Here is a 71,662-nt window from a genome sequence, read left to right on the forward strand (position 1 = left end):
TGTATGTAATTTGCAAGTAATCTTTATTTAGAGTGGGTTGTTTGACCAAAAGATGTCAAAACCTTTTTGATTAAAATAACTAATGATAATGAGGAGGTTAATCTTAGTCAAGCATAATAAACTTCAGATCTAAAGATGAATCGAAAAATAATGAGTAGACTAAAATAAGAGCGAACAATCTTTATTGATATTATCGTTTCTTCTTTCATGAGACAGAGAAGATGATAAATTTTGCATCCTATTTTGGAAGTAAAATAGAAGGAGAGAATAGAGAGAGAAAAAAAACAAAAAGCCCCCCCCCCCTTTGAGAGTTCTCCCCTATATATAGTCTTGGAGTCCTTGATATCTTCTTTGGGCGATGTACCTTCACGATGTGACCATTTTTGTCGTTGCTTGAACATTATTTTTAACTTAATGTGCACTGTGGGTGCTTAGACCGAAATAGGTCATGGTGACTCTCGTTATCCCACCACTTAGGCGGGATCCCAATTGGGTCGGCTACTGTGGTCAAATTTTGACCTATACAGTTAGTCTCTCCGTCCGTCGAGGTCGTCTATTGGTGGGCCCAGTGGACGGATTATGATTTTGAATACTTAAGAAAAATCTGATTGTTTGTGCCTTGGGCGTAGTGTTTAGATCGAGACAATGGGACGGCATTGTAACGATGCCTTTGGACGGTCGCAACCGTTCGAAATTGAAGCGTTGTTCGATTTGAAATATCGTTCGTGGCTATTGCCATTATGACACACGTTTCCTGGAGATTGAACCATTTCGTGCCCTTATTAGTTTTGATTGGCGACTCTTGGATTTCCCGCTTGGGGAATTTATTTCCCCGTAAATAGAGGAAAAACACCATTCGATTAGCACACTTTTCTTGCCTTTGTTGAAAGAGTTTTGTAGATCTTCCTCTTTTTCGATATTTTCAAATTTTCGGTCCTCTCGTAAAGTGATGTTCTTGCTCCCGGAGGAGTGGAAGTGATAGAGAATGAGGGGATTCCGACGGAGGCCAAAATATTGCCTCGCCTTGGAAAGTCGTGGAACGATTTCCATAGTCCTGCAGGAGAAGAGCCGGAACCTACTCCCTCTGTTATGACTGAGGTGGGGATTGCGGAGCTGAGAACCAAATGGGGGATCCCTCACCACGTTAAAATGCTGCAAGCGATGGGAGACGATATCATACAATTCGATCGCCCGGAATATTGTGTGTTCTACGCCTATCCTGTCACGACCCAAAATCCACTAAGGGTCGTGATGGCGCCGGACACTGCTATCAGGCAAGCCAACCATAAATACATAATTAATTTCTCATTTTAATTGTTTAGAAAACATTTACTTTAAACAAATAAATAATAAATAATAAACTCCGCTGGATAAATGAGGATGTCTTTACAAAATTTTAACTATTAAAGAATCCCGTGATCATCCCAGAACCCGATGTCACAAGTACGTGAGCAATTTCTACAAAATAATGGAATACAACAACCGTCCGGAATACAATATTGGACAGAAAATAAATAGAGTAATCCGAAAAAGACTTGTTGGTTGCGGGTCGTTGCGGAAAATGCAGCTCACCTATGTCTCAGTATCAACCATGTTGCTATGCCCAGTAGGCCACTAGAGATGCATGTGCTTGTCCAACAAATATTCACAGAAGTGTAGTATGAGTACGTAAACAACGTGTAACCAATGAATATCCCGTCTAATCTCGAAGAAGTAGAGACGAGAGGTCGACTTCGACATTTACTATTGGTCCAATAATATCATCTCAATAATATAGTAAATCGGTGATTTTTATAAACATGATTGTAGTTCAATAGAATGAAGCAGGTAAGAAATTCTTTCTTTTATAGAAAATTTCCAAATTACTTTTCATCGTTTATAAAAATATTCTCAAACCGGGAAGAGGCAATACAACTTCAATAAGTTTCCAGGCAAGCAATACAAGCATGCGCAAATCATGTCGATGTTGTATGGCCCGATCTAACATAAATGTAAAATGTGCATTGCTGAGGGTCGAACGGCGCGAACCGTAGATGCATCTATTTAATCTGCCGAGGCGTTCGGCCCATTCCAGAATTTAAACACGCACATACAATCAATCAAGAAGTCATTAGGAAACAATTATCTAAAGAAAACCAATTCTCTTTTAACAATTTAGAAAAATAAAGTTTAATTCTTTTTTATAAATCCATTTACCAATTCGATAGGATTTAAGCAATCAATGGTCAATAAGGTTACATATATTCCAAGTATAGTATGCTTTTGGGTCCTAGACTACCCGGATAATGGCATAATAGTAGCTACACACGAACTCTCATCACCTCGTGCGTACGTAGCCCCCACAAATAGGAGCACATAACCAATTAATTCACCTATGGGGACAATTCCCTCTTACGAGGTTAGAAAGGAGACTCACCTTGCTCCAAAGCGTATTTCCAATACCAAGAAAGATTTTCAACTATCAATTTGGAGCCGAACGATCCAAAACTAAATAAACGAGTTAAGAACTAGTCAATACAAGCTCGCAAGATCGCATTCTAACTATTTAGGCAATTTCCCAACCTTAAACACAAGTTTCCTAAAATCCGATCCCGGGCCCACGTGCCCGGATTCCGAATTTTTTCGAAGAAAGTTTTTCTTTATAACCTAAGGATCAAGAATACATGATTTCTACTCTATTCTATAACAAATTTCGTGGTTGAATCTTGTTTTTAATAAAACCCTAGGTTTTGCTCTATTCCCATGATTTTCACTAATTTTTATATGTGTTAATCTACCCAAAACTCAAGTATTAAACTAAGAATAGGTGGGATAACTTACCTCAAGATGCTAGGTGAAGTCTTCTCTCAAAAGCTCCCAAAATCGCCCAAGAAATGAGTGAAAATGAGCAAAAATGGCCTAGAGCCCGAATAAATGAAGGTCATTGCCTTCTGCGATTTCCGCATGTGCGGTCCTGGGCCGCACCTGCGACCACCGCTTCTGCAGAAGGAAGATCGCTTCTGCAGTCTGGGACGCTTCTGCGGACAGGCCCACCATTTCTGCGGTTCCGCTTCTGTGGAGTTAGGGCCGCATCTGCGGTCTTGGGCTGCCTGGCCTTGGGCCGCTTCTGCGATAGGTGGATCGCTACTACGGTATCGCACCTGCGGTTTACCAACTGCAGGTGCGGTTATGACAACAATTAGCAGCTTTAGCCTTTTCCAAAAATTCCATTTCGATCCGTTAACTACCCGATATCCACCCGAGGCCACCGGAACCCCCAACCAATCATGCCAACCAGTCCCAAAACACATTACGGACTTGCTCAAGGTTTCAAATCATATCAAACAATGCTAAAACCACGAATCGACCTCCAATCTAAGCTTTATGCACTTTAGAATTTCAAACTTCTACTTTCGATGTTTAAATCTATCAAATCACGTCCGATTGACCTCAAATTTTGCACGCAAGTCATATTTGCCATTACGGACCTACTCCAACTTTCAAAATTGGAATCCGACCCCGATATCAAAAAGTCAACTCTCGATCAAACTTCTCAAAAACCTTAAAATTCTATCTTTAGCCAAATGACTCCGAAATGACCCACAGACCTCCGAATTCACTTCCGATCACGCTCCCAACACCAGAATCACCATACAGAGCTATTCCCAGATTCGGAATCCCAAATGGACATCGATAACACTGAAATGCACTTCAACCCAAACTTATGAAATTCTTTCAAAAATGCTGACTTCCACAATAGGTGCCGAAACGTTCATGGGTCTTCCAAAAACCTGATCCGGATATACGCCCAAGTCCGAAATCATCATGCGAACCTGCTGGAACCTTCGAATCCCGATTCCGAGGTCGTTTACTCAAAAATCCAACCTTAGTCAATTCTTTCAACTTAAAGCTTCCGAAATGAGAATTCTCTTTCCAAATCAACTCCGAACTTCTCGGAATTCAATTCCGACAATGCGTACAAGTCATAATACCTGAAGTGAAGTTGTTCATGGCCTCAAACCGCCGAAGAACGTGCTAAAGCTCAAAACGACCAGTCGGCTCGTTATATTCTCTCCCACTTAAACATACGTTCATCCTCAAACGTGCTAAGAACTGTGTTGGGGTTGTCCGAATTCACTATTTAACACCTCGAGCACCTACCCATGCTACCACAACTCAACTGGGCACCCTAGCTCGATCAATCTGAAGATATCCTTTTTCACTTAAGCAAGTAAGCCTTTAGAGCCTAATTCCAACATCCGGAAATGCTCTGTCAGGCCTGTTCCAACATACGCTCACCGTATCAATAACTACACGTAGCACCAAAATGTGACCGCGTACCTTAGCTGAATTCACAACTTGCACCACTTTACTCATAGGACCACAATAACATTCTTCGATCAAATAATCCGAAATTCCACGAATCGGATGCTCCCATTGCACCTCATGACCTACATAGGTCTTGCTCTAGCTCTTACAATACCGCCGCGACAGAAAAGATGTGTAGAAATTCATAACCGACTGCCGAATTCAACAAATCATTGGGTCTATATTCCCGAAAAGAACCATCACCTCATCCTGAACCAAATAATGATCTTAGCTCCTTAATATACTTCATATAATCAGATTGCACTGATCCTAAATCCAATGATCTCGTCTCACCTAGTACGAACTGATCATGCAATAAGCCACCCCGGACATGATCAAAAGTCTCATATGATGACCCAATATGCCAATAGGCCACCAATTAGAACGGAATTCAAAGGGAAATGAACTCTAGAAGGAACTACTCAACTCGCGCAACTAATATGAACTTTCCTCAGAAAATGGGAAACAAACACACACATAAGACGAAGTATGAAAACTGTATTCAACATCACACTATTGTGGCGCGCAACTTGATCCAAACATAACACTCGCCTAAGGAGGTGCACATCGAGCTAAATTGTTCATTAGAACAAAATACCGAATATTGGTCACAAGCACGCTAAGTGCATAATACTATCCCTGAGGGGACATATAGCGCTATAAGCTACAAAACTCAAGCACAACTGAGGTGTGATATACGATTTGACTCTCAAGAGCCATTTTGCTCATATAACATTATCTCTACGCGGAACCTCAATACATAAGAAAATTATAGAGCCGTTCACAACTCATACGGCACCATATAGCATCACATGAAATAGCCGACGACGAAATACCACCCTGATTACTCTTCCATAAGGAGTGCATTACTGAAATGAACATATCTGGCCTGATATAGAGCCCATATTCATACTTAAATCCATTCACAAACCTCAAGCCAATTCTGATCGTACCGAACTAGGTCCATAATCTTTCTTGGGTCCATAATAACCCTCTTTTCCCACAACAAACAAGAACAACTATCATAAGTGGAGTAATCCTCAATAGTCCCCAACCCAATAAATCAAGCGCCTTCCAGGCATCGATTACCAAATCAACGATATCACCACAATCTTTATACTTGGTTTAACTCTTCAATCAATCAAGTGACTACATGGCACACTTAAACCTTCCCGTGGGGCACGCTCCCACAACCTTCCGCAATAGATAACAAGTTTATACATCCAAACCACCGGTCGTACTAATGTCGAAAAGCGACCAAGAATCCTTAACCAGGATGCAAATCTTTTTTTTTTCACCAAACACCGATCTCAAATGACGCTGGAGACAATACCAACTTACTTTAAACATCCAAACTTATGTCCTGCCCATTCGAGCTCGTGACATTCTTGTCAACACCGAATTGCAACCTTGATCCTCACTTCAAATTCCATACCACTCACTGTACCCAACATTCCAATATACGATAGAACACGATTTTCATCATAACTCCGGAACCATTAATAGATTAACACTTCATCATATAAAAACATTTCACTTAGCTCACTTCAGGAGAACCATAGCAACACACAGGTGAATTTTCATAAACATAGAATATACAAACCTCTAAGTAGTGGTCTTAGCCACCACAGCCCCTTACGGGATCCGCCTACATATCACAGACCATAACAGTAGAATATTTCTGAATAACATCAATTACAGTGGCCGATAAGCCTCACACGTACCGTCACAAATCACTTGCATAACTTGATCACGCTGAAGGAGCTGATCACTACCACCAATATGCCAATTCAACTATGGCTAATCAATATGTCTTCTTCCAATATATCCTTGATTGCCTTAGAAATAACAATAACTCCATTCAACACATAACACACCCCATCCACACTCATCCCGAGTGACCTTGAATCACGAGACCACGCTGTCTCCAATCCCACAAACCATTTCATACCTCCCTTATGCGCACATTCACATTCTCAACTAGTATGTCCCTTCAGATAATCCCTCTACGAATCCGAAGTCTTTTCTCATTTGCCTCCCAAATGCTACACTGTAAGTCAAAACATTATAGAACATTCTGGGCCTCCTCTCATAAGCTGCTACAAAAGCTTGATTCTTAACCGTACCTATAGGCTCGAAATCATGAGGCACCACACTTTAACTTTTTAATTCACTAGGACCGTTGTTGAGAGCCACCCACTCTGACTTGGCCCCGAATATAATCAACTCCATGAATCTTCTAGCATATGAATACCCTCTCGACGAAGCACCCGGCAGAATCACTTCCCGTGAAACCTGCATCCCTACAAGGCATAAATCCAGAATCCTTCCCCGCGTCTGAACATAAGCCAATAAGGTCAACCATAGCATACCTTTAACAATTCCTTTGCTCAAATCACCTCTTAGGTTACTCTCCCTTAGATGAAATAACCCACCAATATGCTAATAACTAGAAATCTCACAATTAGACGACCATGCAATCCAATCGTAGGCGGTGGGACTCTTCCACTTAGCTTGAAGCCACTATTACATACCTCTCGAATTCACCAAGATCCTTTATCTCTCATTGACATGACCTTGCGCAATTAAACCGACAGATTCCTTGAAATCCCTCTATTAGCACTTCATGAACACCCTGAATTCCCATCAACATTCACATATTCAACCTCTTACCGGAATGGCCAGTAAAATCCTCCGCAGAAGCTTCGCCAACCACGCGACCGCTAACCTGCTTACAGGGAATAACCTACCTGTGGAAATCACTTTCCGACATCTTCCATCACTGTTGTCGGGGTACAATCACTACGACATCAATAACCCATCCTGAGTCCAAGCTCACTCTCTAGCTGCACAAGTCCATTCACCCCTCGTGGACATTAATTAGATGTGCGGCAACATCCGTCCAATTCAAAGTTATGTTGTATCCTTCTTCATCTCAAGCAGCTTCTTTCCGTTATACCAAATCTTTTGCCGCATAATAGCCCATACTTCAGCTTAAATCCATATACCCCAATCACCCATCACTAAAATTCGCAAACCATTCCAAACTCTCCTTAAGGTGCGTAGTCATCCTACCACCAAGCCCATACGCAACTCCGACACTCTCCCACTTCGGTGAAACTCACCCCTTTAATCGACTACTCGACCTTTGCCTCTTATACCTGGACTTCTAGAAATTTTAGCCACCGCCCGACACTCTCCACATGTCCTTCCTCATCCTTTACTGCTCAGTTGTTGCCTTAAATAAAATCTATCTTCGTAGCACTTGAACCCACAAATCGCTACTAACTTTAAACCTTTCCGAAGATCATCTTTCTCGAGCCGTCAACATTAGAAATACCGATTTAATTCTAAACCACTGCACCCTCTGATATCTGTCAGTCGTCTCTCCAATATTATTCCATAATACCCTGCCTCAAAGGTGGATTGAAAAGAACCATAACACCGACGAACTTAACATATTCAATCACGAACGACGAAACCACAACGCAGATGAAAATCCCATCACACATTGAAATCACTAAATCTTGTTACTCCATCACTCCAAATCTAGACATCCCAAGGCCAATTGTTTGTCCTCCGCTGAAAATTAAATACCAGCTGTCTGAATCGTGCACTAAGTAGACTTCCTTTCAAATCATTCGTTGGCCCAACACATAGGCAAGTATCCTACTATCAAGTCAATATTGTGCGATAACCAATTGTGAGCATCATAGCAACCTGTGCATAGCCTCCAAGCTCTTAGAAGCACAACTACCGAGACGAAATGATAGAAAAATCCCTTCGCAAGGCGACGACAATAGCCCAACCAACTATACTGGGAGAAACATCCCGCACCACATCTGTAGTACCATTACAATTCTTCAATTCTCGATTTATAGCAAGCGCTTCACGTCTCATAAGATTGAGTAGGAAAGAAACAAAGGCATAAGCCTCAAAGGAATCAAACCGCACGACGAGGAATCAAGAAGGGAAGTACTCCTAACAGCCTTGTAGCCTCCCAAAGATAAGTATAGACGTCTCCGTACTGATCCACGAGACTCTACTAGACTTGCTCATGACTCGTGGGACCTAAGGGAACCTAGTTCTCTGATACTGTGTTGTCACGACCCAAAATCCACTAAGGGTCGTGATGGCGCCGAACACCGCTGTCAGGCAAGCCAACCATAAATACTTAATTAATTTCTCATTTTAATTATTTAGAAAACATTTTATTTAAACAAATAAACAAATAAATAATAAATAATAAACTCCGCTGGATAAATGAGGATATCTTTACAAAATTTTAACTACTGAAGAATCCAATGATTATCTCAGAACCCAGTGTCACAAGTACGTAAGCAATTTCTACGAAATAATGGAATACAACAACCGTCCGGAATACAATATTGGACAGAAAATAAATACAGTAATCCGAAAGAGACTTGCTGGCTGCGGGTCGTTGCGGAAAATATAGCTCACCTATGTCTCTGTATCAACCATGTTGCTACACCCAGTAGGCCACTAGAGATGCATGTGCCTGTGCAACAAAAATGCACAGAAGTGTAGTATGAGTACGAAAACAACGTGTACCCAATGAGCATCCTGTCTAATCTCGAAGAAGTAGAGACAAAAGGTCGACTTCGACATTTACTAGTGATCCAATAATGTCATCTCAATAATATAGTAAATCGGTGATTTTTATAAACATGATTGTAGTTCAATGGAATGAAGCAGGTAAGAAATTCTTTCTTTTATAGAAAATTTCCAAAATCCTTTTCATTGTTTATACAAATATTCTCAAACCGGGAAGAGTCAATACAACTTCAATAGGTTTCCAGGCAAGCAATACAAGCATGCGCAAATCATGTCGAGGTCGTACGACCTGATCTAACATAAATGTAAAATGTGCACTGCCGAGGGTTGAACAGCGCAAACCATAGATTCATCTATTTAACCTGCCGAGGCGTTCAGCCTGTTCCAGAATTTAAACACGCACATACAATCAATCAAGAAGTCATCAGGAAACAATTATCCAAAGAAAACCAATTCTCTTTTAACAATTTAGAAAAATGAAGTTTAATTCTTTTTTTAGAAATCCATTTACCAATTCGATAGGATTTAAGCAATCAACTGTCAATAAGGTTATAGATATTCCTAGTATAGCATGATTTTGGGTCCTAGACTACCCGGACAATGGCATAATAGTAGCTACACACGGACTCTCGTCACCTCGTGCGTACGTAGCCCCCACAAATAGGAGCACATAACTAATTAATTCACATATGGGGACAATTCCTTCTTACAAGGTTAGAAAGGAGACTCACCTCACTCCAAAGCATACTTCCAATACCAAGAACAAGCTCAAACTCTCAATTTGGAGACGAACGATCCAAAACTAAATAAACGAGGTAAGAACCAATCAATACAAGCTCGCAATATCGCATTCTAACTATTTAGGCAATTTCCCAACCTTAAACACAAGTTTCTTAAAATCCGACCCCATGCCCACGTGCCCGGATTCCGAAATATTTCGAAGAAAGTTGTTCTTTATAATCTAAGGATCAAGAGTATATGATTTCTACTCCATTCTATAACAAATTTCGTGGTTGAATCTTGTTTTTAATAAAACCCTAGGTTTTACTCTATTTCCATGATTTTCACTAATTTTTATATGTGTTAATCTACCCAAAACTCATGTATTAAACTAAGAATAGGTGGGATAACTTACCTCAAGATGCTAGGTGGAAGCCTTCTCTCAAAAGCTCCCAAAATCGCCCAAGAAATGAGTGAAAATGAGCAAAAATGGCCTAGAGCCCGAATAAATGAAGGCCACTGCCTTCTGCGATTTTCGCATGTGCGGTCCTGGGCCGCACCTGTGACCACCGCTTCTGCGGTCTGGGACGCTTTTGCGGACAGGCCCACCGCTTCTGCGGATTTAGGGCCGCAACTGCGGTCTTGGGCTGCCTGGCCTTGGGTTACTTCTACGATAGGTGGACCTCTTCTGCGGTATCGCACCTGCGGTTTACCAACCACAGGTGTGGTTAGGACAACAACCAGCAGCTTCAGCCTTTTCCGAAAATTCCATTTTGATCTGTTAACCACCCGAAATCCACCCGAGGTCCCCGGCCCCCGGGACCCCCAACCAATCATGCCAACCAGTCCCAAAATACATTACAGACTTGCTCGAGGTCTCCAATCATATCAAACAACGCTAAAAACACGAATCGACCTCCAATCCAAGCTTTATGAACTTTAGAATTTCAAACTTCTACTTTCGATGTTTAAACCTATCAAATCACGTCCGATTGACCTCAAATTTTGCATGCAAATCATATTTAAAATTACGGACCTACTCCAACTTTCAAAATCGGAATCCGACCCCGATATCAAAAAGTCAACTCTCAGTCAAACTTCTTAAAAACCTTAAAATTCTATCTTTAGCCAAATGACTCCAAAATGACCCACGGACCTCCGAATTCACTTCCGATCTAAATATGAATCGGAAAATAATGAGTAGACTAAAATAAGAGCGATCAATCTTTATTGATAGTGTCGTTTCTTCTTTCATGAGATAGAGTAGATGATCAATTTTGCATCCTTTTTTGGAAGGAAAATAAAAGGAGAGAACAGAGAGAGAAAAACCAAAAAGTCCCCCCTTTTTTGAGAGTTCTCCCCCATATATAGTCTTGGGGTTCTTGCTATCTTCTTTAGCCGATGTACCTTCACACTGTGACCATTTTTGTCGTTGCTTGAACATTGTTTTTAACTTAATGTACATTGTGGGTGCTTAGACTGAAGTAGGTTGTGGTGCCTCTCATTATCCCGCTACTTAGGCGGGATCCCAACTGGGTCGGCTACTGTGGTCAGATTTTGACCTATATATGGATAATATACAAAATTAAAATAATTTTGGTAAATAAGTTTTAAATATTGTATAGGAAAGAAAAAACTCTTTTAGAATTAGTTAAATTATGACTCGTTTGTTAATTCAATGGGCTTTAACAACCAAATTGAGAGATCCCCGCACCATTGACACACTATCAAGTGGAGTGTAAATGTGTAATTGAGGGATAAATTTTCTGTTTAATGAATCTTTAAGCGTGGTTTTGTGACTGGGAGATAAGTACGGGGGAAAATTCCGTGAAACACAAGAACTTAAGTGTGCAAAGTATAATTTCAAAAACTAAAGAGGTGGCGGGTAAAATTTTATCAAATTGGGGCAAAATCAAAAGGCGCGGTCTTTGCCCTTTAGATGAAAATTTTAGTCTTCTCGTGGAAGCAACCATCAATGGCGAAGAGCCAAACCTCAGTAGGAAGTGAAGAGCCTTCTTCCTCTCGCCCATGGGAATCTTATCACACAGTCTACACCAGCGCCAAAGCTGGTAATTTTGATTAATTTTTTCTTTTTTTTGAAAATTTAGGTATTTTCAATCATTTTAATGTAATTAATTGCTAAATTCATCTGTAGGAAGTGTAATTTCACAAATTAAATGTTCCTGGATAATGCATAGCGAATTGATTAATTGATTTATTTGACTTTACTTGTTTAAACCACTGTCAAAATTGTGCTGGATGATTGAAATTGTAGGAATGGAAGGAGTGGACAAGGAAAAAGTGCAGAGGATAGTGTATGAAATGAGTAAAGGGTCAAAGTATTTTGAGAATGAGGAAAAGAAGGAAGCTTATATGAAGCAGAAAATTGAGAACATGCGTGCTCAGTACTCTAAACTTACTCCACAAGATATATCTCATCATCAGAAGGTAATTTTTTATGTCAATTAGGAAAATGGTTATGCTTCCAATGTGTCACGTGGGGACCTAATTGTCTATTTCTTTCTATCTATGTTCTCTACACACACGATTTGATGTGTATTGGCTGCATTGAGTGTCTTTGACTGGGTATCTATGATAAAAGATGTAATGCCATTGCGATTAAGGAAAAGCGATTTTAAAGTGTAGGATCAGTTGACTGCTGCCATATAAAGATATTCCAAGTTTGCAATTATGAAATTCTAAATGTAAGTAGAATGAAATTCAATTAGTTTTGCGCTCAGTGGAGATATGAGAAGGGCTGGGGGTGGAAAAGAAAAGAAACAAAGATGTGCGTGGAAGTGTTTTATCTAAGGATTATCATGAGCTTTATCTGACATTGAGAATTGCATGGTACTTTTCACTATGGGCATGGCCTCATATGGTACTATTGAGGCTTCATCTGAACTTAAACAGAAGTGCTGTTTTACAGTTCGCTTTTCTTGAGCTGGCATTGCCCCATCCCTAGTGAGAAATTTTTTATTACTTCTAAGTCTTTTAAATCTAGCATCTCATTATTATTAAATGTCACGTCAAGGGCTCAGAATTGGTTCACTATAAAATTAATAGTTGGAAATAGTTGTTTGTTGACATTAATCCCATCTTTCCATTGTTGGGTCTTGAGATCATCTGCTTCTCTTGCATTGTAGCTTTGGCTTTCTTTTTCCCCTTTTCTCTGTTAGGGTACAAGGTGGCTTTAACTGCATATGCAAACTTCTCATTATTTTCTTTTGATATGAGATTAACTATCCTTTTTTTTTTTTTAACTTTTGTCTAAGAATATTATTTCTTCTTTTTTGCCAGATGGCTGACAAAAGGATTTTAGAGCTAGAAGCCACACGTGATTTGTCAAGGATTTGGCTGCATGTGGATATGGATGCTTTTTACGCAGCTGTTGAAGCTTTGTGTAATCCTTCATTAAAAGGGAAGCCAATGGCTGTTGGCAGCATGTCCATGATTTCCACGGCTAGTTATGAGGTTCGAATTTCAGATGAAGAGCTTTTAGGTTAATTGAAGATGCTTGCTGCACGAATGTGGCTGGTGGATATTCATGTTTAACTCATTTATAGTTTATCTTTCAGATTCCTATTTTGTGAAGTTTGTTGTTGTATTTTTTTCTTTGTCCTTTTTCCTTTGTTGAAACATCATGAACTCATGCTTTATAGGCCCGTAAATTTGGTGTTCGTGCTGCGATGCCTGGATTTATTGCACGCAAACTATGTCCAGAGTTGTTATTTGTCCCTGTAGACTTTCAGAAGTATACTCATTACAGTGACTTAACAAGGAAAGGTTGCATACTGTACTTCTAAGGACTTCGCATATTTTGATTGGTATGTGCCTAATTATTTGGATTATTAACCCATCTCTTTTCATAGTTTTTCAGAATTATGATCCGAACTTTCTGGCTGCTAGCTTGGATGAGGCATACCTTGATATTACTACTGTTTGCGAAGAGAGAGGCATTACGGGTGGAGAAGTTAGTCTACAGTAGATTTTGCCCCATCTTTATCTATTTCCATTAGAATTTCCTCCCTATCTTATGTGTCCCTGCTTTACCTTGCCCTTGACTTTGTTTGTCGGTAGTCTTGTTGATCCTCCTTTTTTTGGTTGTTCCACTCCTTTAAGGTGGCTGAAGAGCTCAGACAAAGTGTACACCTTGAGACAGGTCTCACGTGTAGCGCTGGAGTGGCACCAAACCGCTTACTTGCTAAGGTATTGGAAATGAATTATTTTATATCTGTCCTTTCATGAAATGAATATGCGTTTCGACATAGACCATTCTTGAGGCATCTACAGGATGCATTAGTTTCTGCATTCAAGCTATGGGCATCATCCAAACTAGTATGTCTGGGTATGCCTCACACAGACTAGGAAAAAAATGCATTATAATTTTCGAAAACTATGAGAAAGGATAGATTGAAATTTCAACTAATTAGGCACCGTCCACCTATTCGTACTTTTGTATCAAAATGAAGATGCGGATTGCCGAATAATAGCTTCTCTATTCCTTCTCACAGGTTTGTTCGGATATCAACAAACCTAATGGCCAGTTTGTTTTGCCAACTGATCGAAGTGCTATCATGACATTTATTTCTTCACTTCCAATAAGGAAGGTATTGAGAGTAGCTGTTTTTAGGCTCTTTGGTTTGTGAAGTATCTTATTCCAATTAGGCAGTTCAGTGCTGCTTTTACATTTTCGGATGTAGAATTATAATCTGACATTCAGGAAACTATGTACAGATCGGGGGCATCGGTAAGGTCACCGAACGCATTTTAAATGATGTCTTTGGAATAACAACCTGTGAGGATATGCTGCAAAAGAGTAGTTTCATTTGTGCCCTGTTTTCTCGTTCTTCAGCAGGTTTGTTAATGATATAATCCATATCTTCCATTTCCTCTTAATCTGACAAAAACACAACCTAGAACTATTTCATAGAAACTTCAAGCTCGATTTGAGCTGTATACTTTGATATTCTGTTGTGTTTGAGAGGTCTTTTTCAAAGTTGATTAACTGGCGTGGTCACTGTTTGTTTCCTAATTTTGCCGTTCTTACTGTTTATGATGGGTTCTTCTGTATATTGACAACATTTCATTTGCCTCTTTGTTGCAGACTTTTTCCTTTCCGTCGGTCTAGGGCTTGGCGGAACTGATACTCCTCAATATAAGATGCGAAAGAGTATAAGTAATGAAAGAACTTTTTCAGCCACTGAGGATGAAGCTTTGCTTTTTCAAAAATTAGGTATGGTTTTAGGCTTTCTGTTGGGATTTCTGCTTGTCCGGCCTATAGATATGTTTTTTCCCTCTCAGGTTTTGAGCATGGAGAAATCTTTCTTCAGCCGGAACTTTTGCATGTGTTTTATAATCATTTGGTATGATCTCAAGGTTAATTTCGTCAACTTTGGCTTGCAGTTGATCTATCAGAGATGCTTTCTGCTGATATGATAAAGGAGGGTCTTTTTGGGCGAACATTGACGCTAAAACTGAAAACCATATCCTTTGAGGTACTTCCAACATTTTGCTTTAGTGACTTCTATTACATAAATTCAGGTTATTTTTATTTATAATTAGCTGATATATTCGAAGTCTCCAGGTTCGAACTCGAGCGGTGACTTTGCCTAGTTACATATGTTCAAGTGAAGAAATCTTGAAACATGCTTCAAAGCTGCTGAAGGCCGAATTTCCTGTTTCTTTGAGACTCATGGGTGAGCGGTTCAACATTGTTCAGTGCTTTTAGTAAATATGATGTCTTGTGTGGTTTCCCTTCTCTTAATTGCTCAGTGCTACAAATAAGTTGTGATTGTTTCTTTTTTCTTTTTAACTTTTTTTTTGTGTGGGGGGTTATCTGATTATTGTGTTCTGTGGAATGGAATCAAGGACGTGCCTCAATTAAAGATGCAAATTCATGTGTGGCTGAAATCGTCTAAAAATCAGGCGAAGTATCTGTAATAATTTGTATTCCTTTGTTACCAAAATACACTTCAAAACATTTTTTTAGAAGATTATAAGCTGTCTTGATCAAACATTGGTCCTGCTTTTACATCTTGGGGGAATAAAACCATCTTCCTTCCTTCTGCGTAATTACTGCATATGGAGAAGGAGCGAGGATGTTGAAAACAAAGTGTTAAAATCTTCAATACACGATATCAATTGAAAATCGGTAGCATTGTGTAGCTTGCAGTTTGCAAAATTTCTCTCTCCAAAACCTTTTGAAGCTCTACTATCAGATTAAAGGGGAGGTTAGGGCTGCTAATGAATACACATTTGAAACCCATAATTTCCCATGGTGAAGAAGGATGAGATTATGAGGCGGAGCAAAAGAAGCAATTATAGAGAACAGTCTCATAGATTTTTTTGATTCCTTAGGTTATTTGGATTTGCTGTTTTATTGGTCTTATTTTGATTTATAGGAAGGGATTGATTTTATCCCTTTTTACAACCGTAGAGGGGTATTATTATTTTGTGATTTGCCTCTTTATTCATCAGACTTTATCAAACAATTTTTAGATGCTGCCCCACTCACTTGCCGGTTGCCGTGTTTCTATAACTTTTAATTGCAGTTATTGGTTAAACCATCCATTTATGAGTATGCTTTGGGGAAACAAAAAGCCCAAAACAGAAGCCAACTCCATTTAAATTCTTCTCTCTTCCCTGAGCTAGAAATGACATGTTCAGTTGTCACTCTAGAATGTTGTGTTATTTGACTGCAAATTTCCAGCATGAGGCATTTTGACTAAGCAGTTGAACTTTTCCATCAGGACTTCGTATGTCTCATTTCAGTGACGACAAAAATGGCATTCCAGCTGATCCTACTCAAAAAACCCTTTCTGATTTCATTCTTTCCGGAGATGCTTCTGGAGGAAAGATGAGTGATTACAGGCCCTTGGTTTCTGATGTTTGTGATAATACTTTCTCAGTTAATTTGAATTGTTGTCCTACCTACTCTGCTGAGACATCTTGTGATCTGCGTGACTCGTCAATGGAGAACCAGACATCAGATTCTACTTTCAGTTGCAGGATATTAAGGAACATTAATGAAGAATTGAATGGAACTGTTGTACCTCAAAGTAGTGAACCTGGAGCTAAGGTATACTTTCCCCCCTAAAGAGCTAAGGCATACATATATCACCAAAGAAAGAGTTGTGATTCAAATACTGTGATTTTTAATTTTCAACATGTGTTTGAATTCAGGTTCATGAACCAACAAATACTGATCATAAAATGAAGTCTGAGAAGATCGATTCTTACACAGGTCAATTGGAGGCATGCCACCGGGATAGTTGGAAAAATGGTTTTAGCTGTGTGGCTGATGAAGCAGGGTCTATATCAGATCAGAAGCAATTCTTTGTTTGGGTGGATGACTACAAATGCTCTATTTGTGGTATTGAGCTGCCTCCAAGTTTCACTGAAGAAAGGCAAGAACATTCTGATTTTCATCTTGCTGAAAGGCTGCAAGGTGAAGAATCAGGTAACAACCACAGGAGTTTCGTGCGACAACAGAGGTACCTTCTACTTCATGATGTTTATGATACAAGAATTTATTTCCCCATCCTGCTAAGCGCGATTGTTTCGAGTATATTTCTTTTCCTTTTGTTTTGCCTTTCACTTCTCGGTATTGGCTGTGTCGTCTCATTTCTTTTGAATTCTTGTTAGGGCTGCCCAAAAAGGCCATACTGGAAGCAGCGGTCGGCAGAAAAAGAAACAGAAATCATCTCCAACTGCTAGCAAATATGTACCAATTGATGCGTTCTTTGTCAAATCAAACCAGAACTTTTGAAAGGCATAAAATAGTGAAAATCTATTTATTCAGAAAATAACGATAAATCTATCCATGTATTCTTTGTATATAATCGTGTAATCCTTGTATATAGTAACCAGATGCAACAAGTGTTATAGTTAACTTCCAAGGGAGTAGATCAGATTTGCTGACATAAACCAGCAATGAATTGTTAGTCTAATTCGTGTATTATCTACAATACAATGTCCTCTTACGTTGCTCGTGTTCTATTCAAATGATATAACTCTCAGTTATGGTGGAATGGTGCACTTTATCAAACCCGTGACGACCAATTTTAAAAAATAAAAGTACATGGCGTTTTTTTTTTTGGCGATAGGGGAATCAGAAGTTTCCCAGCAAATTTATTGTGGGGGGAGTGAAAATTCCTCAAGTTTACGCTACTCGGACAAATTTCCGATATCTTATCGTGCTTTGCGTTTGCGATATTAGGCCACGTTATGTTTAAATCCTGTTCTTTGCTTTGCTTAGGCAAATAGCTTAACCTTTGGACTTTCCCTCGGCTAATATTTTTTTTTTTTTTTTTGGATGAACTAGTGTTTTTGGGAAGGTGATATTCATTCACTTTATACAGATGAGAGATCATATTATATGATTAATTGGGATATATGAATTGATGCTTTATGCACAAGAATAAAATGTTGTGATTAGTAAAAAAATTCAGTCATAGTTTGTCCTGTTATGATTATTTGAAAGATAATGAGTTCACATGATAAATTCTTTCTTTTGCACAGATTGCAGTGTTCAAAATTGAAATTAAAAAGTAAAATTGATACGATGTAAAAACGTATTTTCTACCTTGTTATATCATCATCCACTACCTCCTATTCGCAGCCCTATTCTATCCCTGATTCCCTGCTCTACTCTACTCGAAAAATAGGAGAAATATATAAATCTAAAATGATATCCAGAGAGAGAGAGGAAAGAAGAAAATTTTAGTACTGTTATGTCTACTTTGTAAGGGATTCCACAATTTCATAACTTCAAAATTTTAAAACAATGAGTTCATATCCATGCACCAAATGCCCAATTGCTGTTAGAAACTCCACAATTCAATCCCCTCATCCAAGAACACCCACATCTAGGAATAAAAAAGCTTCTTATCCTTTCAGTAAAACTAAATCCCTCATCTCCCAGATTTCACTCTCTAGTAGCTGCTCATCCTTCAGTCACCAAAGTAAAGCAGATAATCTCAACCAATGTCTAGCCGAAACAAGAACCTATAGTTCTATTTCTGAAGACAAATATCCCACTATGTCAGAAATTATGGAAGCATCAAGAGCCCAAAATCTTGATCTTCAGCTTCAAAAATTGGGACCCTTTTTTAGAATAACAGCTAGGAGCTTAAAAACACAAAGGGAGCTTGGGAAAGCCGAGGGTTTGATAAGGATGTGGTTTCAAGGTAAAATTCTACACTTGGACTCCATAAGACTAAAGAGAGAGACATTGGGGATGGAAAAATCAATATTTGGGATTGGCTTGTTTATTGGAGCAGTTGCAATTAGGCATGGTTACGATTCTGGTTGTGGAAAAGCTGAGTTGCTGGCCATTTATGACACTGAGCTTTATCACTCCAAGGTCATTCACCACCCCCTCTTCCATTTCAGTCACAATTTTTGAATTCATGATTTTATTGCATAAAAATGTGTTCTTTGGTGTAATTTTCTTCTTCTGAGTTAGTTATCCTATTGATGCATTGTTTCCCGTCTTTGGACTGGGACTTAGAGCTTTCAACAACAATTAGGGTCTGGGGAGGATAGTGTGTACCCACACCTTACCCCTACTCCGACAGGAGTAGAGAGGCTGTTTCCGAAAGACACTCGGCTCAAGAAGACGGAAAAGACGAGAAGAGAAGGGAAGGGACAATATATTAGTACCATCAAATAGAAACCAAATAAATAATAACTTCACAAGAACTAGAAAATAGTTGAAATGCAATAACAAAATCAGAAAATAAGCCCCGATGTTATGAAAAACGTAAGGATAATGTGAAAACAACATGAACCGCTAGCAGTCTAAGACCACCCCTATCGAACTAGCCTCACCCCTGGACTCGACTAGGTCTTAACCTACAACCCTAATGCTCGACCTCCACACCTTCCTATCAAAGGTCATGTCCTCGAAAATCTACAGCAACGCCATGTCCTGTTTGATCACCTCTCCCCAATACTTCTTAGGCTGCCCTCTACCTCTTCTCGTTCCCGCCAAGGCCAAACTCTTGCACCTCCTCACTCCGGAGCATCAGGGCTCCTCTTCCGCACGTGCTCGAACCATCTGAGCGTCGCTTCCCGCATCTTGTCTTCCATAGGAGCCACACTCACCTTCTCATAACTTCATTCATAATCTTATGCATCCTAGTATGCCCGCATATCCACCTCAACATCCACATCTCTGCCACTTTCATCTTCTAGATTGGGACCTATGAACTTTATTTATTTATTTATTTATTTTCTACAAGGTTTGTTTTCACAAATCTTGGAGTGAAATGGCTGAATAGTGCGGAATAGATAGATTCATATAACTGACCCAGTTAATTTAAGATTGAGGCTATTGGTTGGTTAATGGTCGTTTTATAGAAATAAAATCAGGAATTGTTCTAAAAATTGAATGAGAGCCGTTAACTAATAGGAGTAACATTTTAATGATGGTTCCTGTAGAAAACTATAGTGTACAACCTGATGGTGATTCTGGTTCTCTTCCTATTAGATTTTCTTTATGATCGAAAAATTCTCGAGGGCCAATTGGTGCACGGTTTGAAATTTAGTGGATAATGGACCAATCCCTCTATCTTTCTCCACTTAAATTTCAGATTTTTGTCTGCATGAGGATCTGAACCCATGCGCCTAATTCACGTATTACACACTGTTCTTACCACTAGATCATGGCCCTGAAAGCCTCATTAGGTGCTTTTACTTCATCATATTAGGTATCACATTTATTGATGTTTACTTTCTAGTTTGTGTTGCTTCAAGTAGAAAAGTGGGTCTCATCTTTGGCTTCTCTTTCAATGTAACAGCTTGTGAGGTTCTACACAAGGATTGGTTTCAAGTCAGTACACCAAGTTACTGGAGAATCACTGGGAGATGTTGGTCACATGTTGGTCTGGGGTGGCGTAGGAACTCGCATGGATGCAGATATTGAAGATCTTCTTGTCAAATGGTGCACAAGATTTAAACCGAAGAGTTAAATTGACTCAAGGATCTCAGTCAGTTTTCTTTATAGCACAATCTCTTTTGCCAAAGTTTTAGGTGTATATATGAAAACTGACGATGGGCTACCACTATCCCATCACCACAGACTTCTCAGCTGTGAAATGACTCCCTAATAATCTGAATACTAAAATAAGTGTAGTTTATGTTTTTCTTTTCAAAAGAAGAGTTGTTTCTGCAATATATCAAAATGACGAGCATTTTCACCAAACTTAAAGATCTATAGGATGATGATCTACCAAACATTGTGTGTTTGGCATTTGTATTCTTATAACATTTGTAGACAGACAATAATAATAATAAACCCAGTATAATCTCACATAGTGGGGTCTGACGAGACTAGTGTGTATGCAGACCTTGTCTCTACCTTGTGGATAGAGAGGCTTTTTCCGATAGATCTTATAACATTTAAAGAGACCAGGGGGAAAAATCCAATGCCACAATATTAGTTTTCCAATCAAAACGCAACTTTTATCTATCCCTTTAGAAGTTTTTAGGTTCGTCTAAAATAAGGTATGATGCAACAAGATAAAACTCTTAGTATTACTACGTTTTATCTCGTGGAGTATTTGATTCATAAACTGACGGGGCCCTTTTTTTTCTCCTCTCCTTAGTTTATGAGCAAAAGTGGTGTTTGAATTTGAATTTGGGTATAGTTTTGACATAATTAAGTTTGAGTCTGGTTTTCAAAAAACATCTTGGCATACAATACAAGTACTTAAGTTCATCTACCATTTTTCATTTCAGGACTTCACTTATAAATGCTGAAATGAGAGTTTAAAAAAAAAAAGACATGTAAAAAGAATAAAAATTAGGGATTTTTACCTACCTATACTACATATGAAACTAATTTACCTTCCCTAATCAAGTTTTAACTTAATTATATGGTCATATATAATTTACCAATTATATACAAATTATTTTTAAATGAGTATACTATGTAGCCTTTTAATTTAGTAAATCCCAAAAGATTCTCACAATTTCTTATTACCCACACAAACTCCAATCTTTCTAAAGGATTTTCCTCTTTCCCTCCTTGAAATCAACCCTCTTTCTATACTAATTCTATAATGTTTTTCTTCTAAAACTCATAATTTTCTCCAACAGTGGCGACGAAAGGGGTTAATTTTTTATCGATTTGAATTTTGCCATGGCTGAAGTTTGGAGCTTTTCTGGGTCTCCTTATTTCTTGTTGGTATTCCGATGGCGGGCTAACAATAGATGTATATTAATTATTTGGCTAGATTGTTCGAATTTAATTATCAATCAATAAATTTTGAAGGTGTTTGACTAGGCTGGACATAATTTGGTAAATACCGAATTACCGTACCGAAATCGAAAGTTTTGGTATTTGGTATACGGTATTTTGGTATTTGGTTTAAATTTTTTTAAAAAAATTGGTATTAGGTATGGTATTTGGTATTTTAAGATAAAATTACGAAATACTGATGTCGTACCGAAATATATATTATATTACACAAAACATATTATCAATTATAACATAAATATAAAAAATCTAAAATTTTATTTTCCTTTATTCTCAAAGTTCATCAATTAACTCTAAACAAGCAACAAGACACTTCTAATGATCAAATATTCTTTTATGTACAATTTTCTCTATTTGAGTCCTTATTTGCTAGTTTTGGACAAATTTTTTGTCAACAAACGTTTTGAGTTTTTTGTATTTTTGAGTACTTTAATTAAGAATATTAGAGTGTATCTCTCTATGCACTAGTTAGTATTCAAACCGAATAAAACGAAGTTACCGAACCGAATAAACCGAAAATGAAAGGAGAAAAATCGAACCATACCGAATTTAATTAGGTACGGTATTGGTATAGGATTTTAAGAAACCGAATACTGAAAATACCAAACCGAATACCGTACCATACTGACCGACGAACAACCCTATGTTTGACTCTCCACCATTGACAAACATTAATTCGAATTCGAATTTTCAAAAAAATATTTTTTGTTTAGATATTGTGTTATTGCAAACGATTGGAAATATTCCATGGAGTTTATATCTCGATTTCGAAGGTATTTGGTGAAGATTAGATTTGATTTGGATGGATTTTTATATTGAAATTCGAAGAAGAAGTAGAAGAACACCACATACAAAATATATACAATTATATACAAAATACATATTGTATAAAATTTGTATGAAAATTGTATTTAAGTTGTATGATGTTGTAGTTGTGTTTAACTGGGTAAGAATGATGTATGAAAGTTGTATACTGTATAATTAGTTGTATGATTTATTTTTAGTATGTATGTTGTTGTAGATATATCAAAATTTGTATTAAACTTATATAAAATTTATTTTTATTTTGTATGTTGATGTACCATACATTATTATTTTCTTAAAATATGTAATTATGACAAAGAGAGAGAAGAGTTGCTCTAATTATGGATTAAAATAGGTAATACACAACTAGAAGGAGTCTTATTTAGATGGAAGGACAATTAGAACTTCGTTTCCTTCGGTTACGCCTTTTTCCAAGCAAAGAATTCCCTAATTTAAGGCACTAATAATAAATTGTATATAAATTATAAGAAAAACTTATTCAGGGTGTGTAATATATAAAACTTGAATAATTTTTGTAAAAAAAGTTTCAAATAGGAAGGAAAAAATGTAAAAATTGCACGGGGCGCCTTATTTGGTCGCCCCCATTTAACCTATACACATTTTTTTAAAAAAGTTTTAACCTGTACCCAGTTTTTAAACAACTTCAGCCCCTTTCTCCTCCTCCTTTTCCTCCTTCGTTTTCTTCTTCTTCTTCTTCTTCTTCTTCTTCTTCTTCTTCTTCTTCTTCTTCTTCTTCTTCTTCTTCTTCTTCTTCTATTAACAACTGAAAGACACTATGATTAATTCTCTAATACTACCATCATTCCATATGTTTGACCTAATTAAGCAGCCTTCAATCAATTATTTTTTGTGTTTATCCTATTTCTCAGCCACTGCTAGTCACTTTTCTGGCATCCTAGAAGTTGAGCCATTGCCACGTTGGAGTGTTTCTTCTGCATTGTTACAGAAGACAGATACAATAGGATTCACTGCATTGTTTCATAACTTCAATGAAGTATTTCTGTGGTGTGATTCCTGATCATGCTCTTCTAAGTTTCAATTTTTGGATGGTGAAAGTTGCTCGTTGGAAGTAGGCAGCTGAAGCGTTAGGTATCTGCATGTAGATTTGAAGAACGACAACCAAATGCCAGGAACTGCTAAAACGTATGCTTTGTATGTCAAATCATGTTGAAGATGTCACATTGTTATGTTTTGGCGAACTTCAGCTCTAGCCAGTTACAAACGAAAACTTCAGCTCTAGAGCTGAAGTTCGTCAGTTACAAAAACAAAAACTTCAGCTCTAGAGCTGAAGTTCGCCAGTTACAAAACAAAACTTCAGCTCTAGAGCTGAAGTTCACCAGTTACAAAAACAAAAACTTCAGCTCCAGAGCTGAAGTTACGCGAAAAAGTGGGTACACTTGCAATTTTTTTTGCAAAGCGGGCACAAGTTAAAACGTGACCCAAAAAGCGGGTATAGATGCAAATGCCCCGGAAAAAATCCCTAAAAATTAAGTGATTAGTTCATAAAAGTTAAGCTCTTTAATTTGGGAGAAAATAAAAAATAGCCAGATTTACAACTGGTCGTTCAAAAATAGCCCAATTTCAAAAGTAATCGAAATTTAGCCACTTTTCATGTAAAGATAAATCTGAGCGAAAATACTGTTCAAAACCCGGAAAATATGCCAGTATATTATACTGGAGTTCCAACAAGTATAATTGTGCAGTATAATATACTGGAGTTTGGAGCACCAGTGCTCCAGTCTCCAGTATATTATACTGGAGTCAGCAAAGTATACTGGTCCAGCATAATATGCTGGAGTTCATACACAGGAGCACTGAACTCCAGTATATTATGCTGGACCGGTCTTTGTTGCAGTAAAATAGTGGCTATTTTTCATTGATTTCATAAACGCTGGCTATTTTTGAATGACCAGTCCGAAAACTGGCTATTCCGTGCTATTTTTACCTTTAATTTCATATCCTAAAAGCAAGCCCGACTAACTATGGATCAGACGTTAAAGCCCACTAATATTGGGCCCATCACTGCATCATCGACCCGAATATATCTAGTTAATACATAAAAATCTACCATCTGATTTACTTAAGCTCCCATGTAGTAGGTCTTTGTTCAAGCCCTAATGTCGTCTCGTCGAGAGTACCGGGATTCTGACTCGAAACGTCACCGTTCCCGATTCGATCAAGAACCCAGGTAACACATTTGGGAACTTATTTCCACTTGCATTTCGAGAAGAATTACAAAATACGCAAATGAGTTTTACTTTTAAAAGAGATAAGGAAGAAGAAAAAAGTTGATATTAGTTTGTTATCTAGGAATTTCAGATGCGGTTAGAATTTCCTGTGGTTATAAAGTTTTCTCCTTTTTTCTTTTTGTATCAGTGTTCACATGAAAATTAGTTATGTGAAATTGAGGTTTATGTTCAGGACTAAGCTTAACGGACCACTACCTTGGCTATTGGTTACGTCTGAAAGACTGAAATGAAAGGATTGCTAATAGGAAAAATAGTGGAGTGAGAAAAAAGAACCTTTTTTGGTCTGAGTATAAAGTTTATTGAAGAAAAATAGTAGATGGATTGACTAATAAAAAATCATTGGACTGAGAAAAAAGAACCTTTTTATGGCCGTTGAAATTTAAAGCTTACGGACAAAAAATGGACGGGTTGCTGTATGAAAAATAATGGAGTGATAAAAAGGAAGCATTGTTGATTTTGAGATTTAAAGATAGATATATCTTGAACTACTTCACAACTGGAAAGAGTTAATTTTATTTTGAAAAATTGGGGTTCTATTTTATTAACATTTTGTGCTTTGTTTGGAATTTTACTTAATCTGTAAATGCTGTGTGTTTCGGGCATACAAATCTCGTGTGCTATTAATCTGTATCATATTTGTTCTTGTTAGTCCAAAGAGATCTAGGAAGCACAGTAGACCAGAAGCTGAGAGGCCACCTACCACACACAATTTAGATAGTGGAAACAATTCAGAACGAGATCTAAAACACCACCGCAGGCTGCAAGATGCTGTGCCTCTTGATGCTTCGTCAGCACAAGATTCCAAGTCAGAAAGAACTGCGAAGAAACCATCTGAGAATGTAACAGTTAAAGATGATGGGATCAAAGAGCTGTCTGATCACAATGAAGGATCTCGCCATCGATCATCCAAAAACTCTTCAAACCCAACAGAAGCACCTCGTTCTACATCATATTTTCAGGTTTCTGTGTTTTGTTGACATCATTTTCCTTCTCGTGTCAGTTTGTATTAGATTATGCTTATGCACTATTGGCACGGTAGAACTTTGATGACCAGGTTCTTTGGAGAGGTTTGCTCCTAGAACTCAGTTGAAGCACGCCGAAAAACTTAATCATAGTTCCTATTTCAAGAAGAAAAAAAAAGAACTTGATCATAGTTTCTTTTTTCATTCGTGTGCAAAATTTGGATACCGCCACTGGTGTTGGTGGAGAGGGGTTGGGGAGTGGAATTCAGCTTAGCTAGAGAACTAATGAAACCAGAGAATCCTTCTTTTAACTTTAATTTTTTTCATTTATATTTTTAAGCAGTTATATTTGATTTGATTTGTCTGTATCTAGATAATTTGGTGTGTTCAATTTGAGCATCGTAAGAATAATGTTGCTTCGTTCCTTTCCTCCCAGTTCTTTCTTATTACTCAGCCTCATTAAGAAACTACAATTTTAATTCTTAAAGAAAGAACAATGTTGCTTAAAAATAAAATATATATGCTATGTATCAAAAAAATAAATAAAATAAATTACAGCTTCTGAACTTGAGTAGACGAAGATAGATTTGCCTCAAACTAGTGCATTGATTTTGTTTATCTGTTTTTGTTCCTTATATTGGGGCTGATGTTGTGGGATTGTTCAGCCTGTTGATTCCAAGTAGATCCGTGTATATAACAATGTTAGACTTGCCTGTGCATGTCTTATAACAGCACGATGAGCGTGGTAGTGCTGGGCAAGTTGATCGAAGCTCCAGGCATAAGGCAGCAACTGGTGAGTTTCCACATATTATCCTAGCATTTTGATGAGTATTGAACTTTCCATTATTTTTTTTCCTTTTTCTTTGCCGAGGAGCAAAAGCAAGGATTGGACCGTTGTATGACCTCTAACTCTTGATGTCTCACTTGACTTGGTGATCAGATCTTTATATTCTGTCATGAGAGACCTCTTTATCTATTGCTTGGTGCTGTGATAGGAATTTAAATTTGTTATCAGTACGTTATTATTTTCTTTTATAATGGTGGTTTCCATGCCAGGTTTAGCGCATCTCAATTATTGCACCGGCTACCTGCTACCTCCCACCAGTATAGATATTTTGCCCACCAAGACTTAGGCAACGAAGATGAAATCACCTAGTGTTTTTTTTTTCTCTGCTAGAATTTGAATCCTTGTCTCCTAGGTTTGCATTCACTTCATTGGTCACTAGGCCACGCCCTTGGTGCAAGTACCTTATATTCTTATTCTGCTAAATCACATGATCTTTGAAAAGCAGGAAATGCCTGATAGCAGAGTTAGCTAAAGATATCTGTGAAAAACTTTTCTTTCCTACCTGCGTGTTTTTTATTTGGATTTTCCTACCTGCCTATTACAAATTATTCACAACATATAATTGCCATCGTATGTTTCCCGTGAAGAGCGAGGATGGTGGAAAGATCCGAAAGGGCACTGGAACAGAACGACAACAACTGATAAGCAGATGAATGATGAGAAGAGCAAAGTTTCAGGCAAACAAAGTGATGTTTGGCGCCATGACAGGTACTTCGAAGTAAAGGAAGATCCTAAACCACCTGTGAAGAAAAGGTCATTTAGGGAAGAAAAGATTCCAGTGGATACTGAGAAAGTTGAGAAAGCAGCAACGGAGCTTGTTAAGCCTAATCCTTCGCACCCTGTGGTAGATGGAGGAAGAAAGAATGAAAGAGCTGAGCACATGTCACGTCATCCTGGTAGATATGAGAGACCATTTACTGGTGAGAGGGATGCAAACAGGGGTGAAGCATGGAGGGGCAAGTTTCCACCAAGAGACAGGTATCACGGCAATGGTGACTACAGGGCGCGAGATAGATTCAATTCAAGGCAAGGACATTATCAAAGTAAGGTGGCTGAGAAGTGGAAACATGATCTTTATGATGAGGCCAACAAGAGTCCAACTCCAAAGAATGAAGAAGATCAAATAGCCAAAATTGAAGAATTATTGGCTTCGTAGACGCCTCATCCTGCGATGAAGTGTAGTAGTTTCCTTTTCTTTTTTTTTCCTCAAAAAAGCTAGGGGAAACTATTACTGATGATCAAAGCTAGTGTTGTACAATCCACTCAACTATGATTTTAAGCAACTCAAATCTTCATTAGTTGCTTGGATTTGTGTTCAGTTTACTCCTAGTTGATAAGATTTTAGCTGTGGACTTGAAGGACGTAGCTCAAGATACTGTTTTTAGTTGCATTTTGGGAACATTGATTAATGAGGCACCAAAGATTGACTACAACATGGACCCATGTTCATTTTGGATTCTTCTGTTCGGAATTATTGAATTCATCTTTGGTTAATGAAGTCTGAAGGAAGACTGCATACAGCATTATCTTTGCATATACCACTTTCTTTGTAGTTCCCACTTTCAGTCGCCCCTAATGCCGAAGTTAAGTTCAGATCTGTGATATCGACCTCAACCCTTGCGGAAAGAAAAAGAGAAAGAAAAGTCGACATGAACAGCAAAGGCAATTGTTCAATTAGTGAGGAATCCTGTTGCACTTCTTTAACAAAATGCAATATATAAGTAAATAAAAGTTAGATGACTTTCACTGTTTCACATAATATATAAAAGTTAAATTCTCTTCCCAACTCCTTAATTGAAATTATGAACCGAGGTTCCTCCAAAACCTAAACCAAGAAAGGCATGGTTGTGATCATGCTAATATGCAGCTTGCGAAGATTAGGTGAGGACCTTGAGCGAACAACTGAATACAGAGATCTCAGATCATATGTGCAGGCCAAAACTAGCTTATGATGTCTTCTGATTCAGGTTCGTACAAAATATTTTAGTGCTCACATCTCTTTGAACATATTCTTGTACACGTCTGCCTCTTCACTGCAATTTCTAATAAAAAAGTTTCTATGGCAAAACAAAAGAAACATTAGAAAGACAGCTTGTTATGTGTCGTATACATCTTCCTCGAGCCTGAGATGGGCCGTTCACATCTCCCCTTCAACTAATAGCAGGGACCAACGTCAACTTGCGGTCAAGACTGAAAGCTACATATATCCTGTAGATAGAGCTGCTATTCGTCTCTCCTTTTAACATAGAATTTCTGAGAAATAGAGTTAAACGAACCTTCAGAAATAAGTCGTACAGATAGTACTTTGGTCATGGTTAGATTCTGCATGCATCACTACTGTACATGGGTGATGAATGCCTTATCCAGTTTTCTTTTTATAAAAAAAAATACTGATAAAAAATAAAAAGAAGAAAGAAACAGACTTCTTTTACAACTGAATTTGGTATCACATTTCTGTGAATATTAAGCCCTGATCAAGTGGTTCCTGATTGAAAGTTCAATCTAATTTAGGAACAGCCAAACATAAAAGGTACCTTTAACTCTACTGCTTATGGAGATCCTCAATGTCTGTTAGAGGAGCTGCACTGCTGATGGAGCGCTTATCTGGTAGATTAACCACCAATTGACCACAGGCACCGCTTATATCTCGGCCCATTTCCTTGCGAACAGTTGTGCGAATATCATAGGTATCCCTCAATATTTTCTGAAACGTGGTGACTTTCTGATTGGTACTGGTACTGAAATGACTTAATGATCCAATTGGATTAAAAGGTATGAGATTCACAACCTGTGAGAATATTTTGATGTCAATGCAAAGCGATTGTTACCAAATTTTTTGCGACTAAAAGACGAAATGAACTGTTTAGCTATATAGGTGTTAGCCCCCCACTGTCTGATCGATCAATATAGTCTCCCCCCTCCCCCTCCCCCCCCCCCCATTTTTTTCCTTTTTCTTTTCCCACCAACTAATGGTTTTGTTTGGAATGCATCCACTGATACAGCTCAAGTGCGTTAAGCATAAATTAACCCACATACATACTCACATCCCACCATTAGGCATAATCTATATAATATTCTTAAAACTCACCACTTGAAATGCTTCTAGCAATTTCCCGAGCTGATGCGCGTGCTTCTCCTCATCATTTACTCCATCAAGCATTATGTATTCAATAAAGATCTTTTGCTGGCTACAAAGAAGGCAGATAAGATCTCTCAGCAACTTGCCAAAGCTACCAAATTGGTTATCATGGACATTAAAGATAATTTATGTGCCTTAATTTATGCCACTCTTTCCATCTTGGAACAGTCCAAAAATGTATGATACATAAATTAAACTAAAATCTTAATCTCCATGCAACTCAAATGGCATAATATAAAATGCGAAGGAGGGAGTGAATGCTACTGAAATATAACAGGGCAATTGCAGACAACACCTTTTCTTTTGATATTCCTGCAGTGCATTCATGAGTCTTTCCAAAGGAAAAGCTCTTGCTGCAGGCATTATCTGACAACGGATTTCTTGGACTGGTGCATGCAAAGAGACAGCCAGGTTCACATTTGGGACGTCATTGTGGAGCTTGGTGATGGCATGAATTATCCCGACCTACAAAACATTTAATTGGTTATATTGATGTTCATGTGATCTATAAAAGAATGCAACTAAACAGCTAATTATGAGAAAGTGATTTCCTGACATGGGGAAATTGATTACAAAAAGTACCAGAACAAGTATATAAAAGTGAGTGTGCCTCAAGAAGTCAAGGTGAGAAACCATACAACAACGTTGTAACTTGAGAGGAAAAGACATCACAGGGTCATTCATACCGTTGAGACTGTAATTCTCCTAGGAGAGAGCTGAAATGGAAATGCTGTCATGACTCGTATGGCATCCACCAGGGCAGAGTAGTTATTCAATGGTTCCCCCATTCCCTGTCCACCAGTTGGATGATAATGCAACCAAAATGAAGACTCACGAATGTGTAGAGTCGAAACAAATTAAAAAATAAATGACAGAAAACACTTATAGTGAACCAAGAAAGTCAAAAAACATGAAGAGATCCAAAATTCTTAGTCATTTTGACTGGATGATTTCAAATTTGAAAATCTATCTAGATATTCCCATAAAAAACACAAGCATTAGGCAGCTACCAGTAAAAAACTACTATCGTCTGTACTTCAAGTGCCTCAATGTTTATTTAGATGACAAACTGTTAACTTCATTTATTTGTTTACCTATTTATTTGATATGGATGGCTTTTTAAATTTTTTGGACAAGAAAAGAGAAAATGACAAAAAGGATATAGCTTCTTAGTAATAGAAGAATGTCTCTGTAGTTGCATCATTATCAAGTAACCTCAACAAGAAAGCTCAATACAGCAACTGAAGCACAAGCATGACCCATACAGCTGAACTAACCCATAAATGGACACAACTTTGGTGCCTTGAGTGCCCACCATCCCGTTCCTAACAACCATACTAAAGATGCATAGACCAAAAACTGTTACATTATTCTAAATTCTGTCTTTTCTTCTTAATCATGGATGTCATAAAGTTGCAGAGAACGGAGTGAAACTGAGAAGAGAGAGACAGGGTTTCACGTTGTGATAGAGCAAAATGAATAGCGGCACTTAGAACCCACTTCCCTCAAATCCTAGATCCACCATTGAGTAAACAACAGCTATTATGGAGAAAACCAATTCTGCAGAAAGGGGAAAAGAAATACCATGAAAACAATATTACGGATGGTTGATAAACGAGAGGCATGGACCAATTGTTCAACTATCTCTCCAGAAGACAGGTTACTTTTGAACCCCATGCTTCCGGTAGCACAGAATGTGCAGCCCATTTTGCATCCAACCTATAAGAAAAGAGTGTCTGGTCAACATAAAACGGCTTTCTAAGAGAACAAAACATAAAATACTTAGGCATGCCAAAAGGAAAACATAACTTGCACCTAACAAGCAACAAGCCTTTTACTAATAAATAAATAGAGCTAACGAAATGACATGCCTGAGACGATATGCACAAGGTTGATCTTGGTCCTCCAGGACGAGGCTTTCCATTATATTTCCCCAAGCGCGTGTCGTATCTCATAACCACAGACTCCACAAATGCTCCATTCTAGCATTTAACAATGTCAATAGGATATTTTATCAGAAAATTGATGTCAATGTGATATGCTTGTAAAGCCAGAGTTTTATGTATAGATACTATAAACGCCCTTTTTCTTAACAAGTGGATAAAATCAGAAATATTTAAATCACAAAAAAGAGCACACCAACGCCTCACACCTTCTAACAAGTAGTATTAGAACAATAGTAAAAAATCAAATTACATAGTACTATTCTCATCTTTGCGGGAGGGGGTATTACAAAGGATTAGTTTTTGGTTTATTTCCAAATAAACGGGTCAATAAAACAAGGTTATGTCCTCTTTGGTGGATAGAGTTGCTCGGTACTTTGTTGGGATTAGTCAATGTGCGTCCAAGCTGACCCCGAGACCACCATGATAAATTAAAGGTTATGCCCTCTTTGGTGCTTTTGTCAATGAATTGCCTTTTCTCTTACAATATATTTTGAGCGTGAAATATGAATTTGACAAAACTTATTAAAAATGATTGCGGGCTAGGTCAGCTAAAAAGTAAAACCTGGAGCTTGATGAGGAGCTTGGTGGTGACACCGTCGTTGGACTCCAAGACAGAGTGGACAACAGAAGTTGTAGTTCTGAACTTGGAACGAAGCAAAGTGTAAGCCGAGGAGGGCAAAGATGGAATATCTTCCCAATCGCAATCTGGGTCCTGTATCACATACCTATTCATGTGTATAATCATGAGCAAAACAAAACAAAACAGAAAAAATTATAACTTTTGTGTTATTAATAATAAGACACATAAAGGAAGAGACGGATAAACTTACTTCCAAATAAGAGGTATGAAGCGAGTGTTGATACTGGCCTTGTCGAATTCAGCCCTGATTACTGAAGCATCGAACACTGATTTTAGTGCCATTGCATTCCTGCACTTGACCTTACCAGTAGTAGAAAAGAAGCTATTCTTTCCTTCAATTCAATTGGGGGACAAGGGCAATGAACGATCTGCTAACGGCGGCGTTTGCCATCGGCAGAAAGACTATGGTTTTGCTTAAATGCCATGTCATCCCCTTAATGTTTGAATTTTGACATATAAACCTATTAAGTTTTGGATAGGACATTAAAACACCCTAAGACTTGTTCCAAATTACTGATTACACCCTTTGGGAATTTGTGATGTGTAATTCCACCTTTAAAAAAAACTTACTTCTTCAATTTCCTTCCTTTAATTTTCACCCTTTCAGAATTTGAATCTCTCAAGTTCTTCATACTTTTCAGTTTTTTCAACCAAAAAAGTTAGGGCTTTTGCAAATGCGATAATTATCAAGCCAAATATATTAGTTTGACACTCCATGATATACTTTTTCCCCAAAACTTTCGTCCATATTTTGATTGCCCTGAAACAAAGTTGCATAGAGAAGAGAGAACAAATACTAAATTTTGATTGCATTAATTGATGCTCTAATCCTGAGATAGATTGACATAGGGGGTGTCAATCGATATTTGAAAATCGACTAAACCGACAAAACCGAACCAATTTTTAGATTTCTTTAAAGAAATCGTATGTTTTTATATAAATCTATAACCATACCGATAATTAGAGTAGATCGAACCGTACCGAATAAATTTTACATGTGAAAAATTTATTTATATAGTAAGTTTAAAACTAATAAAGCATTAAATTTTTCATTGGGCCTTGGAATTATGAAAATTGTTACAAGCCAATAAGTAATTAAACTCAAAATACTAATTCCTAAAACCTATTATGCTACTTATACTTAAACTAAGCTATTTCAAGTATCTTTATTAGCAAGACACAAAGTATTCTAGCGATTATGAGTAGCAAACTACAATGTATTGAATATGTTTCTTTCCATATAATTTAGATTTATCGTTTTGTATATTTATGTAGACTTTATTCTTGAGTCCCAACTTGATTAATAACTTTCCACTCGTGTGATTTATATTTTTTTGTTTTTACTTGGTTTCTTTTACGTTGCTATCGAATAGTTGTGTATCTATACTCTAGTCATCTTTCATGTTTTTTAATTCATTATCCTTTAAACAATAAAAATGTCTAGAGACTTCTGTTAAGTCCTATAAAGAACGTATGTTATTGTATTCTACTTTTAATGGTGAATTTTACATGATATTTAAAAAAAACACCAACTAATGTTTCTCAAGGAACAGCAGCCACGAGAGATCACAAATAGAGAAAATATGAAATTAAGTATTTGTATATTTCTTTTTTCCACGTTACCAATGAAGCATATACTGATTATAGTTTTTGTTCAACAAATAGTGAAATCACAGGGCTGATATACATCTGTAATGTTTTTACTATTTATGGATTAATTGTACCTTAAACTATGAGAGAAAGCAATCATGTTTCCTATGTTTAACAAAATTAACAATTAAAAAAGAATCTATTATTGCTCGCTTCAGTGCCAATTCAATATATTGAAGGCAATAATAAAAAAAAATGACTTTTTAAGTACAAAATTAGAAAAACACTTGAATAAAGAATGGCATATCAGAGAGAATAAAAGTAAACGGATAGAGCATAAATTAAAATTTATAAAAGTTCTTAGTGTATTAAGAAACTATTGAAAACTGAGCATGAATATCTTTAATGACGTTAGACAAGGAACCAAGAGAAGCTGCAAACCATCGATAAAGAACAATTGATAACTTAGCTTTTGCTAACTCAAAATTAAAGCTTAGTTTAGGAAAATAACTTAGTTTACTATTTTGTCGAATGTAAAATCTTTTTTAAAGGGTAAAAAAGGCGAACGATATTTTAATAAGGGTATTCATACTTTTAATATAGTATAGATTACTAAAGCTTGAGTCTTAAGTTATTACTGAAATTTGTAACTTTTAAGCAAGGTTTTAATTTATTTTGGAAGTATGTCAATGTATATTTAGTAAAGTTAGAGATTACTTTCTCAAATATATCCCTCATTTGTTAAGAAAATAATTGACATATCAACCTGTTAAAGGAATAGATTTTGAGAAGCAATTTCAACTTTGGTAAGAAATCTTATCTTAAGAATGGACTAATGGCACGAAGGAATCATGAAATTTATTTTTTCGTTTCTTAATTTTGCACACATCCAACCCTTTTGTTAGATTGTTATACCGTCATACTTCAATAAAATAAATTTTTTAGAAAAAAATCTGCTCACTGTGTAATAACCCGCAAATCACACAGGAGATATAAACTGTTTTAGGCGACGAGCTCTGACAGAGAAGACTGCTAGTAAAAGGAATCGATTCCAGGTTTGTGGAAAACCACTCATCCAACCAACTCAACCGAACCTTAATTAGGATGACGGGTCTCAATAAAATAAATTAATCATTGCTTTTTGTAAGAGATTCCAAATTATGAATCATTTAAAATATTGGAGGCTGGACTTTAATGGCTACAATTTTCCTTCAAAAATGATGGCCAAATTCTTTCTACATCCTAATTACTAGTATTATATTTTTTAAGTTAAGAAATTTTTCACTTACGGAACCTCTCGCTCGTTAGTTTATTTTACAACATTTCGTTTTCCAACAATACGGAGTCACCACAATGTGGTATCTTGATAAAACACCCAACTCTATTATGGAGTCTCAATTGAAGTAGCAAAAGAAATGATACGAGCTGCATAAGATAAAGAAAAAAGAAAGAATTGTTAACTAGGATAGACCTAAAAGATCATTAAATAACATAAAAAGCACACAAGTTTATATATTCAAACAACAGTATGTATTACAAAAGAATCAAACAAATATTGCACATGTACACTTAATCATCTTGTCTAGATTTTAAAGAAAGAACACAACAAAGTACAAATTATTCATCAGTATTTTTTTTTAAACGTAATCTGTAGCATCAGAATTTCCTATGGCGGAGATTATCAACTGTAGTAGTTCCTTGTAAATTGCTCGTAGTAGTCAATCTGTTCGAAACAGGAGAAACCAGAGAAGAAGCTCTGTAATTGAAGCTTTTAGGCTGGGACAGCTCCAAGAAATCAACGCTAACCGGAGGCTGAAACTCTGATCGAGTTCTCCGATGAGAAGAGCCCTCTATAGAGTCAGCTCCGACGAGCATGTGGTAGCTCCGGTTAGAGGTATCGGAGAGACACCGGAAAGTATTGTGGTGAGGCTTCTGTTTCTTCATGGCGTGAAGGAGAAATGGGATTAGACCTTCCATAAGGATAAATATAGTAGCTTTTCTTCTTTTGAATGGGTGAGTTTTGGATGTTGTTTAACTCAATAAGTTTTGATGTAAGAAATGGGAATGGCTGACATGTATTTATAGTGGAGAAAGTCTGCAGGAGGAGGTTTCATGGATATGGATAAGAATAGTCAGCAAGGTTGATTAATGCAAAATTGTCAAAAGTGATTCAATAGAATGATATTATTAAGTATAACCGTTGAAGAAAATACTTAGATTGTATAACAGGGAAAGGTCACTAATATAATCTGTGGGCAAGCAGAATCAAATTGAAAAAGACTGTATCAATAACGCGTAGCAGACAGTTGGAATCCACTAATTTTCAAGTCTTGATGACATTCCTTTTCATTCAACGTGCCTAATTAACTCCTTTCAATTTCTATGCTTTGACTGAGGCACAGAACAAGTTGAACGCAGAACATACCTTCACTGGTTATAATTCTGTTGAGGTACAACCAATTCATCACTAGTTTCAACTTTTCAAGCTTGAATTTCTTTATCCTTTACACAGCAACTGGCAAGTTTCTTATAATCAAGGTAAAATTCGTGTTTTAATCATTACTAGGCATGTGTTAAATGTTTAACCGATGTTTATGTAATTCGTCCAAAATTTAACAGGTTAGGTGAGAGATATTTAAAGGGCAAATAACAATGAGTTGGATGCAAATTGAATCATTATTAAAGATTTTATTGAATGGGTGAAAAGTATTCCAACATATTGATTTCCAACCAGTAGGTTAAAGGCCGTTAAGTTACTTATCTACCCTTAAAAAAGAAGAAGTGACATAATCTTAAAGGGAACGAGGGACAATCTTTCTTTGGTCAAGTTGTAATTAACGAAAATTTGTTTGAGAAATGATTTTGAGTTGAACGACGGTAAAGCCGTGAGCAATAGATCATGTGATCGAGTCGTGAAATCATCTACTAATACTTGCATTGGAATATATTACGGTGTAACTTTGTTGTATTTCACTTAGCAAACGGAGGCAAACCATATGGAGAGTCTAGGGCCGGCTTTAATGTATTATCTAATAAGACTTGTGTCTTATGCCCCCAAATTTGGGGGCCTCATTTTTAAAAAATAATCGGTTTATAGATATTTAAAAAATTAATATTTAATATTTTTAATACAAAAGTAGTTTTTTTCATATAAGTGATCTTTTTTTTTAGATATATAAATAAAGTAACTATTTGGCTTACTTAAAAATGAGTAAAGTAATTATTTTTCCTAACATGTGAAGTGGAATTAAATTAACAAGTAAATCATTGATGTTGTCATAGATCAACTAAGATGTTTGATTTCTTTTAAAAAAATAGAGCAGAAGGATTTACAACTGCTATGATTTCAGTTAATAAATTTTCATTTGAGATAAATATTTAAACTGAGTTTCATGAATTGTAATAAACGTGTAAATTATAGAACTAAGTAATTTGATGGGAATCTTGAAATAAAATTGTAGGCATATAAATTTTATTTAAATTAAATCCATAAAATAATTTGGACTATATTTTAAATTCAAGATATATTGGTCCAAATAAATATTATGGGCTAATATATAAATGAATTAATTATATAGGTCCAACATTTATGGATTAAATAAATAAGTCTTAATCTATTGGGCTAAAGTGATGAGCCCACTTAATTAAGCCCAAAATATTATCTTCCTAGAGGCCCAGTTTGGTGCCATATGTCAAATGACGTGGCGCGCCAAGTCAAACGAAAGAGCCAATAGGATCGTGCCATGTGTCAAAAGGACAAGGCATGCCCAGTCACACTAAAAGTCCAATGAAATCGCGCCACATGTGCAAGTGACATATTCTGGCCAATCAAATGCGCCATGTCACACTTCAATTTGATTGGTCGGAAAGAGTTTGTTCTTATCACAATTCTTCCCTTCCACAACTATAAATAGGGGTCTTCATAACTCAGAAAAAATACCAGAAGTTATAACAAGAAGCAAGAGAGAGCTCGTGGATCAAACGCCGCAAATTTCTCTACAAGTTTCAAGCTTCAAGCAATCAAGTTCAAGTTCAAGCTCAAGAACGAAGAACAATTCAAGTATTCAAGATCAAGAACGAAATCAAATCAAATACAAGGCGTTCAAGATCAAGGCTACTTGTTTGTGATAAAATTCGTGGCAACAATCAAAGTGTTCGTGACGGATAAATCAAATTACAATTCAAGATCAAGCTCAAAGGCCCTTGAATTTATACTAGAAAAGTAGAATCAGAGGAATCATAGAGATTTTAACACTCAAATATTTGAAATAAAATACTATGATTGTTGCGATATTTTTCGGTCTTGATTTTATTTTCTCGACGCAAATTTATTGTCTACAAAAATCACAAAGTCTCTTGAAGAATCTTTGAGAGTTGATGAAGTCATTTTTTCACTTCAAAACAGATTTAAACGATTTAAAATATTGTTGGATCATATTTAATGGTAAAAGATTGAGATACTTAGATGGCGAGAAACTAAAAAAATATTCCTGAATCTCTAAATAGTCACTCTAAATCTAATATTGATAATTTAGCCTTATTTTTTGCACTAAAAGTGTTAAATAAAATAATACAAGTAGAAGTTACTGCTCTAATCAATATACTCACTCAAATAAAAAGATTGGATTCTTTCCAAATGCTTATATTACTTATCGACTAATGTTAACAGTTCCTACATAACAGTTGTCTCAACGGAATAAAATTTTCAAACTAAAATAAAAAAATCTTAGCTAAGATCAACAATGTCACAAGAAAAATTAAATGAGTTGGCTATATTATTAGAAGATATCAGTTATACAAAAATTATTAACAACTTTGTATCTCAAAAGGCTAGCTGAATAGACTTCGTCAAATAAAAATATACATTAGTATAACTTTTAGAACAAAGATTTAGATCTCACGTTAAACTTTAGTTTTAGGCCACATTTGTACTTAGAGGTGCCTGATAGAGACATGTCCCTTGCATTAATCTTCGCAAATAACCTTATGATGCCAAATTTTATGGTCCCCAATGTTTGGTTGAAATCATGATGAACTAGTCTTTATTTCTTTGATTGTGTCAATTTCCTCCTTGAATTATGACATTGCAGAAGATGGTGACGGGCAGCAACTTTGTTTTATTACCCCCCCCCCTCTCTATACATATATACATTTTTGAGAGAAAAAGATTATGTTTTCTTCTACTTACTCCTAAACATATACGTGGATTTATACGTGTAGCTCTGATATCTAGTTTGGGATAATATCTCAAATCATTTGGCACAATTACACTATTTTATACAATTTTAAATTTTTTAAATATGCGATGTTATTCATTTGATTAACCTTTTAATCACCACTTTGATTTTTGTTCCTACTGTAATATATAGAAACGAAAGTAAATTCAAATTCCGTATACAGACAAAAGATAGTCATATGGCTTTTTGGGTCATGTAAAACATGGGACTCCCATGTTCATCGCTAAAAGGAGACAAATTAAATATCCTAGACAATTTATAAGACCCGACCTATTTCAGAATACTTATACATCTTTTCTAGACAAAATCTTCGACCAGTGATAAGAAACGCATGTAATATGTGTAAGCAGAAATTGCCTTAATTCATGCATTGACCGGACATTTTTCAACACAACTCCGCCAGTATGGGTTTGGTTCATATTGTCGGACCTTTGCATTTATACCCGATTTTAGAGTCACAATTGAACCTATATTCATTTTGCAAAAAAAATTTGCAAGCCTACGCACCCACTTTACGATCAACTTCAAACATATTGGATATGAAATTAAAAAAAAGTTAGTTTGAAGTGAAAAAATTGCACTTCAGATGTACTTAGGCCAAATAGGTTTAAAGTGCAACCAATAGTTTCATGCAGTACTTATGGTCGTCTGAAGTAAAAAAGTTGCACTTCAGATGCTCTTAAGGCCAAAAGGTCTGAAGTGCAACAAATGTTTTCCTACACTTAAGGCCAATAAATCTGAAATGAAAAATTGCACTTCAGATGCACTTAAGGCTAAATAGGTCTGAAGTGTACGCAATGGTTTCATGCACTTAAGACCAATAAGTTTGAAGTGAAAAATTGCACTTTAGATGCACTTAAGGTCAAAAGGTCTGAAGTGCAACAAATGTTTTCCTATTCTTAAGGCCAATAAGTCTGAAGTGAAAAATTGCACTTTAAATGCACTTAAAGCCAAAAAGTCTAAAGTGCAACAAATGTTTTCATGCATTTAAGGTCAAATAGGCCTGAAGTGCAAATTGCCGAGAAACAGAAATTTATTCTTCGAATTTTAACAATTCAATATTCAATTTAATACCTAAATCTACTCCAAATGAGTTCAAATTTGAATATAACCTCCAAATATTATAAAAAACAAACCCAAATCATCAACTTGTCAAAACAATAATAAATCTAACGAACCCATTTTGTAATTAAAAAAAAGAACAAGTAGAAACCTTAAGCAATAGTAAAAAATAAAGCGCCACAACAGCTCACCATTGTAAAAATATCATAAACCACCTTAAAATATGTTCATAAACACCATATAAGATCACAGTTACCCGAAGCAACAAAAGAAGAAGAAGGAGGAGGAGGAGGAGAAAAAGGTCTGAAGTTAAGTTGTTTAAAAAGTGGGTACAAGTTAAAAAAAAATTAAAAAGAGGGTACATATTAAATGGAAGCGACCAAATAGGGCGCCAGTACAATTTTTGCTAGCCCACTGATAGTTAGCGTAAAACTTGTCAATTCATGCTGAATCCGCATAGGCCATAGTAGTATATATACATTTGTCCAAACATATTACTCCTAATTTTTTCATTGTAGGAACAAATATTTATAGCATAAGATAATGAGTTGAGCTAGGGGAGAAATAGATGATGGTCAAGGTGAGAATACTTTGTCTCCACAGCCACACCTCCAAACGTGGGGATAATACTGCTCATTCTGATCACCATCTTCTTCTTCAATTAATATTTGAATGGGCATGCAGGGCATGCATTGGTAGCATTTGGAGTGACAAGCCACTGGAGTTGATCCATCAACTCTAATCACCTCTTCCTTTTTAGTCACGTTGCGCGAAACCTAATTAAGTCCATGATATGAGTCGGTGGTAAATTCATATCATAAACATTACTAATAAGTAATCTAGTAAAAATAGTAACTAACCTACTATAACAAGTTAAAATACATTGATAGTGTAAAAGACCTTAACATTGTTGGTATGTATAACTTAATCCTTATCAATATTGGTTAGAATAATCAAGTGTTAGTTCATAAGTAAGAAAGCGAAAGGAACTTTTACGGTATTAGCGTAATTTAACTTATTACTGTGGTTGTTTTGCTCGATCTATTTTCAAATAACTAGTTTCAATTATCATGAACAATTACCTGTAATTATTTTTTATATGACCTGACATCATAAAACCTTTTGTATAATGTCAGTGTGTGGAAGTTGAAGTCTGAATAGAAAAAGTATAGGAAAAAAAGAAGAAGAGAGACATCTTGAGAACATTGTACTTACTGGTGGGAATGCAGGAAAAGGAGATAGTTTGCGAGAATGAAGCAACTGATCAGAACTGGGGATTATGGTGAGAAAAAGGGGTATTAGAAGCAAAAACAACTTCTTGGTTTTCATGAATTCCATCATTCTACAAATTGTTTCATGCTCGTTGCCCAGGAACATCGAACATGGATATATAAGAGGATTTAACAAGTGCAATGCATGTGAGCTGTTAGCATTATGTTTGAGAAGAAATAGTCAATACCTTCATGTGTAAGCTGATATGCTTGTATTATGTCATGAATATATTGTGTGGATTCCATAGGGAGGAAAAACAGAAAAACAGAAATAAAGTAGGTCTCTTAAGATGACGCATTAGCTCACTGTTGAGTTTCGACAAAGATTAGAATAAGATTTTCTCTTTTTACATAGTCATATTTTAATAGAGCGGATTTAGGATTTACAGTATATGGGTGTGCAGTGCATTGCTTAAAAAAGAGACAAAAATATATCTAGTGAGAATTGATCTCTATACCTAACTCAACATTCAACCAAGTATACCATATATTCAACCTTCTTAAAACATAGGTGCCACCAGTTAATACAACAACAACAAACTCAGTGCAATCTTACATGTGGGATCATAGGCTAAAAACTCGTGTTTTAATCATTGTAACAACACTTTAATTATTGCATTTTACAAAGGTTTGAGCTTAATAATAATGAATTGTACTAAATTCATGCTTTATGCCTTGCAAGAAGAGATTCCGGCTTAAGAATTAAATTTGGGATGAATTTGATTAATTTGGGGCTTTGAAGTCTGAGTAAAAACTAAATAAATCAAGTCGGGATCGTGTTCGGGGGTCGCATAGTAAGCCCAGATAGAAAAACAAAAGAAAAAAAAGAAACAGCATAGAAATTTACACTGTCGCGCCGCGTGGGGCGCCGCGGCAGTGCATTTCCAGAAAATATTGTTTTGCTCCGTTAAAATGTATTCTGCCTCTGACCAATCCATATACGCGGCGCACGAGGCGTCGCGCGGGGCGCCACGAACGTGTAAAAAGTCACAGAACTATTCTATTTTGGTCTTAAAAGGGCATGATTGTCAAAACCCATTCTTACACGATTAAAAAGGGTAAAACAACCATTATTGAGGGACAAGACCAGATTTTACAGAGAAAAAGAAGAGGAGATTCATCTTCAAGTATCAAAAATCAAGAGGAACAACACTTTGGAGCAAGGATTAAAAGAGTTTTTCTAACTTTCTTCTAGTATCTATTTATTTTATGTTTAAGACTTATATTGTTGATATTTGTATGAATATGAGTGACTAAAAACTCAAATATTCTGAGGTCATGAGTTTTAGATGATTATGTTGTTTGAAGCTTAAATTGGTGATCTTGAATTTATTGTTATGGGTTGTTTATTTGATTATGTTGTTAATTATTTTACTGCACAACTAACATTGAAATACTATTTATGAATCTTGAGTTAAACTTGGAAAAGGAAATTCTTGATTGCATATAGAATCAAATAGAACAAGATCTTGATCCTAGGCATCGGGTGAAAGATTAGCGATTAAGATAGAAATATACTTAATTGCCTTGTTTGGTTGAAAAATAGGAATTGTAAATGTATTTGAGTTAATATTAATGCCATAGAAATATAGGTATTAATTTAACCTGAATAGACGCATAAGAATTTGGCAGATTCTTATGGGTATTATTAACCCTATAATCAATAACCTAAATAATTCAATAAATCATTCTTAAGCTAAAAGCGTAGCATGATCTCTAGCAAGCCCATGACCCTGGAATATCTCTTTTATTAATTGTTAAAAGAAAATTGCGTAAGTGGCGTAGTAAACTTTGCGTTGTATTATTGTTTGATTACTATTTAAATTATAAATTGGTTATTTATATATTTTGTGATAAATTAACTTGAATTGATAATTGTTTGAGTTTACATTAGTCTATAAGTTGATCATAACTCCTCGTGAGAACGATACTTTACTTATTACTATATTACTTGACGATCGCGTACACTTGCGTGAGTGTTTTGGTCACAATAAGTTTTTGGCGCTATTGCCGGGGAGTTAGAAATTAGCTACTTGACTGAGTTAAGCTTTTATTAGCTATTGGTTTAAGCATTAATCTTCAGTTCACTTTGTTTGTGTCACGCAGGCTTTTCTCTTGAATACGGAGGAGTAGAAGCACAAGCAATCTCTTCCCTCTTGATCCTGAAATTGAAAGAACACTTCATAGAGCGAGGAAGGAGTTGGAAGTTAGATACAAAACAGAAAGAGAGTTGGACATTTTAGTTCAACCACAACCAACAGTGATGATAGGTAATGGAGGGCGTCCGGTGATAGAAGCTGCAAGGCCAAATCTTGCTAATATGACTCAAGCTATTGTGAAGCCTGATATCACTGGTCACTTTGAGCTTAAACAGTACATAGTACAGCTGATTCAGTCAACTGGGCAATATGTAGGTCTATCTCATGAAGACCCACAGAGGAACATTCAGAATTTTTTGGAAATCACGGATACTTACAACTATCCAAATATTTCCAAGGACTATGTCAGGCTGACCTTGTTTCCTTTTTTATTGTTGGGGGAAGCTAAAGAATGGTTGCAGAAGGAGCCTGCTAATTCAATCCATACTTGGGATGATTTAGCAAAGAAATTCTTAGTCAAGTTTTTCCCCACTAAAAAGACAAAGTCTTTGCGGAGCCAGATTTTTGGGTTTCAACAACAAGATGGTGAGACTCTTCGCCAAGCTTGGGAAAGATACAAGAAACTACTCCGAGACTGTCTACATCATTGTCAGACTGATGAGGTATTGGGCCATACTTTTGTTGATGGATTAGATGAGACTTTAAAGATGAATCTTGATTCAGCTTGTGGAGGTAGTTACATGGCGAGACCATATAGTGAAATACAACTTCTGCTAAACAACTTTACTACTAATGATCATAATTGGCAAGGTAAGGGAGAACCAAGGAGAGCAATGAAACAGAAAGCAGCATGGGTATTTGAACTTGATGACTTTTCCGCCATGAGAGCAGATATAGCAAAGTTGGCAAATCAAATAAATTGAATGACAATGAACCAGACACAACAAATGCAACATGTTCAACAAATGTCGATTTTTTGTGAAATGTGTGGTGACAATCACACAGTGACATGTGCCCAACGAATCCTGAATCTATTTATTATGTGGGGCAACAAAGCAAAGGTCCGATGAACCAACAGGCACAATATGGGAACACTTACAATCCAAATTGGAGGAATCATCCTAATTTATCCCGGGGTGGAAATCAATCAAATCATAATCAATATAGACTCCAAGGAAATTTTAATCAACCTCAAAGGCCACCCCAGCAGGTAAAAGAAAGTACAAATGATTTGTTGAAGAAATTGTTGCATGACAATCAACAACTCAGAACTGACTTCAGAAATCTTGAAAGGCAAATGGGACAGCTAGCTGCAAATTAAAACACTAGGTCTGTAGATGCTCTTCCAAGTGATACAGAGAAAAATCCGCAAGTTAGTGAAATTACACTTAGAACTGGAAGAGAATTAGAAGAAGTTACAAAGAAGAGAAAAGACAAGCTTATACCTGAGGGTGAATTGATTTCCAAAGCAACACAGGAAGCAAAGAAAGATGATACAGTTTCAGCGCCCGTGAATGTTCCAAGGCCACCACCACCTTTTCCACAAAGATTGCAGAAAAAGAATGATGACCGCATGTTCAACAAATTTCTCTCTATGTTGAGTCAGATTCAATTGAATATTTCGTTGGTAGATGCAATTCGTGAAATTCCAAAGTATACCAAGTACATAAAAGATATTATGGCTAACAAGAGGAAATTGACTGAATTTGAAACAGTTGCACTTACTGAGGAGTGCACTTCAAGGGTCCAAAATAAGCTTCCTCAAAAGCTTAAGGATCATGGCAGCTTTACTATCCCTGTGAGAATAGGTAATGTTAATGTAGGCTATGCACTTTGTGATTTGGGAATAAGCATAAATTTGATGCCATTGTCTTTGTACAAACAATTGGGTTTGGGAGCTCCAAAACCCACCACGGTGATGTTGCAACTAGCAGACAGGTCCATAGCTTACCCGGAAGGGGTGATTGAAGATGTGTTGCTAAAAATTGGAAAATTTATTTTCCCGACTGATTTCATTATATTGTATTTTGAAGCCGATGAAAAAGTTCCTATTATATTGGGAAGACCTCTCTTGGCTACATGTGATGCTATAATTAAAGTAAGAAAAGGAAAAATGATCATGAGAGTTGACAATGAGGAAGTTGTTTTTAATGTATACAAAGCAATTCAACTTCCTCGCCATTATGAAGAATTGTCTATGATATCTGTCATGGAAATGGATGGGCAACTTATTGCCCCAAGTGTATATTTGCAGGATTCTTTAGAGAAAGCAATCGTGTTGTTTGAGAGTTTGGAGATTAAAGATGAGGTTGAAGAGATGAAGCATATTTTGAATGTATCATGTGAATATATGAAAGGTTTAAATCCCTTTGAACCTTTGAACATGCCAAATGGTCCTCCTCCGAAGCCATCAATTGAAAAAGCTCCAAAATTGGAACTAAACCCTTTACCTTCTCACCTTTATTATGCTTATTTGGGTGGTTCTGATACGTTACCTGTTATTATTTCTTCTGACTTGTCTAAATTGCAGGCAAAAAAATTGCTGAGAGTTCTACATGAGCATAAAAGAGCAATTAGGTAGACAATATCTAACATAAGAGGTATTAGTCTAGGTTTTTGCATGCATAAAATTCTCATGGAGGAAGGACACAAGCCGAGCATAGAACAACGCCGCCGCCTAAATCCCAACATGAAAGAGGTGGTAAGAAAAGAAATGATTAAATGGCTTGATGCAGGTATTGTATTTCCAATCTCTGATAGCAAATGAGTAAGTCCAGTCCAATGTGTTCCAAAGAAAGGGGGAATGACTGTAGTGACAAATGAAAACAATAATCTGATTCCCATTATAACTGTTACTGGGTGGAGGATTTGCATAGATTATAGAAAATTGAATAATGCCACATGAAAAGACCATTTTCCTCTCCCCTTTATTGGCCAAATGCTTGATAGATTAGCTGGACAGGAATACTACTATTTTTTGGATGGCTACTCGGGATATAATCAGATTGTTATAGCCCCAGAGGATCAAGAGAAGACCACATTTACATTTCCCTATAGGACATATGCATTTAAAAGAATGTCATTTGGTCTCTGTAATGCACCTGCGACTTTTCAAAGGTGTATGATGGCTATTTTTACTGATATGGTTGAAAGATTTGTGGAAGTATTTATGGATGATTTTTCTGTATTTGGATGTTCTTTTGAAGAATGTTTAATGAATCTTAACAAGGTACTTGTTAGGTGTGAAGAAACAAATTTGGTACAGAATTGGGGAAAATGTCATTTCATGGTAAGAGAAGGCATCGTCCTAGGGCACAAAGTGTCCAGAATGGATTGCAGGTAGATAAAGCAAAGGTGGAAGCAATTGAAAAATTACCTCCACCGAAATCAGTTAGAGGCATTCGCAGTTTCTTGGGCCATGCAGGTTTTTATCGTTGTTTCATTAAAGATTTTTCAAAAATTTCATCTTCTTTGTGTAGGCTTCTTGAGAAAGATACATCCATCAAGTTTGATGATGCTTGTCTGAAAGCATTTGATGAGCTGAAAAGAAGATTAGTTACTGCACCAATTATCATTGCTCCAGATTGGAAACTTCCATTTGAGTTGATGTGTGACGCAAGTGACATAGCCATTGGAGCTGTTTTGGGGCAGCGGAAGGAGAAAATCTTTTATTCCATTCATTATATGAGCAGAATTCTTAATCCAACACAAATAAATTACATTGTTACTGAAAAAGAGTTGCTTGCAGTAGTATGGGCATTTGATAAGTTCAGGTCCTATCTAGTGGGAACCAAAGTCATAGTTTATACAGATCACTCAACCATCGGGTATTTATTTGCAAAGAAAGATGCCAAGCCAAGGTTAATCCGATGGGTTCTTCTTTTGCAGGAATTTGATTTAGAGATTCGAGATCGAAAAGGGATAGAGAATCAGGTTGCAGATCACTTGTCCAGGTTGGAAAATCGAGGCCATGTCACTGAAGGAGAATCAATCAAAGAAACATTTCCTGATGAACAGTTACTAGCCATCACTTCGGATGAAACCCCATGATATGTTGATTATGTGAATTTTATTGCAAGTGTGGTGACTCCACCAGAATTCACAGCTAATCATAAAAGAAGATTTTTACATGAAGTGAGATTTTACATGTGGCACGAGCCTTTTCTATACAAGCAATGCGCAGATCAATTGGTAAGAAGGTGTGTCCCTGAGGAGGAGATGAATGCAATATTGCATGAATGTCATGCTTCTCTTTACGGAGGTCACCATGGTGGAGACAGAACTACACAAAAGGTTTTGCAATCAGGTTTTTACTGGCCGAAATTGTTTAAAGATGCACATGCTTTTGATAAAAATTGTGATCGGTGTCAAAGAACAGGTACAATCACGAAGAGGAACGAGATGCCTTTGTAAAATATTTTGGCAGTAGAGCTCTTTGATGTCTGGGGAATTGATTTCATGGGACCATTTCCATACTCTAACGGTCACAGATACATTTTGGTTATAGTCGATTATGTGTCTAAGTGGGTTGAGGTCATTGCTCTTCCTACTAGTGATGCAAAGGTAGTGGTAAGTTTCGTAAAGAAGCACATTTTCACACGCTTTGGAACTCCAAGGGTGTTGATAAGTGATGGAGGAACACACTTTTGTAACAAATTGTTGAAAAATATTCTAGCAAAATATGGGGTAAGACACAAGGTTGCTACTGCATACCACCCTCAAAGGAGTGGTCAAGTTGAAGTGTGAAACAGAGAGGTAAAACAGATTTTGGAGAAAACTGTGAGTGCAAATAGGAAAGATTGGTCCGGTAAGTTAGAAGATGCATTGTGGGCTTACCGAACTGCATACAAGACTCCAATAGGTACTTCTCCGTACAAGTTGGTTTATGGGAAGGCATGTCATTTTCCCATTGAGCTAGAACACAAAGCTTATTGGGCAATCAAAAAGCTAAATATGGATATGGACTTAGCCAGTGAAAAAAGACTGTTACAAGTCAATGAACTTGATGAGTTTCGGTTGCATGCTTATGAAAATGCCAAGTTGTATAAAGAAAAGACCAAGAGGTGGCATGACAAGCACATCCAACATTGTGATTTTGAGCCGGGTCAAGAAGTTCTCTTGTTTAATTCATGGCTAAAGCTTTTTCCTAGAAAGCTTAAGTCCCGTTGGGCAGGCCCTTTTGTTATGGTAAGTGTGACTCCTCATGGAACAGTTGAATTGCGGGACATAAATTCAAGTGGTACATTTTTGGTGAATGAGCATCGAGTAAAACACTATTGGGGTGGTGATATTAAACGTCACAAGACCTCGGTAGATTTGGTTGATGTGTGATGAAGTGTTGAGTCGTGCCGCGACGTTAAATCAGGCGCTTGTTGGGAGGCAATCTAATGACTAACATCACTAACTTTTAATTGTAGTTTAGAAATATTAGATTTTAGATGTTATAATGTTGTTAGTCAGGTGCAAGCATGAATTTGGCATAAAATCGGTGTACAATGATGTAGGAGTATAAATTGTGAGCTAAAAATCGAAAAATAGGCTAACTCTGTGAAAAATTGGCCTACCGCGTCGCATGTGGCGTCGTGCCACACACCGCACTAGGAAAAATTGCGCAGACGAGGCAAAATACAAAATTTTCGGAGTAGCTGGGATTTTTGCACTACTGCGCCGCGGGGCGAGCCGCGGGGGGCGCCGCGGCAGTGCATTTTATATAAAAAAAAGATTTTTTTTAAAAACCCTTAATAAACGAACCCCCTTTCCACTTATTTTATTTACCCTCTCCTGAATTCTCTGCCTCTCTAAGACTAAACACAAAGAAGTAAAAAAAATAATTTCACTCAAAAATCCATCCCCAAATCCTTCTTCTTCTTGCAAGGTAAGTATTCTCTTCTCTCTTTTCTTTCAATCTAGTAGTATTTTATTTTGTATTTCTTTCTTATTTTCAATTATATTTGTATAAACCCTAGCAAGAATGATGTTTTAATTTTTTTTTAGTTTCTTTTGTTAATATTGTTGAAAATAGTATTAGAAACTTAGAATGTATATTATCTTTGTGATTATGGAGGATTTTAGGGTGTGTTGAGGTGATATGGGTTGAGTTTCTTGTTGAAGATTGTTGAGGGGTACACTATTTCGAAAATACATGTAAGAAAGTGAAAATTTGTGCATTGAATACTATTGTGAAGATGCGGTGATGTTATAGTTGTGAAGTGAGGTATATTTGTGTTGCTGATATGGTGAATTTGCCTCATTTCAAGTTGAAATTTTTAGAATGCAAGACATGCTTACAATGTGTTTGTTAAAATGTTTAAGTGGCATGAAATTGAGTAATGTTGCAAATTGAGAAATAAATTGCATTGTGAGATGTTATTATTGCTAACAACTATGGCATTAGGCTAAACCATGATTTTTCACTTGCTTTATGTAAAATGATATGTAGGATTCATGCTAATGTGCCTATGTAGTATGTTTTGTATAATAATTTTGGATTTTGTAAAACAGACTAATTTCTTTTTATGTTTATTTTTAATATTTTTAGCCTTGTTTTTGATTATTTTATTTTATTTACAATTGTTGCAATTCTCTCTAATGATTAGGCAGACCGATAAGCATTATATCATTCTAATTGAAGAACATGGTAGTCTGAATCCCTGTTATACATGCTAAGTGTCAACATGATAATAACATAAGTGTGGGGTATTTACTCCACTTGCTTTTATAATTATTTTTGTGTATTTTAACTAATATATCATGTTGTGTAGGTATAATGTCTCGGCGCCCAAGTAAAAGATCAAACACTGGCCTATCTTAGGTTGCATCTACTAGTCGATGGGGAGGTAGAAGGGCACCCCTCCGGCCCCAGTTGAGGAGGAAGAGGAACACTTCGATCCTGATATAGATGAGGTACCAGAGTGCAAATATGGCATCAGGGCTATTCCTGCCCATACAATACAATGGTTCCAATCATTTGTTCCTGCTGTGCCACCAACTCCTGAAGTTTCCATAGATGAAACAAATCTCACTCGTAAGTATAATGCAATATATAATAACATTAGAGCTTTGGTTTTGAAGGGTTGTTTCGCCAAAGTGATAGTGTGAATATCAACTTGGAAAAAGAATTTTACGCCAATTAGCAACCAGGAGGCGATTTAGAAGCAAGTTACCAAGTAAGGGTCAGAAACAGAGTGATTCCATTTTCTTCAAAGGTCATAAATCAAAGAATGAGTTTCACTGAGCATTCACATAAGTTGTTTCAGAGGTTTCTTCGTAGACCAGACTACCCAGACATTCGCAGGCAGCTATGTGGTGCAGATTCCTTTGCCTTGTGGACTAGAGATTCAAATGAGTTTCACAAGGAGATGAAAAAAGGAACATTCCAGCATCCTGCAAGAGTTATTTTGAAGATAATAAATGCAAAAATCATGCCGACACAAAGTGATACGGACGCATCAAAACTAAAGGTTTGTTTGATTTACACATTTTTAACAGGAATGCATGTTGATCTTGGAAAAATTATGCTGGAACACATGTCAAAGGTGAGACCTTTTGGGGGATGCCGCCTATACTATCCGAGTATGATCACTCGGTTATTGCGTACGCACTACATTGAAGAAGAGTATCACTACGATTGGAAGATAGAAATAATATATCCTATCAGGGCGCTTGATGTCACGACTGTGATAGATCCGCCTGTAGCTGCACTTAATGCCGATCAAAGGTTTGTCGGAGAGGAAGAGACTTTGCAGATATTATTTGCTGACTTGCGCCTTCGCGCCTCCATAGGAGAAGTGAACTTGGAAGAGTTACAATAAAATTACCCTCTATCTCCTTTCATTCAACAGTGGTTAGGAATGGCTCAGCAAGGACAATTTTCACCGGATGAAGATATCAACTCTGTTCTGCAATATTTGCGTACCTTTGAAGATGAATATGCTTAGGCCAATGGCCTCAGGGAGTCTCTTTTCTGATCTATTTTGATCTTTTGCATTAGGGACAATGCAAGTTTTTAAGTGTGGGGTGACTTGACCCTATTGTAATGTACTTATTTTTGTATTTTTAGTTGTTTGATTTTGTTTAGACTGTTAAACTTTTTGGTTTGGTAGATTATAGCGTTTGTAGGTAGTAAGTGGTACTAATTTCGATTTTTTTTCCGACGATGGATTTTCTTGAGGGAAATGAAGTCGAAATTCAAAAAAAAAATATTTGCCTTTTATTTCAGTTTAGTGTATGCTAGTTTTGGTTTAATTTAAAAAATTTCCCTTGATTTTTCTTTATGCCGCGGTTCTTTTCCAAGGGTGTATTTGAACCGGGTATAGTGTAATTTTTTTTAGTTCAATTGAATAAAAAGTTCCTAACTTACAGAGTTAATCTCCTCAAATCCACTTGCTTTAGAAGTGGTATGTACCTTATTTGTGATGTTCAACCTCAGTTCTTGATTCTAAAGTAAGTGCCTTAAATTGTGTATTTATGACCATGCTTAACTGCTTTGACTAGAGAGTCGAGAAAAATCCAAACTTGAGTGAGTTGTGTGCCAATGTGTGAGTGAGGTTGCTGAAATATTCTGTGCTTAACAGTTGATATCTAGAACTTGCCCTCAAGTGTTTTGCAAAGCGAAATAGTAGCATTATTTAGTTTAGGAGATGATATAAGCATTTCTTTGTTGAACCAGTTTTATAATTGTTCCCACCTAGTTGTATATATCTTAGTCAAACCTTTTGAGCCGTTAATCCTATTTCTTTGGCATCCACATTACAAACCTTACCAATTTAGGTAAATATATTAGTTGTTTGAACCTCTATCTCTCATGAGCACTTAGTGTTGTCTTAATGTTGTTAAAGTTGAGAAGAGATTGGTTGGTTTGTTTAAAAAAACACTTGAGGGATTTGTTATACAAGTATATGTTATACATATATGTATGTATGTATGTATGTATGTATGTATGTATGTATGTATGTATGTATGTATGTATGTATGTATGTATATATATATATATATTCATAAGTAACATTCCCTAACTCATGGTGCTTAAAGAGAATGAGATTTGTTGTTAGTATGTAAAACCTCAAAAAGGTTGGAGATGGTTTAACAATAAGAGTGATGCTGAAATTGTGAAATGAAATGGTGTATGTATGGAAGTGCTCAAAGAGGTGTAGCTACTACATTCTATATTTATCACACCCTTCCTCAGCCTACATTACAACCAATTAAAGTTCTATTTGATCCTTGATTGAATAAGCTCAATTAGTAGAGTATTACACTAGGGGCAAGCACATGGTATGTCATCTGTTGCACATGAATTTCAATTCTGAGAGTGAGCTAATTCTTCCTATTTTGAGTTCCTAAATATTCCTGAATATTATTTTGAGAGAAACTAGTCTATATTAATTGTGGGAGGGTACATGATTTGTAAAAGTAAGGAAACGTTTTTGACCTTTGTGTTAGAGTAAGTAAGCAAGTTATGAAAATGCGTGACACTTGTGAGTTATGTCTTGAGGTTGAAATATTATGAATTGGTACTTAAGTGTCCGCATGTGTTGTTAAAGAAATTGTTTGATAAGAAGGTCATCCTTATGTGAAGTGTATGTTAATTGCTCGAGGACGAGCAATGGTTTAAGTGTGGGGTGTTGATCATAGGCTAAAAACTAGTGTTTTAGTCGTTGTAACAACATTTTAATTATTGCATTTTACAAAGGTTTGATCTTAAATAATAATGAATTGTACTAAATTCATACTTTATGCCTTACAGGAAGAGATTCCGACTTAAGAATTAAATTTGGGATGAATTTGATTAATTTGGGGCTTTGAGGTCTGAGAAAACTAAATAAATCAAGTTGGAATCGTGTTCGGGGGTCGCATAGCAAGTCTGGATAGAAAAACAAAAGAAAAAACGAAGCAGCGCAGGAATTTACACTGTCGCGCCGCGGGGTGCCGCGTGGGGCGCTGCGGCAGTGCATTTCTAGAAAAATATTGTTTTGCTCCATTAAAATGTATACTGCCTCTGACCAATCCATGTACGCGGCGCACAAGCGTCATGCGGGTGCCACGGATGTGTAAAAATCGCAGAACTGTTCTATTTTGGTCTTAAAAGGGCATGATTGTCAAAACTCATTCTTACACGATTAAAAAGGGTAAAACAATCATTATTGAGGGACAAGACCTGATTTTAGAGAGAAGAAGAAGAGATTCATCTTCAAGTATCAAAAATTAAGAGGAACAATACTTTGGAGCAAGGATTAAAAGAGTTTTTTTAACTTTATTCTAGTATCTATTTATTTTATGTTTAAGACTTATATTGTTGCTGTTTGTATGAATATGAGTGGATAAAAACCCAAATATTCTGGGGTCATGGGTGTTAGATGATTATGTTGTTTGAAGTTTAAATTGATGAACTTGAATTTATCGTTATGGGTTATTTATTTGATTCTGCTGTTAATTATTTTACTGCATAGCTAACAGTGAAATACTATTTATGAATCTTGAGTTAAACTTGAAAAAGGAAATTCTTGATTGCATATAGAATCAAATAGAACAAGATCTTGATCCTGAGCATCGGGTGAAAGATTAGCGATTAAGATAGAAATATACTTAATTGCCTTGTTTGGTTGAAAAATAGGAATTGTAAATGTATTTGAGTTAATATTAATGCCATAGAAATATAGGTATTAATTTAACCTGGATAGGCACATAAGAATTCGATAGATTCTTATGGGTATTATTAACCCTATAATCAATAACCCAGATAATTCAATAAATCATTCTTAAGATAAAAGTGTAGCATGATCTCTAGCAAGCCCATGACCCTGGAATATCTCTTTTGTTAATTGTTAAAGGCTTAATAAACTTTGCGTTGTATTATTGTTTGATTACTATTAAATTGTAAATTGGTTATTTATGTATTTTATGATAAATTAGCTTGAATTGATAATTGTTTGAGTTTACATCAGTCGATACGTTGATCATAACTCCTCGTGGGAATGATACTTTACTTATTACTATATGTTGGTCCAAGTAAAGGTTAGTTTTGAAGACGAACAAAGGAACTCAGGATGAACCAGGTCCATCCCTCAGGTTCACAAAAATGGGCATATTCGAGTATGTGGGATGCACGTGAAGGAGATAAGCTTAACTTGGTGTATTTAATATCTCCTAATCAAAAAGGTTGCATAATTGATAAGGAGAGGGACTCCTTAATCAAAGAGAACACTATCCAAAATATGGAAGGAGTTAGAAGTTGAAATCAACTAGAACTCTTCCACCAAGGACGAGTTGCATCAGAACTCTAGTTATTTCTTCATCTATTAACTCTATAAATTGCAGGATGTTCTCACATTATAGTATTGCACAAAAACACTGAAGTTAAATGTGAATTGAGAGCAAAATAGCAAGGCTTTTTGCAAGCAGTTCGTGTGTAATTCAAGTGTGCAAACCTGAAGCTACATGAACCAGATTGAAGAACCAGCTCCATAAAGAGTTTTATGTGTCTTTCTTTATTTCTAGCTCAATTGTAGTAGGTGTTTTGCAGTTGATATCTAGAACTTGCCCTCAAGTGTTTTGCAAAGCGAAATAGTAGCATTATTTAGTTTAGGAGATGATATAAGCATTTCTTTGTTGAACCAGTTTTATAATTGTTCCCACCTAGTTGTATATATCTTAGTCAAACCTTTTGAGCCATTAATCCTATTTCTTTGACATCCACATTACAAACCTTACCAATTTAGGTAAATATATCAGTTGTTTGAACCGAACTCAAAATAGAAAGAATTAGCTCACTCTCAGAATTGAAATTCATGTGCAACAGATGACATACCATATGCTTGCCCCTAGTGTAATACTCTACTAATTGAGCTTATTCAATAAAGGATCAAATAGGACTTTAATTGGTTGTAATGCAGGCTGAGGAAGGGTGTGATAAATATAGAATGTAGTAGCTACACCTCTTTGAACACTTCTATACATACACTATTTCATTTCACAATTTCAGCACCACTCTTATTGTTAAACCATCTCCAACCAACCAGGTATAGTGTAATTTTTTTTAGTTCAATTGAATAAAAAGTTCCTAACTTACAGAGTTAATATCCTCAAATGCACATGCTTTAGAAGTGGTATGTACCTTATTTGTGATGTTCAACCTTAGTTCTTGATTCTAAAGTAAGTGCCAAGTTGAGAAAGAACCAAGCTTGAGTGAGTTGTGTGCCAATGTGTGAGTGAGGTTGCTGAAATATTCTGTGCTTAACAGTTGATTTTTAGAACTTGCCCGCAAGTGTTTTGCAAAGCGAAATAGTAACATTACTTAGTTTAGGAGATGATAAAGGTATTTCTTTGTTGAACCAATTTTATAATTGTTCCCAACTAGTTGTATATATCTTAGAGAAATAGAATTAAATTTTGGATGAATTTGATTAATTTGGGGTTTTGGAGTCTGAGTAAAAGCTAAATAAATCAAGTCGGGATCGTGTTCGGGGGTCGCATAGCAAGCCCGGATTGAAAAACAAAAGAAAAAATGAAGCAGCACAGAAATTTGCACTGGCGCCCCATGCGGTGATCATGTTCGGGGGTCGCATAGCAAGCCCGGATAGAAAAACAAAAGAAAAACGAAGCAACGCAGAAATTTGCACTACTGCGCCGCGGCAGTGCATTTCCAGAAAAATGTTGTTTTGCTCCATTAAAATGTATTTTGCCTCTGACCAATCCATGTACGCGGCGCACGGGGCATCGTACAGGGCGCCGCGGACGTGTAAAAATCGCAGAATTGTTCTATTTTGGTCTTAAAAATGAATGATTGTCAAAACTCATTCTTACACGATTAAAAAGCCGTTTATTTTATGTTTAAGACTTATATTATTTTGCTCCGTTAAAATGTATTCTGCCTCTGACCAATCCATGTAAGCGGTGCACGGGGCGTCGCGCGGGGTGCCGCGGACGTGTAAAAATTGCAGAACTATTCTATTTTGATCTTAAAAGGGCAGTGTTGTTACAACGACTAAAACACGAGTTTTTAGCCTATGATCAACACCCCACACTTAAACCATTGCTCGTCCTCGAGCAATTAACATACACTTCACATAAGGACGACCTTCTTATCAAACAATTTCTTTAACAACACATGCCGACATTTAAGTACCAATTCATAATATTTCAACCTCAAGACATAACTCACAAGTGTCACGCATTTTCATAACTTGCTTACTTACTCTAACACAAAGGTAAAAATGTTTCTTTGCTTTTACAAATCATGTGCCCTCCTACAATTAATATAGATTAGTTCCTCTCAAAATAATATTCAAGAATATTTAAGAACTCAAAATAGGAAGAATTAGCTTACTCTCAGAATTGAAATTCATGTGCAACAGATGACATACCATATGTTTGCCCCTAGTGTAATACTCTACTAATTGAGCTTATTCAATCAATGATCAAATAGGACGATCTTGATCCTGGGCATCGAGTGAAAGATTAGTGATTAAGATAGAAATATACATAATTGCCTTGTTTGGTTGAAAAATAGAAATTGTAAATGCATTTGAGTTAATATTAATGCCATAGAAATATAGGTATTAATTTAAGCTGAATAGGCACATAAGAATTCGACAAATTCTGATCTTGTTCTATTTGATTCTATATGCAATCAAGAATTTTTTTTTCAAGTTCAACTCAAGATTCATAAATAGTATTTCACTGTTATCTACGCAGTAAAATATTAACAACAGAATCAAATAAACTTGTTGCGACCAAAACATTCACGCAAGTGTACGCGATCATCAAGTAATATAGTAATAAGTAAAGTATCATTCCCACGAGGAGTTATGATCAACTTATCGACTGATGTAAACTCAAACAATTATCAATTCAAGCTAATTCATCACAAAATACATAAATAACCAATTTTTATTTAAATAGTAATCAAACAATAATACAACGCAAAGTTTACTATGCCACTTATGCAATTTTCTTTTAACAATTAATAAAAAAGATATTCTAGGGTCATGGGCTTACTAGAGATCATGCTACGCTTTAAATATAGAATGATTTATTGAATTATCTGGGTTATTGTTTAGTGGGATCTGGAGAGGGTAGTGTGTACGCAGACCTTATCCCTCCCACATCTAATTTTGCAGAGAGACCATTGTTTACCCGTAAAATGGTACAATTAAATTTATACGTAGTTTCTAGAAAAGTGAATTAATTTGATCCTGAAATAATAAGATAAGTGAAGAAATGTATAACATTTTGCCTTGATATGAATATGAAATTGCGAAGATGTTGATCCCGGGCGCAACAATGATAAGAACAATAACAAGAGAAGAAAATATGAAGATAAAATTATGTATAGCTTTGAGTAGATTATGATACTAGTTTGCGATTCCAATCCTTTTTTTGTTATAGTGATAATATAGCTCATTATTTATAGATATGCCTAGGGAACAAGGTCCTAGGATCGTGCCCTTTTTTAGTGTCAATTATGAGGGTCATTGATGAAGATGTAACAGTGAGAATAAATGTCAAATTCCTTTTAACGGGTAACGTACTTAATGCTATGGAATATCCTTCATTAATACCACCGGGCAGATAGTACTTATTGCTTCTTTATGAATGTCATTCCTTCCGGTATCAAAAATGGATAATTTCCCTCGGTTCCACGTGTCATTCTTTTAAGCGGCCATCTGGCATAACACATGTTACTCTATACAGATAGTCGCCCTGCTTTCCGGTGACATCGCTTTTTGTTACTGGGAAGTTGGTAGAAACACTCTTTTGGCGGGAATTACTATGATTCCTTATGAAGGCTTTTGACAGTTGATTAGATATACGTCTCTTTGCATTTAATGCCCTGAATGCGCGTCATCACACAATTCAGCATAATTTTTGTCGGTTATCGAGGTAATCATGGCCATGAATTTAGATGCCAATTTTTTTTACTTACATGCATAAACCTTCTCCTCTTATACTTCATAACTTTTCTAAACTTTCTAAAATCTTTCTTGCGGTTACTCAACCTTTCTACAACTCTCTTCAATCGAGAAAGCTTTTCTTTCTTTCATAACATTGTAACGATCCAACCGGTCGTTTCATGAGTTACCGCTTTGTTTCCCCAATTTCTAATTCTTTATGTCTCGTTCAGTTGTATTATGTGGTATCAGGTTGGTTGGTTTGGGTTCGGAGTGGTTTTGTAGAGGAATGAGACACTTAGTGTCTTTTGAGTAAGCTTAAGTTGGAAAAGTCAATCAGATGTTGACTTATGGGTAGAAGGCCTCAAATGTGAATTTTGATGGTTCAGATAGCTTCGTTAGATGATTTGGAACTTAGGAGCATGATCGGAATGTGTTTTGGAGGTCCGTGAAAGATTTAGGCTTGAATTGGCGAAAATAGAATTTTGGCGCTATCCGATTGGTAGTGGAAATTTTGATATCGGGGTCGGAATAAAATTCTGAAAATTGGAGTAGGCCTGTTTTGTTGTGTCATTTGTGACGTGTGTGCAAAATTTCAGATCATTCGGGTGAGGTTTGATAGACTTTTTAATCATTTGCGAAATTTGGAAGTTTTTGAAATTATTAGGCTTGAATCCGAGGGTGATTTGGTGTTTCATTGTTGTTTTGAGTGTTCTGAGGATTTGTACAAGTTTGTATAGTGGTATATGACTTGTTCGTATTTTTGGTTGAAGTCCCCGGGGCCTCGGGATGATTTCGGAAGGTTGTCGGAGAGATTGAAATTTAGTTTGAGCAGTTTTAGCTGTTGATCCTTTCATAACCGCACCTGTGGATTGGGGACCGCAGGTGCGGGCCCGCAGAAGCGTAGAAAGGGCCGCAGATGCGACCAAGGTTGTGAAGGGCAGGAGCCGCAGATGCGGAGAGCTAAGCGCACCTACGATAGTGCAGGTGCGGGTATTTGAGCGTAGAAGCGGTTTGAGCAGATAAGTGACTTCCGCAGGTGCGCACCTGGGACCGTAGGTGCGGGTAAAAAGGTCGCAGGTGCGGTATCGCTGGGCAGAACATATAAATATATGCCTTCGCGAATTTTTGGCTTATTTCATCAAATTTTCATTTGGGTTGGAGCTTGTAGGAGCAATTTGAAGAGGGGATTCAAGGGAATTTCGTGGAGGTAAGATTCTTGGAACTAAAACTTGTTTCTATGGTGATATTTTACTGATTAGGCATGGAATTTGTGGAGATTAGTGGTTTAATATTGGGGGTTTAGGGTTTGGAATTGGAGACTTTGGTTTAGGGATTTGAGGGGTCGTTTGTGGTCAGATTTTGGTGTATTTGGTATGTATGAGCTCGTGAGAGTGTAAGGATTCTAGTTTTGTGAATTTTATTGGAATCCAAGACGTGGGCCCGGGGGTCGGATTTGACCAATTTCGGGATTTTTTATCTAATTTGATTACTTTTGCGTGGGCTTTGTTCCCTTAGCATATATTGATGTTATGGTTCTGATTTTGGTTAAATTTGGGGAATTTGGAGGTTGAATCGAGAGGCAAGGGCGTTGCGGGCTAGAGTTTGGCTTGGCTTGAGGTAAGTAACGCTTCCAAACTTGGTTCTGAAGGTTCGAAACCCCGAACTATATGTTCAATGATACTATTGAGGTGACGCAAAAGCTAAGTGACGGGCGTGCACCATGAGAATTGCGGCCTGGGTCATTCCATGGCACCGCTTAGTGACTCTTTCTTGCTGATATCTGTGTTGTAATTATGTGATTAAGTTAATAAGCTGGAAATCATGCTAATTATCATCTTAAGGCTTCACACCAATACTGTTAAGACCCGAGAGGTCGTTTCCTGCTATCATGTCATTAGCTTCATTGATGTTCTGTTCTCAGTCATGTTCATGCATATTTTATCATGTCTCAGTCTCGATTATTGCTATTTGACACATCATACCATTGTTCGGGCTCGTATCATGACATTTTGAGCATGTGTGTGTGAGACTGGAGAGTAATGAGTGAGTGAGGCCGAGAGCCTTATATTGAGTGATAGTATGGGATCGGGCTGCATGCCGCAACGAGATATTGATCATGCCTTTGTTGGCTTGATATAGCGCTTGGGCTAAGAGAAGCCCCTTCGGAGTCTTTACACCCCTAGTGAGCGCAGTTGGTGATATTGAGTGATGGATCTTCCCTGGACATGGATCTTGTCCGAAGTATTGATACCTGGAGATGGATCTTCTCTATAGGGATGGAATGGCCTTCCTCGGTACTGGATGACTACGGTCAATGATATATGTATATTCTGGGATGGATCCCTGGGCCGGATGGCTATATACAGTATCGAGTGGTTTAGCACTTGTGAGTGGAGACATACAGAACATTGATCATGTTATTTGTGCATTGATACTTAGAGATTTTCTGAGCTTTATACTCCGTACTGGTCATATTGTATCCACTTACTGCTGAGCTTTTACTTGAACTGCAAGCATGTCTACTTTTTCGTACAACTATTTGTATATATGTTGAGGTTTGGTTCGTCACTACCTATCAGTCCATAGTTTGGACTTGTTACTTACTGAGTTGGTGTACTCATGTTACCCCCTGCACCTTGTGTGTAGATCCAGGTATTTCGGGTCATGGTAGCGGTTGCTGATCATATCGGTTGGAGACTTTTCCTTGGAGATTGCGAGGTAGCTGCCGGGCGATCATAGTTCCGCCTTCTCCTTCCTTATCTTTCTTTTAGTATATTTGTTGTATATTCTCCGACTATGATAGTCTCGTTTATTTTGAACAGTTGTTGTATTTTGCTCATGACTTAGTGACACCCGAGGTTGGGCTTGTACTTTCTTTCCGCTTGTTTTGATTTCTACTTTTACCTTTTATTGGATTTCTATTAAGAATATGATTTTTCTTAAGTTTTAAATGAAATATGGAGTATTTGGTAATAAGTTGGTTGGCCTAGTATCACGATAGGTGCCATCACGACTGGGTCGGTTTTTGGGTCGTGACAAACATACAATGGCTTCTTCCTAAAAAAATTACCAGCTCTTCAAAGAACAAAAACAAAATCGAGGACGTTGTTCCTCCAGCGGTGGATTCTATCATTCCTAGAAGTCTTATTACAACAAAATACTTCAAAGAGAAATTCCCTTTGGCTCTTCCTTACATGTGGGCTGTTGGCAGATATCCTTCTTCCATCCGTCCTTCCAATATTTCTGTTGTGAAGGAAGATTGTCGATGTCCTAATTTGGATATTGTTGCTCATGATCTAACGAGCGATTAACCCTACCCCAGGGAGGGTTTGACATATTTTGACATGTATCCCTTTACTTTGAGTGAATTCTTTTTTAGCGGAGAGCTTGACTCCGTTATTGCGGAGTTCTGCCTCCGCTATCAAGTATGTTTGGCACAAGTAAGTCCTTCTGTATGGAGAATGATTGCCTGTCTTCGGCCCTTGTGTCAAGAAACGTGAGAGGAACTATCTTTAGCTCATGTGATGAATTTATATTCCCCCAAAATCTTTTGTGGGGGAATGATAAACTTCAGCAAACGTGGTCATCATGCTTTATTATCTAGCATGGATGATGACAACGACCGTGGGTGGATGGAGCAGTTCATTGTAGTTGCCACCAATAACATCATTTCAACAACGACTTCATCCTTTCACCGGTCATGGAACCGCACTCGTAAGTTCCTCCTTTAATATTTCATATTCCTTTTATTGGGGATTCTTCCATACTCGTATTGATCCTTCATCCTTCACTCATTTTTAGTAACTCAATGGGTTCCACCTATGGTTGAAGGCTTGTACCGGTTGGTCCAAAATTTTTTAGACGTCACTACGTCCGAAACCCGCATGTGAAAAGAATTGGCCCTCAAATATGGGTGAAAGGCCAAAATTATGGTAACTTGGATCACCTTGTTTCAGCTTTTTACGTGAAGAAATTGATTGATCCCTTCTATCTTTTCTTTGAAATCAGGTCTACCCACGGGCTCAGTTGTCTTCCCTGAGAAGGAAGTTTTAGCTGACCCTACTTATGCGGTAAGGCTGCTTTAGGAAGCGCTCACTCTAACAAGTATCTCCGGGCTCGCTTCGGGTACATGTGTTTCGTTACGGAATCCTCAGCCGGAGAACAAGCTACTAAAAAGAAGGCGTTCTTCCGAAAGTTGTGATGACTAGCCCTCCTCCCGAGCCGGTTATAGACACATTGATGATCGACGATGAATGATAAGATAGTGATGAGGGACCTTCTCTACATAGAAGACGATGATCCTGATCATCTCAATAGGATGCTCAACATGTTGAGTTAGTTACACTAACTGAGGATGATGGCTCGGCACTTTAGGGGGAATTTGATATGGTAGAAAATGTCAAATCCCATTTTTGGGCCCCAATTGTTGTGCCCGGTACTGCGAGGCTGAGTACCGGGTCCTTGCCGTCTTCGGTTGGTGAGCATCCAACAACCAGCACTGCGTTTATCGCAGTTGCTTCTCATTCACTGCCATAACTTCATCTGCTTCACCAACTCCTCCATCAGCAACTGCTACATCATCTCCACCGATTGCACCTGACCACGAAGAAGATGTTCCTTTTCCTCAGTCCCCAGTTAATGGGAATTTGGGGCAAAATTATGCCGTCCCTTCTAAAGATCCTCAAAGGAGGATGAATGTTACTCTTTTGGTCTCTATCGGATGCAAATTTCTATCCCGGCCAATGGAACTTGCAAATTACCTGAAGCCTCCAAAGAAAGATTGGGAAAAGGTTTAGGCACTCTCGGGAGAGTGTTTGTAGAACAACGCCGCAACGGTACGTTCCTTTTTTCCTTTTTTATTCCTTCTATTTTTGCCCAACCATATCTTGAGTTTTGCCTATGTAGGCCAATTTTCTTCCTTCTGAGCGCCTTCAGAAGTTGATTCACTAGAGGGAAGAAATTATCTCCGCAGGGGATCAACTTTTGGTTGAATGGGATCAAACCGTTATTCGCCTTTCGGTATTGGAAACTAAAGCTGCCAAGACTTTTGTGTTGGAGGCTCATTTGCAGCAAAGCGAGCAAGAGGTGGAAACTCTTAGCCAAGAGATCGTCGTGTTGAGGGTTCAATTTGAAGAAGCTAGTGCTGTCGTTCTTGCTGCATCCGATCACGAAGCTGCCTCTACTGAGAGATTGATCAACTTAGAGGCAACCTTGAATTCCAAGTCTTAAGAGCTTGCTACTAGGGGATAAAATATGTCCAGTTGGAGGAGAAGTATAAGAAAACCCTAGAGCACAATAGAATTTTCAGCTCTACTATCCGTGATCTTGACGTTCGCCTCAAGTCTATTAAATTTTCCTAGGAAAATCTCTCTACCAAGGTGACTTAACTCAAATAAGAACTTAAACACCGAGCGGCCTCCCTCGTTGTTGAGAAAACTTACTCCATGTACAATATGAGGAAAAAACCTTGGAGGAGGCCAAAGCTGGTATAATTGATTTTGATGCTGAAATTGCTAAGGCCCGTGAACTTGAGTTGGCTACTAAAAACGAACTCCCGGTAGGTCACTCGACAGAGCTTGATGCTCCCAGTTCTTCTGGTTCTGAATTTTCGGGAACTGAAGAGGAACCAGAAGGTGATGATGTTAAAGGCCAAACTGTTGAGGCATCGGTGAATATTTCTACTTCCCCTGGGGTCGCAGATACTTCTCTTCCACCGGATTCCGGAGAGGCTGTAGTTTAACTTTTCATTTTTTCCCCAACTTGTGCCATTTTAGCATGTTAATAAAACCATTTTTTGTTCAAGTATTGCATGAATTTTTCTGCGTTCTTTCGTTTTCAAGTTTTAACTTTTGCATTCCTTTTTTGCTTAAGTGTTATACGCAAATTTCACTGTTTGCATCTGATTATGTATGACTTTGGATTGTATTTTTCCCTCCAAAAATGTTAGGATTTCGTGCACAATTTCATCCAATATCAACCCTTTAACGTGAGAGATTTCATAAGAATTTGCGCAAGTTTGCTTTTTGCATTTTTTTGCGTAAGGCTTTCGGGTGTGTTTTTTCCCGACGACATTTTGATCCCGGGCATAAATTCTTCCAAAATCAACCCTTTAACATGAGTATTTTTATAAGAGAGGGCCCTCTTATGTTTACGGTGCTCTTGAAGAGGACGTCTCTTGTTCATTATGGCACTAGCATTTGAAGTACTTGTTTAACTTTCAAATGACAAAGTCGATTCACCGTTCAAAATAGAAACAAGATAGAAATAAAAAGGGCTTTATTTGATTCCTTCCATTTTCAAAAAGTACATAAGCATTTGCTATGCTAAAAAATAAATTACCAAAATTGCCATTCACTTGTGGCTAACTTGTACAACTTGTTTCTAGGTCCTGATGATACAACTATATTTTCGATTTTTATTCTCTGGTCGACGTGGAAGTCATTGTTTCCTTATCCTCATATCATTTTCCCCCAGTGATCGAATGCGAAGAATGCGAATTGGAACACTGGAAGTCTTGCACCTTTGAGGATCCCACTAGTGAATTGCGAGATAATCCTTAACTCGGTAACATACTTTGTTTCCCCTTAGGAATTTATGCTATCGAGCAAAGGACTATCTAACAACCCTCTAGAGGTTTGTGCTTGTGAACGGTCGGATAACCTTTGTTCAGTAGCAAACTTAACTTCCCGAAGGGAATTTGCTATAGAGCAAAAGATTATCTAACCGTCCCAAAGTGGATCTTTGCTTGTGTGACTTGCTATTAAAGGTCTTATTGTTGCTGTCAAAGCTTTCGTCGTAGTATGCTTTCCGTTGCCGGCTCATTAAAAACCTTGTCAGGAAAATCTAATTGGGACAAAAACTAAATGAAGGGAAAAAGAGTGCAGTGTATACTTTCAGTACAAGTGATGTTCATCAACAATACTATCTTTTGATGTGTGCCATATTCCAGTTGTTGGGCAACTTTTCTCCATTTTGATTATCCAATTCATGCGAACCTTTTCTAGTGATAGCTGAAATCTGGTATGGCTTCCCATGTCGGACCTAGCTTCCCCGTATTTAGCTCTCGTATGTTTTGAGTTACTTTCCTCAGGACCAAGTCCCCTACTTTGAAATAACAGAGGTTAGTTCTTCGATTATAGTATCGCTCCATTATCTGCTTTTGGGCTTCCATTTTTATATTCGCCAAAGTCCCTGCGCTCATCAAGTAGAACCAGGCTGACTAATATTGCTTATTATTTGACTCTTCACCCACTTGGAAATATCTCAAGGTGGGCTCCCCTACTTCAACCGGGATCAATGCTTGTGCTCCGTACATAAGGGAAAAAGGAGTTTCTTCTGTGCTTGATTTGGCCGTTGTTCGGTATACCCACAAGGCTCCGGGCAATTCTTCGGGCCATTTACCTTTAGTCACTTCCAACCTTGTCATGACCCGGATTTTCCACCCTCGGGAGTCGTGATGGCACCTACAAGTGAGAGCTAGGCAAGCCAATTATTCCAATTATTTAACCCTTTTTATTTTTAATCCCTTAACAATTGTGAGTTAACATTTTATAAACAGTGAAAATAATAAAGCAGAAGAAAGAAATGTAATAATTTAAAATAATACCGATACATATCCATAAATATAAGCTACCCAGAACTGGTGTCACAATTTTACAGACTATTTAAGAATACTACAAATAGGGTCGGAACAAAATAGATACATGTCTGTCTCTGAAATAGTAAAGAACAGAAGAAAAACTAGATAAGAAGGGAACGCCAAGGCCTACAAATGCCTGCAGGACTATCTCGGGTCGCCTGATGGACTGAAGGCAGCAACCTCACTATAGTCCAAAAGCTGCAGCACCGGGATCTGCATATAGTGCAGAGTGTAGTATCAGCACAACCGACCCCATGTGCCGGTAAGTGCCTAGCATAACCTCGGCGAAGTAGTGACGAGGCTAGGACAAGACTACCAAATAAACATGTGCAGTTATATCATATACAACAAGTAATAATGACAGAAACTAGCAGTTAAAGATGGGAAGGGGAAACATGTTGCGGGGAATATCATGTCCAAACAAAATTTCAGTAAAGAAGTGAAAGGAACACGAAAATTCAACTGTAAGCAAGAATAAGGAAATCAATGACAAGTTCATGGCATCACCCTTCGTACTTTTACCTCACAATATCGGCACGACATCACCTTCGTGCATTAACACTCTCAAAATCATGTACAACATCACCCTTCGTACTTTACACTCTTCCTAACCCAAGCAACAATCACAAAGCAATTTGGGCAAGAGAATCAATAATATCACAATAAAATTCCGGCAAGGGAATAATAACATAACAACAATATCCCTACAAGGGAAATAATATCATGAGTAATAACATCCCAGCAAGGGAGATAATATCAAAAGCAATAACATCCCGACAAGAGAGATAATATCAAAAGCAATAATATCCTAGCAAGAGAGACAATATCATAAACCTCTTCTCTTTCCCACAATTACTTCACAACTCAATTCTCAACTTGAGTCAACGCTCTACAATGTTCAATTACCAATAATACTTCCACAAGCCTTGTTCAACAATAGAAATCATCATATAAAGCATGAACAATACGAAACAGAGTCACATTAATCAGAGTATAAGACTCACGGGCATGCTTGACACCGACGTATAGATACTCGTCACCACACCTATACGCCGTACTCAATAATTAACATATAGCAAATAAGATACAACTCCTAATCCCTCAAGCTAAGGTTAGACCAAACACTTACCTCAATGCCACGAACATAATTCAAGCCTCAACTACCGCTTTACCTCTTGTTTCCACCACCAATTCGCTTGTATCTAGCCACAATTTACTTAACGATATCAATAAATGCTAAATGAATTAATTCTAATGCATGGAAATATATTTTCTAATATTTTCCCCAAAAAGTCAAAAATCGACCTCGGACCCACATGGTCAAAACCGAGGTTCGAACCAAAACCCGATTACCCATTCAGCCAAAAACTCAAATATATAATTTATTTTAAAATTGGACCTCAAATCGAGGTCCGAATCCCCGAAATTTGAAAATCCTAAGTTCTACCCAAAACACCCAATTTCCCCCATGAAAACCCTTGATTTTGAATTGAAATCATGTGAAAAGATGTTATAGATTAAAGAAAATGAGTTAGAAATGACTTTCAATTGATTTGGAGAAGAACGTTTCTTTAGAAAATCGCCCAAGAGAGCTTAGGGTTTGAGGGAGTTTGAAAAATGAAGAAAATTTTGTCTAAGTTTGATTTTACACAGGCGCAGATATTTCATTTGCGATGTCATGTTCGCAAATGCTAATTCGTCGCAATTGCGAAGGAAGGCCTGCCTTTGCTTTCTTCGCAAATGCGAATAACTGTTTGCAATTGTGGTGCCTGCTAAGGTCGCATTTGCGACATGAGCCTCGCAAATGCGAAAGTCTCCCTGTCCCAGCCCATCATCGCAATTGCGATGTTTCTTTGCAAATGCGAGCTCGCAATTGCGAAGCCTGCAAACCTGCAACACAACAACAGTTTTCCTAAGTCCAATTTCACTCCGTGGCCAATCCAAAACTCACCTGAGCCCTCGTGGCTCCAAACCAAACATGCACGCAAGTCTAAAAATATCATACGAATTTGCTCGTGCGATCAAATCATCGAAATAACATCAATAACTATGAAATAAACCTCAAATTCATAAAATTACTCAAGAACATCAAATTTTCCAATTTCTCAAATAAAGGTTCGATTTATACTAAACGAACTCCGATTCTTACCAAACTTCAGATATTCAACTTAATTATTATATAAGACCTGTATCGGGCTTCAGAACCAAAATACGGGCCTGATACCATCAATTTCAAACCTCTTTTCATTTCCAAAAACTCTTATAATTTCAGTTAAACAATTTCTGTCAAAAATTCATTTCTCAGACTTGGGACCTCAGAATTCGATTCTGGACATATGCCCAATCCCAAATTTTACTACGGACCCTACGAGACCGTCAGATCACGGGTCCGGGTCCATTTACCAAGATTGTTGATCAAAGTTAATTTTATTCAATTTTAAAAGCCAGTTTTCTTATTTTACTTAGTTTTCGCATAAAAGCTTTCCATAAATGCGCCCGGACTGCACACACAAATCGAGGTGAGACAAAAAGAGGGTTTTAAGGCCTAGGAACACAAAATTTTCTTTCAAAATGAGTGATGACCTTTTGGGTTGTCACAAACCTTTCTTGAGGTTTTGTATAATCACTTTGTTTGTTGACTCTACTTGACCATTTTTGCTCGGATGGTAGGGTGAAGATATAATCCTCTTTATTTTCAAATCTTTGAGGAATTTTGTGATTTTTGCGCCAATAAATATTGGCCCATTATCGCACGCTATCTCTTTCGGTATTCCAAACCTGCATATTATGTTTTCCTACAAGAAATCCACTACTTCGCGCTCGCTGATCTTCTGATAGGGACATGCTTCTATCCACTTAGAAAAATAGTCAGTTAAAATAAAAATAAATGTACCTTACCGGGAGCCAGTTGCAATGGTCCAACAATGTCTATTCCCTATTTCATAAATGGCCATGGGGACAGAACCAAATGCAATGGTTTTGCCGGTTGGATTACCAATGGTGCATAGCATTGGCACTTATCGCTTTTTTGTACAAAGGCTTTAGCGTCTTGCTCCATGTAGGGACAATAATATCCTGCCCTTACCAGTTTTAGTACTAAGGAGTCGGCACGCGAATGGTTGCCACATATCCTTTAGTGGACTTCTCGTATAACGTAGTTAGCTTCGGATGCACCCAAGCACCGGGCCATCGGGCCTTGGGAAGATTTTCTGTATAGTTGTCTTCTTTTGAAGTTAAACCGTGCTACTATGGCGTAGTGCCCGGGACACCTTGGAGTCTTCGGGCAGCTTCCCGTGCTCGAGATAATTGATGATGTCATTCCTCCAGTCCCAGACCAAATTAGTCGTATTTACCTCATAATAACTATCTGTATCTAGGACTGAGTTCATCAGTTGTACTACCATTCCGGAATCTGATCTCTTTATTTCCATTGATGAGCCAAGGTTAGACAACGCATTTACTTCTACATTTTCTTCCTTGGCATATGAATAATTGACCACTCCTGAAATCGGGCCAACAAAGCTTGGACTTTTATCACGTATTGTTGCATGCATTCTTTTTTAGCTTCGAAGATTCCGTAGACCTGATTTACCACCAGCTGTGAGTCGCATTTAATTTTAAATGACCTTGGAATCAAGTCCCCATGCCAGTTCAAGCCCTACAATCAAAGCCTCATACTCTATTTTATTGTTAGTTAAAGGGATTGTTATGATGGCTTGCCTCAGGGTTTCCCCCGAAGGCCTGATTAATATTATTCTGATCTCTGACCCTTTTATATTGGAAGCTCCGTGTATAAATAAGGTCGAACCCCCAATGTCAATTCCGACACCATTACTACCTCTTTGGTTGCTAGAGGCAGCAATTCCGGACTGAAATTAGCTACAAAGTTAGCCAAGACTTGTGACTTAATCGCAGTCCTTGATTTATATTCTATGTCAAACTCACTCATTTAGATGGCCCATTTGGCCAATCTACCCGAGAGTTCGGGTTTGGGGAGGATGTTCATTAGAGGAAAAGTGGTCACCACGGCTATCGAGTGATATTGGAAATAGGGCCTCAGCTTTCGAACGGCGACAACGAGAGCTAAGGCCAGTTTCTCCAAATACGGGTAGCGAATTTTTACTCTCGTTAAAATTTTACTAACGTAATAAATGAGAGATTGCATACCTTCATTCTCACAGACTAAAACTGCACTTACCGCGACTTCCGAGACCACGATAGAGACTAAAAGTGTTTCACCTTCCTTTGGTTTAGAAAGTAGCAGAGAATTGACAAGTACCCTTTTAAATCTCTCAAAGCCCGGTGGCACTCCGAGGTCCATTCGAAGTCGTTTTTCTTTTTGAGCAGTGCAAAGAAATGGTGACATTTTTCTGATGACCGAGAAATGAACCTGCTCAAAGCTGCTAATCTCCCGTGAGCCTTTGGACTTATTTCACACTAGACAATTGGTCTGGGATGTCCTTGATCTTATCAGGGTTTACCTCAATCCCCCATTGCGATACCAAAAATCCCAGAAATTCATCGGAGCTGACCCTGAACGCTCATTTCTTGGGGTTAAGCTTTATGTTATGCTTCCTCAAGATGTCAAAAGATTCTTGCAGATACTTAAGGTGATCACCTCTCGGATTGACCCAATATTAAGTATGCGAGTTTCCTCTTCTTTGGCGAATTTATTCCTGACTTCCACAATAAGCGTTTCTTTTGTCTTACCGGAGGTATGTTGGGGTCCATACTTAACTTGTGTACAACTACCTCCATCAGGATACCTGTCATATCCGCATGCGACCATGTGAAATAATCGGCATTAGATTTAAGAAATTCAATAAAGCTAGACCTGAGTTCGGGGTATAGTCCCGTCCCCAAGTGAAATTTCCTTTCTAAGAACTCTTTGAATAGTGCAACTTGCTCTAGCTCTTCTACTGTGGATTTTGTTGCGTCCGTCTCTTCTGGAACTTGGAAATATCTCGATACTTGATAAAATTCTGACGCTTCTTCCCCCAGGCCAACCTCGTCCAATTCTGGAGCGGGCACCGATTCCTGTAGTTGCTATGTCTCATGTCCCTTTCTTTTGCTACTCGACATCGAAATTGTGTTCATCTTCCTTGACGCCGGTTTGTCATCTCTTATTTGTTTAACTCATTCGGTTGTTGGAAACTTCAGCAATTGACGATATGTTGATGGTACCGCCTTCATCTCATGCAACCATGGTTTCCCAGAATAATGTTATATCCCATATCACCATCTACCACTTCAAAAATAGATGTTTTCATCACCCCTTTGACGTTTGTGGGTAGCAAAATCTCTCCTCGGGTTGTCACACTTGCGAGGTTGAATGTGGCGAGGAGTTTAGTGGCCAGA

The 71,662-nt window shown here is 37.3% G+C and overlaps 6 protein-coding genes across 6 annotated transcripts; 4 read left to right on the forward strand and 2 right to left on the reverse strand.

Annotated features, from left to right (window-relative positions):
- The first annotated feature begins 11,563 nt into the window (after positions 1 to 11,563).
- On the forward strand, positions 11,564 to 17,675 carry LOC104212531 (DNA polymerase kappa). The gene is made up of 14 exons (XM_009761828.2): positions 11,564 to 11,711; positions 11,918 to 12,090; positions 12,943 to 13,116; positions 13,305 to 13,428; positions 13,515 to 13,615; positions 13,765 to 13,851; positions 14,157 to 14,252; positions 14,380 to 14,500; positions 14,750 to 14,878; positions 15,049 to 15,140; positions 15,230 to 15,341; positions 16,395 to 16,723; positions 16,828 to 17,138; positions 17,290 to 17,675. Exons 1-14 carry the CDS (start codon positions 11,582 to 11,584, stop codon positions 17,411 to 17,413), a joined length of 2,103 nt encoding a protein of 700 aa, XP_009760130.1. The 5' UTR covers positions 11,564 to 11,581; the 3' UTR covers positions 17,414 to 17,675.
- A 589-nt stretch (positions 17,676 to 18,264) lies between these two features.
- On the forward strand, positions 18,265 to 20,851 carry LOC104212544 (uncharacterized). The gene is made up of 2 exons (XM_009761842.2): positions 18,265 to 19,009; positions 20,448 to 20,851. The coding sequence occupies exons 1-2, from the start codon at positions 18,431 to 18,433 to the stop codon at positions 20,616 to 20,618; spliced, it is 750 nt and encodes a 249-aa protein (XP_009760144.1). The 5' UTR covers positions 18,265 to 18,430; the 3' UTR covers positions 20,619 to 20,851.
- Positions 20,852 to 24,806: 3,955 nt separating this feature from the next.
- LOC104212550 (uncharacterized) lies at positions 24,807 to 28,088 on the forward strand. The gene is made up of 4 exons (XM_009761853.2): positions 24,807 to 24,920; positions 25,631 to 25,940; positions 26,676 to 26,736; positions 27,378 to 28,088. The coding sequence occupies exons 1-4, from the start codon at positions 24,850 to 24,852 to the stop codon at positions 27,944 to 27,946; spliced, it is 1,011 nt and encodes a 336-aa protein (XP_009760155.1). The 5' UTR covers positions 24,807 to 24,849; the 3' UTR covers positions 27,947 to 28,088.
- A 352-nt stretch (positions 28,089 to 28,440) lies between these two features.
- Positions 28,441 to 32,943, reverse strand: LOC104212557 (uncharacterized). Its single transcript, XM_009761862.2, has 9 exons — positions 32,706 to 32,943; positions 32,438 to 32,600; positions 31,801 to 31,911; positions 31,514 to 31,648; positions 30,616 to 30,720; positions 30,225 to 30,394; positions 29,879 to 29,978; positions 29,325 to 29,578; positions 28,441 to 29,043 (listed from the first exon to the last, which is right to left on the reverse strand). Exons 1-8 carry the CDS (start codon positions 32,795 to 32,797, stop codon positions 29,333 to 29,335), a joined length of 1,122 nt encoding a protein of 373 aa, XP_009760164.1. The 5' UTR covers positions 32,798 to 32,943; the 3' UTR covers positions 28,441 to 29,043; positions 29,325 to 29,332.
- A 2,649-nt stretch (positions 32,944 to 35,592) lies between these two features.
- Positions 35,593 to 36,182, reverse strand: LOC104212567 (uncharacterized). The gene has a single exon (XM_009761870.2). The coding sequence runs from the start codon at positions 36,080 to 36,082 to the stop codon at positions 35,762 to 35,764; it is 321 nt and encodes a 106-aa protein (XP_009760172.1). The 5' UTR covers positions 36,083 to 36,182; the 3' UTR covers positions 35,593 to 35,761.
- An 11,738-nt stretch (positions 36,183 to 47,920) lies between these two features.
- On the forward strand, positions 47,921 to 49,105 carry LOC138877100 (uncharacterized). The gene is made up of 3 exons (XM_070156624.1): positions 47,921 to 48,152; positions 48,282 to 48,343; positions 48,539 to 49,105. The coding sequence occupies exons 1-3, from the start codon at positions 47,921 to 47,923 to the stop codon at positions 49,103 to 49,105; spliced, it is 861 nt and encodes a 286-aa protein (XP_070012725.1).
- The last annotated feature ends 22,557 nt before the right edge of the window (positions 49,106 to 71,662 follow it).

This window comes from Nicotiana sylvestris, chromosome 1 (genome assembly GCF_000393655.2).
Source record: "Nicotiana sylvestris chromosome 1, ASM39365v2, whole genome shotgun sequence".
NCBI classification, from domain to species: domain Eukaryota; kingdom Viridiplantae; phylum Streptophyta; class Magnoliopsida; order Solanales; family Solanaceae; genus Nicotiana; species Nicotiana sylvestris.

Excerpts from the sequence above, each read along its gene's own strand:
- LOC104212557 (XM_009761862.2), bottom strand. The coding sequence starts at position 32,797 with ATGGCACTAAAATCAGTGTTCGATGCTTCAGTAATCAGGGCTGAATTC. Across the intron at positions 31,912-32,437 it reads AGCTCCTCATCAAGCTCCAG|AATGGAGCATTTGTGGAGTC; the intron begins GTTTTACTTTTT and ends GTTAAATGCTAG. Across the intron at positions 29,979-30,224 it reads CAGGAATATCAAAAGAAAAG|CCAGCAAAAGATCTTTATTG; the intron begins GTGTTGTCTGCA and ends CCTTCTTTGTAG.
- LOC104212544 (XM_009761842.2), top strand. The coding sequence starts at position 18,431 with ATGAGTTCATATCCATGCACCAAATGCCCAATTGCTGTTAGAAACTCC. Across the intron at positions 19,010-20,447 it reads CTGAGCTTTATCACTCCAAG|CTTGTGAGGTTCTACACAAG; the intron begins GTCATTCACCAC and ends TCAATGTAACAG.
- LOC104212531 (XM_009761828.2), top strand. The coding sequence starts at position 11,582 with ATGAAAATTTTAGTCTTCTCGTGGAAGCAACCATCAATGGCGAAGAGC. Across the intron at positions 14,253-14,379 it reads CTTCACTTCCAATAAGGAAG|ATCGGGGGCATCGGTAAGGT; the intron begins GTATTGAGAGTA and ends AACTATGTACAG. Across the intron at positions 14,879-15,048 it reads TTTGCTTTTTCAAAAATTAG|TTGATCTATCAGAGATGCTT; the intron begins GTATGGTTTTAG and ends TTTGGCTTGCAG.
- LOC138877100 (XM_070156624.1), top strand. The coding sequence starts at position 47,921 with ATGTGGCACGAGCCTTTTCTATACAAGCAATGCGCAGATCAATTGGTA. Across the intron at positions 48,153-48,281 it reads TGATCGGTGTCAAAGAACAG|TCGATTATGTGTCTAAGTGG; the intron begins GTACAATCACGA and ends TTTTGGTTATAG. Across the intron at positions 48,344-48,538 it reads CTAGTGATGCAAAGGTAGTG|ATTTTGGAGAAAACTGTGAG; the intron begins GTAAGTTTCGTA and ends GAGGTAAAACAG.
- LOC104212550 (XM_009761853.2), top strand. The coding sequence starts at position 24,850 with ATGTCGTCTCGTCGAGAGTACCGGGATTCTGACTCGAAACGTCACCGT. Across the intron at positions 25,941-26,675 it reads GTTCTACATCATATTTTCAG|CACGATGAGCGTGGTAGTGC; the intron begins GTTTCTGTGTTT and ends GTCTTATAACAG. Across the intron at positions 26,737-27,377 it reads CAGGCATAAGGCAGCAACTG|AGCGAGGATGGTGGAAAGAT; the intron begins GTGAGTTTCCAC and ends TTTCCCGTGAAG.
- LOC104212567 (XM_009761870.2), bottom strand. The coding sequence starts at position 36,082 with ATGGAAGGTCTAATCCCATTTCTCCTTCACGCCATGAAGAAACAGAAG.